Source organism: Cygnus atratus, chromosome 13, assembly GCF_013377495.2.
Source record: "Cygnus atratus isolate AKBS03 ecotype Queensland, Australia chromosome 13, CAtr_DNAZoo_HiC_assembly, whole genome shotgun sequence".
Lineage (NCBI taxonomy): Eukaryota > Metazoa > Chordata > Aves > Anseriformes > Anatidae > Cygnus > Cygnus atratus.
The window spans coordinates 8,754,730-8,826,818 of NC_066374.1; the positions used below are offsets into that span (position 1 = coordinate 8,754,730).

At 37.9% G+C, this 72,089-nt stretch overlaps 2 protein-coding genes across 8 annotated transcripts; both read right to left on the reverse strand.

Moving 5' to 3' along the window:
* Positions 1 to 688: 688 nt before the first annotated feature.
* On the reverse strand, positions 689 to 10,417 carry FMR1NB (FMR1 neighbor). Its single transcript, XM_050713417.1, has 6 exons — positions 10,391 to 10,417; positions 9,236 to 9,313; positions 7,872 to 7,985; positions 6,254 to 6,391; positions 4,101 to 4,197; positions 689 to 890 (listed from the first exon to the last, which is right to left on the reverse strand). The coding sequence occupies exons 2-6, from the start codon at positions 9,309 to 9,311 to the stop codon at positions 788 to 790; spliced, it is 528 nt and encodes a 175-aa protein (XP_050569374.1). The 5' UTR covers positions 9,312 to 9,313; positions 10,391 to 10,417; the 3' UTR covers positions 689 to 787.
* Positions 10,418 to 13,785: 3,368 nt separating this feature from the next.
* Positions 13,786 to 45,634, reverse strand: FMR1 (fragile X messenger ribonucleoprotein 1). 7 transcript variants are annotated; one of them, XM_035541485.2, is made up of 15 exons: positions 45,255 to 45,634; positions 36,757 to 36,809; positions 35,644 to 35,737; positions 34,665 to 34,736; positions 34,246 to 34,394; positions 32,986 to 33,079; positions 32,781 to 32,897; positions 28,275 to 28,445; positions 28,116 to 28,194; positions 24,004 to 24,113; positions 20,385 to 20,471; positions 19,664 to 19,859; positions 18,254 to 18,433; positions 17,709 to 17,791; positions 13,786 to 15,716 (listed from the first exon to the last, which is right to left on the reverse strand). In XM_035541485.2, the coding sequence occupies exons 1-15, from the start codon at positions 45,303 to 45,305 to the stop codon at positions 15,555 to 15,557; spliced, it is 1,698 nt and encodes a 565-aa protein (XP_035397378.1). In that variant the 5' UTR covers positions 45,306 to 45,634; the 3' UTR covers positions 13,786 to 15,554. The 7 variants fall into 7 exon arrangements, with proteins under 7 accessions (XP_035397378.1, XP_035397380.1, XP_035397381.1 ...); XM_035541487.2 differs by having other exon boundaries at positions 13,786 to 15,665; positions 45,255 to 45,629; XM_035541488.2 differs by having other exon boundaries at positions 13,786 to 15,665; positions 18,254 to 18,397; positions 45,255 to 45,619.
* Between the last annotated feature and the right edge of the window lie 26,455 nt (positions 45,635 to 72,089).

A 72,089-nucleotide genomic window follows, 5' to 3' on the forward strand; every position in this document is an offset into this window, starting at 1 on the left:
ATCTCATTTTCTAGAGCATACTCAAGTAATCCTGGTGTCCTTCTCCTGCTTGAGGTCTTTAAAATCAGGTGGGTGTTCCTCTACACCAAAAGAGATCAAAAAAAACAATAAAAAAGAAAACCTATATATCAGTATAACTAGATTACTGGATTTATGGACATCTTTACAATTTTGTTAAATCAATGCCAAATGAATTCAGTCAAATCTCACTGAAATATTTCCTTAACTACCTAATGACCTCACTGACACTTTTTTTTTTTTTTAAATTTGATTGTCACTTTCAGCAGGCTACTGTTTGGAACAGTAAATAGCATTTAATTCCCAGATTACATTTATTTCAGCAGTCAACTGCAGTTCAGCGTTAAGTAATAATGGTAGGATGCAAAACTATGTGAAAATGTAAGCATAAAATACCCCTTTCCATAGGAAAGATTTCTCAGTGCCTGCAAATGGATCCCTGTCTCCAGCAACACAGTCTGCTAGGACTTTGACCTAGGACTGTAATATTGTTCATCACTTGCTCTGCTCTCATTCAGCATCCTAGGACAGGAATCAAATTCCTGCAGCTTCATTATTTGTCCCGCAACAGAAACCGAGGGTGACCCCTGATAAACACTGCCTTTTTGACAGTCTACTAGACTGGGAAGCTAGCAGGCATTTAGTTCTGCACGTCTAGTACTCTATATAGAATCGATAGGCAGATAACAATACTAAACTGAAAGAACAAAGAAACACACCAAATTTAGTTTACCTTTTTCTTGTGTTTATGGTCCTCAGAGTCTTTAAGTTAATCCGGTAACAACCTATGCATATCTTCACTACGTGCTCTTTTCTTCCGCACAATTTTCTCTATTTCTTTGTTTGCCCTTCGTAAAGGATTGACACATGGACTGCAACATATTAAAACGACAGCAGAAATTGGTTGACTTCCACAGAAAGAATTTAGAGAAGATCACCTAGACTTTAGCTGCAAAATTCTACCTCCAGTGACGAAAAAGTCAAATACAGTTGATTTCAGGGGCCATCACAAGATTTCACAAATAGAATGTACAGTGAAAAGGCTAGGAAAAGCACTTTGATAAGTTTTTCCCATCTCCGACATTTTCTTCATGAATTTCAGTTGACCTGCTGATTCCTAACAATGCAACCATTACCAGAAAATTCTCAGGTAAGTAATCAACCAAAATCAAAAGCCTGCTTCCCACAGCTGTACTAGGGAATTTCAGCAGAAGAAAATGAAGACTTTAATAAATCTTACTCTGTTTTAAAAAGCTACACAATATTACTCAAATACAGCATCAGTTAAGTGCACATCTTTTCCTTCCCTTCTCTATCTTATAGTACTCATCATGGCTTGTGGATGTTAATGAAAAAAGATACTGACAGAACAGAGAAAGAAGATAGGATAATACAGTTACAGGCATAGCAAAAACATCAGAGAATGTGTCAAGAAAAGAGCCATTATGCTGATAACACACGAGGAACTGCCAGGGCACGAGCAGAATTAGCTCATGTAGATACTGCTTTCTGTATAAAAAATAACACTGAAAAGAGACAAAATACACAGGTCATCAGTGAGGATATGTAAGTAACCCAGCCTTGCTAATTTGGGAATTTACCAGGGCTGTGGCAAAGGGAGGAGTATTCAGACTGCCATTAGCCACGAAACTTTGCTATTGTAACTCAGCCTTGGAAAGAAAATTAGTAGCTCCCTTCAAAATTTTACAGGAATTCTATGTTCCTACATATAGGTTCTCTTAGCCTTGCCACATCTAGTCCTGGGCATCTCTAGACAAAGCCACCTCTAGCAACACAGCACAGATGCCTGCAAAGACCTTCCATAGATAGTCACCCCAGATTGGAGTCTCGCTCTTTTGCCTCTCTTTCTCTCCCTCTCAATACAACCTCGTATGTGAAACCTTGGAATTTGCTCTACAAGCAGCACAGTGGAATTAATCAATCATATGTTTTATTAGCAAAAGACCTCTTATTTCTTGGTAATTCTAGAGAGCACTTTGTACTCTTGTGCATGCTCATTGCAGTACAATTTTTGCATTGTACTTAGGAGCCTCTCAACAATGACCATCCAGCATTGTTAATGAAAACAAAAGAATTTCCATTCACACAAAAGGTTCTATGCTCTTTAACCAAATCCTTTTCAAAGCCACATCTTCTATTACCCTAAAACTGGTAAAACCTGATCAAAGTTACCATGTTATAGGACTGCTTCTTTCCTACAACTCAAATATATGATGTTGGAAATTAAAACCATTTAGCATCTGGTTAATCACCGCATTAAAAAAACAACAAAACAATAAACAAGTCATAGCAGAACAGCAATATTCCTAGTTTCACTGGCTATGAAAAAACACAGAAATCATCATTTAAACATTAATGTAAATTCTCTCAAAACAAATACATATTAATTTGTTTTCCAGAAAATTTATGATAATTTCATGTTAATTCTTTGCCTCTCGTTTTCAGAGTCACTGATGACTCAGTGTAGCTATCTGTATGCTGAACATCAGCTGTTGAGCACAGGGTAAGATGTAACGTGGAGATTTTCACAGCAGGCTTTGTCTAAATGTGGAACTCCATAGCAAATAGCCATCTGCTAAGCAGCCGCATTAGTAAAGTCTGTGTGTGCGTGTACGTGCATGTACGTGATCCCACACAGCCTACTAACATCTCAGTAAAGCAAAAATTTAACACTTGGGGGAAAAAAAAAAACACCTTCACAGAAAAAGACAATTTTGTCATATTAACCAAGCTATAGCATTAGCCATACAATATGAACCACCACTTTAGAAAAGTAAAGCACAATTATGTTAATACATTCCATCTCAGTTTAAGGATTTTGATACTGTGGAGTTTGTTCCCCCCATTATTGTAAGAGTGTATATGCATGCCAAAACTCTGTGCAGAATCAAACACTGAACTGCTTGCATAGTACATATGGGCTGTAATGTGCCCTACACATCAATGAAAAAAGACAACCAGCACCACCTCACTGCATGTTGGCAGCATTACAGACCATTAACTCACTTTTATCTGAAGAATACCCCTCGCCCATCTCTCTGTCTGCTAAGGCCTACTATTTTGTCCCTCCATCATGTTACTCCATCTTACTGCATAGTTCTGTGTTAAACCCACACAGAAACGTATTTATACTTCTTGTTCTTTACAAGTTGCCTTTTCTCATTAATTTCTTCCCTATTATCTTTCAGATAATTAACCCCTGTACATGTCATTCCCTCTGTAGCAGTCAATTGTATCCCAGACACAATGTCACTCTTGAAGAAATATCTTTGGAGATAGCGGTAAGAACAATTTTTGTCTCCCTTTCCCCTGTGGTTTAGAGAGCTGGCAAGTGGCTGGAAGTTCTCATTTGTTTCTGTTTAAATGTATGGTATGAAGTGAGATGAACTTTTCCTCAAATCTTTCCCCCTTTTTTATTTTAATTGATGTTCTTGGTTTTGGAACATATTTTGGGTAGCACAGGATATAGCGTCGTAAGCAGCCCTATAGCTTTCTTTGCTCTTCAATCTCATTTACCACCTTTTTTGATTGCAACTGGTAGTTGGTGTTCCCTTCCTGCCAAAGAGATGAATGACTGAGAGAGAGAGACTGTACAGAAAATTGGAGAAGAAAGGGAGCAAAAGCCTGGCCTTCCATACCTCAGCATATCTGCCCAGGCTGGGATCCACTTCCTACAGGCACTCAGGTTCAGGCCCTACTGCTGAAGTCCCGCCCCATTCAGGCCTTGAAGTGGAAGCTTCTCTGTAAGCCTGAAGGCAGCATGCTTTCATGTCCTACATGCAGCTTCCCAGGCAAAGGAAGTAAGATCAAGCCCAAGTTCTTTATAACTTGATCTTTAGAAGGACTACTGGGACACTAGCACACTTCTTTTCCTCAAGCCAAATCAACTATGTTTTATGTAGCTTCAGAATAGGACTTTTTATGTTGGCACATTAGCTTCTTGCCTTTTTTCCTCCATTTTTTTTCTCCCCTCACTGGCTTTAAACATGTCAGTTGTCCATGTTTTCTGCCTTTAGAGGTGATATATCATAAATTTGGTTTGGTCATGCACTAATGCTTACCTCCTTTGCAAACAGACACAGCAACACGATGGCAGACACCCCAAAATAAAAAATCCTACTGCCCCAAGCACAAACAGTCGAAATGTCAGTTGCAGATCTGTAGAGTCAGAAGTTTTCATTAATTATAAATCATTCCAAGATAATATACTGAGAGAAATGACAGAGATTAGCCTCTAAGACAGTCACACGTGTATTTCAGCCAGCAACTTAACAGAAAACAGCAGGTCCTAGAAATGCATTGACATAGGAAAGATCAACTCTTAAATTTGACCACCAGAGTTCAAGCAGCCCAACTATTTGATTAGTTCAGAAGCAAGTGTTGAGTAACCCCAGGGTGTGCAAAATCAGAGTCCTTTATAGGACTACAGAGCTTCTTAAAAAAATGGAGACAAAATCATGCAAATTAAGGCTACTTATTTCATTTCAAACCTTTTGTAGCATTTTCTAAAAGCCTCCTTTTATTCCTACTGAAGTTCAAGACAAGATTCCCAAATAAGAACCATTAAAGTGTGTAGCCTGTAACCATCTAACAGAAATGCAACAGCCATGAGTCTAATGTCTGTTAAGTGCTCCTATTTTGTCAACAGATTGCTATGAGGCAAACAGCATGTGCTCCCAGGGCAGTAAATGTTTGTATTTTCTTTGGACATATGTTGTACATCCTGGAGCATTCAAGTAGCTAATTAATCTATGAACAAATAATTTGGTAAAATAGTCAGTCCTTGATGTTCACTTCCAAACCATAAAAGCTCAAGTGGAATGGGGAATCAAGCAGTCACAGCTGAATAAGGATATCCAACTTTACAATTTGCTCGAGTATGTCTTAACTATGAGTAAAACAACTACAATTTTCACTGTATAGTTTTTCTTCTCACTGTAGTTAAGTGTCTTTTATACATAATATAAAAGCCCAGCTGAGGAATGATTATTAAAACATTTTTTTCCTTTAGTGTGCTCCTAACAGATTCTGATGGCCTCACACTCAGTGGTACTTTCTTCTATCAAAAGTAGCATAATAGTTACAGCTGCCCTAGCACTGGAACGTGGTGCTGTTCAACTACAGGAGAAATTTCAAAGTTTAGTCCTTACCTCTGCTTGCTTCTGGGCAAGTGCAAACAAGCAGAAAGAGAATTCTTAGGATTTCATATATCATAGAATCATTAAGGTTGGAAAAGACCTCCACGATCATCTGGTCCAACCGTCCCCCTACCCCTAATATTACCCTATAAACCATGTCCCTAAGTACCACACCCAACCTTTCCTTAAATACCCCCAGGGATGGTGACTCCACCACCTCCCTGGGCAACCTGCTCCAATGCCTAACTACTTTTTCTTTAGGAGAAAGAAATTTCTCCTAAAGAGGAGAAAATAAAACAAAACAAAAGGAATTGCTATGTTGGAAAAATGAGATAACATTTATCTCTGTTCTTGTTAAAGTCTCTAAAAAGTATGCAAGGATCATTTGAATATTTTGACATTGTTTTGTCATTGTTCTTAACTGAAAACTGTAGGATGTGGGATGTGTCTAGTGTCAGGACAAGAGACAAAGGACAAATTAAAACAAAATTCCATCTGAGCACAAGACGGAATTTTTATTTATTTTTAATTGTGAGGATTCTAAAAGTACACACAGGAACAGGTTGCCCACAGGGGCTGTGAAGTCTCAGTGTTTGGGTAGACAAAATTCGAGGTTTCCTGGAAACCTGCTGTAGCTGACCTTCCTTGAGCAGGGGCAGTTGGAGCTGTATGATCTTGATAGGTCCCTTCCAAACTCACTGACTGTGTCTAACAAGAGCCTCTAACTTTCCACATCTTTCAGTTTATTGAAGTAAATTCGCAATGAAAAGCAACAACAGTTTCTAAAAAGCTGTACAAACAGGAAAAAAATGACTAAAATTCAAGTTGGATTCAACCCTTTTAGTGAAGCAGAGTTTACCATGTTCTTTGCTTGTGTTGAGGTTGACAAACAATTCAGACAATTCTTTATCAATGAATTGTTTTCTGCATTTATATGCAGAAATAAATGCTAGCTCACACTTACTTTGAAGAGATTGGTGACCTGAAAAACTAAAGGAAGAAACAAATGAAAATCACATTGTTTGACTAGAAGAAGCATATGGCTATGAGGCAACAATTTACAGAAGTATACTTACTGTCTTTAAATGGGACATAACATGCCAGTTCATGTCTGTCTTTGGAAGGACAACATTTATTTTCCAAGCACTCAGTTCTGTTAATGCTCCCTCCTACAGCACAAGGAACCAAGGTGCCTTTTTCTTTGTGACGGCAGGCTTTAAAAGAAGTAAAATGTGAGATTTCTGTTCCAGGAACTATATGCAGGTAAAGGAAGGTTATAATTTTTATGTCCCTAGTATGTTTTGAAAGAGTAAGTCTGCTAGAAAAGTAGCGTCATTGACTTTCATGGAAATTTGCTCACAGAAGTTAATCAGCCTTTATATTAAAACCAAGAGAAAAGCTAAAATCATGTCATACGAGATCTTAAATAATTGGCTTTATTTCAGTTACAATCAGTTTTGTAAATGTTTGTTAACTACATTGTGCCTTTTTTTTGTATTTAGGTTTGTAAAGGGGAAAGAAACTGTTTTCTGAATGGACTGTTTCTAATTTAAGAAAAACACACAGACATTAAAATACCTTGTGTTTTCTGAAGGGCTCAGCATACAATGTATTACAGTTAGCCATCTCTCTGTTTAGCACTAATTGCATGTTTCTAAAAGCAGCTGTTAGGAACAAAAACCTAATATATCCAGTCCAGTTATTGAACACAGCATACAATATTTAAAGTTTTCTATTTAATAATAGATTTGTTAATAATCATGAGATCTTCTGTGGGAAGGGCTATATTTTAAAACACTTATAAACAAAAACAGTAACACCTGTAAAACTTGGTATTACAACTCTGATGTGACACTGTCACAGAAGCTGCAAAACATCATTTGCTTCCAACACCACTCCCAAGATTGGCTGCACTGTCAGTCGCACTTTTATCATAGACATCACTGGTAGTCAGATTTAATTAAATGTGGGGTCAGGCACTTCAAAAGACCTGTGTTTATTTAGGCCTAGTTAGTAACAACAGTGTATCTTCATTGTTATTACTAATCAGCTATATATTAAGTGAAGAGTGGTATCTCTGCCTTCTATTTGTCCATGAAACAATCATGGAGTCAGGCTTGACTTAATTTTTGTACATGCCAAGCTCTCTCTGTAATCACGGATTTTATCTTTTTTGGTGATATTAATGAATACATTCCATTTTGATTTCCTTCTCAATAATTTTCTCAAATAATGAAGCTCTCGTTAATTAACTTCAGCAATCCAAAAGGTGAGCTGTTCAGCCTAAGCTAATGGCCCTGAATTCTTCCTGAGCCAGAAGTGGAAAAGACTATTACTGAGTAAAATCCGTCTCCCGCTTAGGACATACAGAACATTTATTCTCATGTTTACACAAGGAGAAAAAAAAGTAGTTCACGTTGGATGCAACAAGGGTAGGGAAGGTGGATGCTCCAAAGTGCAGAACACTGATGATGAATGGTTTTTATAGGCAATGCAATGGAAGCAAATTTATGATCATTCCAAAGGGGCATTTAATAATATTTTTTTGATGAGACCTGGTGAGTTTTACAGTGTCAAACTGGGGGTTTTAAATACACTAAATGCTGATAGGTAAGGGGGTGGGAGGCTGTAGTGGAAGCAAATCAGTAGTAGAGGAAGAGGGAAGTAGTGCTACAATGACGAAGTGGCACTTACTCACTGGCCTGAAGAAATTTAAAATAGCTTCAGATGCATCTTTCAGTTTCATTTTAAGTTTGCTGGGCACCACTTCACTTTTTTCTAAAACTTGATGAGTTGGTGATGTAAAACCTGAAAGCTCATAATGATTAGCTCATTACCATCAAAATATCCATAATTAATTAAATGGAATGACATTTTCATACTGATTATCTTTCATTATGAAGGCATTTATAGTCATTATGAATTGTGACTACTGATGGCTAGCAAGGTTAAGCATAGATGTCTTTTTGTTGTAGTCAATTATATTACTTCAAATTGCTTTATGAACCACAATGAGTAAAGAACTAAAGCTGTGAAATTTAAATTAAGGAATCAATTCATGCGGAAATTGTCAAGAGAAAAAGCACTACTGTTCAGATAGAAGGTGCAGGTTATGGGAAAATTCTATGTTATAGCTGTAGATGTATTTCTCTCCTGTATGCAAGCAGAACTTTTGGCCTTTAGATCAAGATCAGATCCCAGACAAAACACAGGAAAAAAAAAATTACAGATGGCAGCTTTATCAGGTACAACCAGACAGGCATCTATCCCATTATCTCGTTTCAGATAGTGGTGGATGCATAGAAAAGAGCAAAACACCCATGAATATAACACTAGTGGAGTTTTTTCCTAAACTAATGATTTGTTGCTGTGGGACTTCTCAATCATCTTTCATCTACACTAGTCTGAAGAATGTATTATCAGTAAGCCTTGTTGTCTCACTCTACCTCTTTTTCATTAAAGCACAAGTGCAAATCACAGTGGGACTCCCTGGCAATCAACCATTCCATAATGCACAAAAAACTCAGAATTCCAGTTTTCTTGCCTTTTTCTTTTAGGGGAAACTTAGCCAAAGGAACTCTCTTTAATAACTTTCAGTGGCAGAGTTTATTAAAAGACATTTCATGATTTTATAATTCCTTGTGAACACGAGTGAGACCATAGCCTAACCAAAAACTAGGGTATTCAAACAACTTCATTTTTTGGGGCAATGCTCCACCTGGGAGCAACAGGAACCCCAAGTACGTAAATCCACTATTTCTCCTGGAGCAGAACTTGGTTTTTCAGTGCCATGTCTTCTCTGCAGAAAAGAAGCATTTGAGTAGGCTGAACCAAATTCACGTCAAAACAGGTACTCATATTAACGCATAACAGGAGTGTGACCAGCAAAGCTCACACTAGCAGTTACATCACTGTCTCCCCACCTGCTCCAGTGAAAAAAATTAATGTTTTTCAGTATTTTTCAATCACTGCAAGACAACAAAATTTGTAACTTTAATTCCTGCTAGGAAAATTACTTGCTTCTTCTATGAAAATGCTTTTCTCCTTGCAAAACTCACTTGAATTGATGCTATGAAGCAGTATCAATATCACATAGTTCCGTACTAGATGAACGCCAATTACTTCTTGCAGCATTACTGTAATAAAACCAACAGTGATAAGGTATGTGAGTACACGCAGAAACTTCTATCACTCCTTTAACTTTGTATTTATAGATTAGAACAAACATGACAGTAGATTGCTGCACAGAGCAAATGCTCTGCTCCCTCTCCCCCTAATTAAGGAGGCAGCCAAACCCAGCAAAACATTTTGGCAACGTTACTTTGAAGGAACTACTCATTTAAGAGAGCATAAAGGGATGCATCTTGTTAACAGACTAGCCAAAAAAGTATATAAATACAACCTCTTAAGTGTCCCAGAGCTGGATACTTAACACCTTGAAGGAGCACTTGAGTGAGTGTTTTAATCCAGGTATAGTGGACAGAATCAGGACTGAAGAATTAAAATTTTTTGGAAGTTTTCAACAGAACTCTACTTTAGCTTACTGAGTTCTTCAGTCCTTCTAACATCAAAGAAAGATGCTTTGAATAAAAAACATTTTGAAAAGTTGGTCCAAAAAGGGTATTATGGATAAAAAATACTTTTAAAAATCCCTGAGTCATTCATAGCAATTAAACAGCAGGTTTAAGTTGGGTTTTACACCTCCAACCACCCCCTGAAGACCGCTTTGCCAGATGCTATATTTCACTTTGCCTGCTGCTTCTATTCTAAAAGGATCTTTTTCAATTATTACAACATATATTAAGAGCTTAAACTAGACATATTTCTTAGCATTGGTAAGGTGGCAGAACCCCATTTTCTTAAGTGTTGTACAGAGAAAAGATTGCATTTTATACAAGTATTGTCCCTTGAAGGATCTGTTCTCTCTGCACTCCTGGTGCTAAATGAACGAAGCTTTCCTGCAATTCAAGTGTGCCTGTTTCATGGAGTAATATACAAATACATTCTCTGTCCCAAAGAGAAACTTCACTTTGGCAGGTAAGCGCAAAATTCTTTAAGAGGGCAGGAATCACATTTTCCAAGACACCTATTAAAATCTAATGCCATTCAGGACAAACTGGGAGGAGCGAAACATTTCCTGGGAGCAGGAAAAACAAAGGAGATATAGAAAAATCTAGCCCTCCCCTGCCCCTTACACGCTTCTTTTTCCATACCTTCTCTGTTACTGTTGGAACAGGCAGATCACAGCTACCCTGAGTACAGCGACCTCAGGCACGTTATGCAGGACAGCGCGGAAGCAAGGCTCATCACAATGGGCTGCCCGTCACCTATGATGTAGCTCAGAACAGGTGTGTAACTGTATCTACCTACTGTGTGAGGGACCAGAAAAAAAGTTGCATATGCAGTTTGAAAAAGTCAGCCTCCCACAGAGCAGACTGTTAAAAGCCTTAGTCTTTAATTCACTGAGTTAAGGCCACATTTGTGTCATTACCAATATGCAATGCAGGAACATGGCCTAATAGACAGTACTGCAGACCAGGTAATAGATACCTCAAGCCATCAAAATACACTCCTCAAAACAAAGTTTGGGCAGAGTGCCCAAGTCAGATTTCTCAATAATTCCAATAAACTCATTATATAACAAGATTTTCCCATGAATTCATCAAATCTCTCTATGTTTGAAGCAAAAGTAAAGTCTAACCTCAACCTTCCTTTTTCTTAGAAATGTCCATTCCTTTTATTAAATGAGGTGTTCTTTGAATAGGTTAAGAACATTTTTTTTTAAAAAAAGACAGAAACCTAAGTAAATGTTGACCATCATCCCATCTTACCCACCGAAAAATTCAAAAATAAAAAACCAGCAGTTCTCTAGTCTGTTATGCTTTAGGGAAGGGAGGGCAAGCGAGGATGCATACAACAGCCACCTAAGCAAGTAATTGTCTTGAAAAAGTTATATACATATTCACATGCAAAACCTTTCCTTTTTTTTTTTTTTTTTTGGCATTTTAGTTAGTTAAGTAATGACTTTATAAAGGGTTTTTTTTTTAAACCTGTGTTTGTAGGCAGCATTAGCTTTCTAATATAAATATACAACATCCTCGGTTTGTTTCTTTCATTCTGCACACACTACACACAGCCACTCCCAATACTAAAAATAAGGAGACACTTCGAAACATCTAATATGGAACAAACATTCTTCACTTTCTGAAGCATTTGATTTCACATGCAATTGTGATTTTCTGCATTGATTTCTTTCATGGAACACTACATATATATGATATGATGCATTTATGATGTACAAATATGAGAGTCTGATTCAGACTGCTAGAACCTGAGAAAATTGCCTACACATTTTATGTTGACTGCTTCATTGATTTTTGTTATTAAATTCAGGACTGTTGACTCTTGTTGTTGTAACTGTAGTCTGTACCTAAGACTCAAGCTAAATCCACCAGCCAAAAAAAGGCCATCTAACATGCCATATGACCCCAACCTCATTATACTATTTCTGCAATGGTCAAGTTCCTCATCATTTATAGAGACTACATCACATCCATGGGATGCTTTTTGTTTAAATTAACTGCTTTTATTGTAAATCAGTTTCTTTTATTCAGAGAAAAAAAAAAGTCATGTCTTATTGAACCCTCAGTAGAAACACAAGGCTTTCATCTATTTTTTGTTTTTATGATGCATTTTCATACAGCACTCAAATTACTACTTTTGAAATTCTTTACAATAGGCAAACAAAAGAAAAAAACAGTAACAACTAGTTTATACTCATAGTTTAGTAGCAATTATCTCCATCAGGAACTGCTCAAGATCAATAGTCTTCATAACATGCAAGCAGGAGTGACAGACATGGGATACATATAAAAAAGATTGTTAGGAGTAGAAAAAGGTTCATCCCCTGATGTGGGCACAAGATCCACAGGCTGCTGATGAAAGACTAATACTTCTGAAGTCAAAAGTTGATGCAGTAAGTCTAACCCTTTCAGCAGTAAATACAGTATAAAAATGTCACATGAAAACTAAACTGCAAATAATTAAGCCTAGCAAACTCTTGTAAGGAGAATCCTGCAGATCAGACTGGAATCTGTTCAGAACATTTAACTCAGAAAAACTCATGTAAGCTTTCATAACGTATATAAAGCTGCATTATACTCGAAGGTATTAGAATTCTTCCAGCCATTGTGATTTTCATGGATGTGAATATAGCCGGAGAAGGCTGTTTGGCCAGCATCTTTTAAGATGAAAACCTAAGTAGTGTTATGTTCAAGTGGATGATAAGCTCATTACATGCTACTGCAAAAACCTACATCAGGTAATAGAACCAGTATCAAAACACACACACGCTGGTCTACCATTACAGGTGTTACTGTTTTGAGAAAGTCTTCAACAATACACAGGATGATAAAAAAAATTAAAAATCTTGCAGATTAATACAGAATGCCACTTACCAGAACCATAAAGAAGGGTTCTTGAAGTGACTGAGGAATACTCACTGGAAGCTAATCTATTCCCTTTTAATATTCAATACTGAAGAGTTCTGAAGAAAAATGTTGCAACTCAGGAAGTTACCTTTCCTAATAAGCACTCCTACAAAGAACGCAGAGTGTACAGTCAATATCATACTTGGACTATTAAATTTGTTTCTGGCTTGTTGAAAGAAACAAGCATGGTACACATTTGATTTTAGAGACAGCAAATAGCAGAAAGATAATTTATAGCTAGGCCATTAAAAGTTTCTGTACACAAGAACTAAACTGATTTGATTCCTGAACTCATGAATGCTCATCATCAGAAAAAAAAAATTTCAAACAAGCTATATAAATAAAGGTCTTTTCTTGACAAGATTTTATACCAACTCTGAAAAGTTACCATCGTTAAACATAAACGCATTCAGTAAAGAAAGAAAACACTTTCTATTTTCATAAGCATCTGTTAATTTATAGGCTTTGATGTTAACCCTACTGAATTTAAACTTTGGCATCATTCACAAATACCTCTCATTCTTTTTAAAGAACTTTATTTTTAAAATAACTTTAATTCATTAGACCATACTTTATAAGTTACCAATAGGACGGACCTGAACTCAAGCATCAGACATTGGTTGCACTTTCAAGTTTTTTTAAACAACACATGATTTTTCAAAATAAAACTGTACATTTAGATTCACAGTTTAATTTGTTGAAATTTAATAACATTTAAAAAACACTGGAATTTGAATTGAAAGGGATACATGTTAAGCACACAAATACTGAAAGGTCATAATCCCAAAATGCACTTGAGAATGGAATGCAACTAATTAGTCAAGACTGTAGTAGTTTAGTAATTTCACATTTAACCTAGTTAGCACCTTAGTAAACTCAACCACTGAATGTAAGAAATATAGTGCATAATGTGACAACTCAACAGGTATTGTACCATTTCATAATGAGATTGTTTCTTGAGCATTATGTGCCATATTTTTTGAAAACTGGTAATATTTTAGAAGTTTTCTAGAACGTGTAAGTAACAATGACTACAGTTAAAGTCTAAACAGAAATATTTTCTCTACTTGTTTTGAGATTTTTAAAGCAATCATTTATAAGGATTGCATCAACATCAGTTAGCAGAGGAAGATCAAACTTTATTGAAACTGCTTGCATACAAAATATATTGCACTATAACCAAACAAATGTCAACATAAAATCCAATCTGTTGTAGCTAATATGTACAGAGAATATTGCCCAAGAGCAGTTACATTACAAGGTCAGTCTACCTTGGTTAATTATCTACAGTATTTTAAACCAAACAGCTTACAGATGATGTGTGCAAGGTACCAATTTCTGTTTTCAAATACTATACATTCCCAAAATAAATAACTAGAAATCAACATTAATGTTTGGCAATACTTTTTAAGACATTTTTATATTTGTTAAATCATGTGCAGTTTGTTGCCATTTTTAGTATGCTCACCTGTATGCAAGGAAAACAAAGAATGAAGAAAGCAAAAGAAACAAAACTCACAAAATACATCAGAGGCAAGGTCAAGTTTGTACAATTCTGTACACAATCAGCGGCTCTCCTTCTAGAGTAATTTGAATAAAATGGATTAAAATGGAGGTCCTTATACAGCTTTGCCCAGTGAGTTTAATGCATGATCAAAAATAAAAGAAAGCACAGCTCCTCCCACCACTTCCCACCTTTCCCTGGTGTATGACTGTACTTTAGATCAGATTCTGCATCGCCTTCCAATGGGCTGGTAATTCAGACCTTGTACCTCAAAATACGATGGATTTGTTCTACCCCCAGTATCTCCAGTTAGTACACCTGAACTTTTCAGAGTGGTGATTTTCTTCCTACCTCTCCTGAAATAGTCCCCAAATTAAAATAGAAATTCAAAAACTTTTGGGACGATGAAGAACATTAGCGCTTTTAACTGGTCATCCGGCCAAATAGCAGGCACACATTACTAGCTTGTGAACGAGTTACATTTGTTCCCTCAGTAACAATGAGTTTTTTAGTTTTCCACAATGGAAAGGTTTTTTTTCTTTTTATAAAAAAAATCTGTACTGCCTACAAAGAAAAAGTTACACCCCTTTTTCAATAACACTATTTGCCAAATCTTCAGTGCAAAATTTCCTATTCTTATAACTGCCTAACCCAATGCTTATGTAAGGAAAAAATTATGGAAAGCATGCACTTGTCTATAAAGTACTAACGTCTGACAAGGATTGCTACATATATTTTACATTTAGTGTTACCAACTCATCTTCCCTGATTTCTGCATCCAAATATAGTATTCCTACCTGCCAAGATATAAAAAAGGCACAGATCATACAACTTTTTTGCTAATGAAAATGACAATTGTTACATCACACATTTTTCAGGGTCCACTAAAATACTGAAAAAGGTGGACCAGAATGTGAACTGACACAGGACATAAAACGACATAGCATTTCATGAAGAACTTGTAAGTTAGATTGAAAACAGAAGCCAATTTGATTACTGCAAACACTATTTATTCTGAAAATTGAAATTGAGCAGTGATTTTGACCCGATGCGTTAAAATGGTACAACTGAACAGAAAGTTTACCAATGCACAGCTCAGTATTTTTAAAACAAACAAAAAGATTCTTTCATTGTTTGAAGTGCAATATGTACTTGAAAGCGATTTTCGGAAATTCAGATATTTTTATGCAAATATTTGAATAACTTCTTATTCTGAAAACAACTGCATACTGTTGATGTTAAAAAAGGCTAACAGAGAACATATGTTCATTTCATGCCCTGCGCCATCTTGCCTACTATTTGTCTTTGGCCTAACAAGTTTCTCTAATGTGGAATAGGAATTACTGAAACAGTATAGGAAATATGACTTCAGAATTATGCAGTTTAGGGTACTCCGTTCACCAACGGCTGTTGACCATCTGCGCTGTCCGCTTTCTCTTTCTTCTGATTACGTTCTTTACCCGTGCGCAGCCGACTACCTTCATTGGAGGTATTCTGTAATGTTTTAGTGTGGACACTCCTTTCATTATTGCAGTCAATTCTGATCTGGAACAAGTCAGAGTTATATAAAGCATTCTCCTCCTTTCATCCACCCCTTATGCATTCATTACCTTTGCAGCTTGGCAGGAGTGCTGTTTATTAAATCATCAGAAGACAAAATAGTAACACACCCTTAAGGCTCTGTTAAAGGTAACTAGCTAAAATGGAGCATGTCTGATTCTTTTTCTGTTTGAAAATGCCACATACTTTTGGCCATAAAAGAACAAACAAACCCCCCCAAACACTCCAGTCTACCTAGTCTTGGAAAGCTCTGCTCCCTCACCAAAGCAAAAACATACTGTATTTGTGCAAGATCAAGTTGAAGAACTTATAGCACATGGAAGTTTGAAACATCGTTTCACTTTTACTGCAAGTTCCTCGTTGTTGTATAGAAATATTTATTTTTGAAAAAATAAACACAAATCATGAAGTGATACTAACACCCCAAAAATCTTCTCAGCCACCTAGGAAACCCAAAAAAGATTTCTTATAATCCACCAAAAACTTACGTGGCTTTTATAAATGGCACTAAAAATGTTCAAGGGAGCATTTTGAAAGCAAGATTTTTATGCTTGTAGGGGGTAAGCTCAAACTCATTTCTGGCTTATTCCTTGAAATATTACAAAAATTTATTACGACTTGATCAGTCAGGTTTCAATCATATGTAAGTACTTATTTTAACGTAGAAAGAGTATCATCTCCTCCAAATCTCAGAGTAACAGACAAAAACCATGACTTTGGTTAAGTTCTCCTTAGTTTTTTTTCCCGTCTAACATCAACATTCTCCTTTATCTGCTTCATCCTCCTTTACTTCAAATTTTGCAAGTGAATTGCTGACTAACAGTAAAAGTTGTGTGGCCATGTACGTGCATGTATTTTTTTTTTGCGTGCTATTTGTTCCAGGTATGTATTTACATCCTCAAGTTTAGCACTCCCACTTCAAAAACAAAGCATTTGGTCACATGCTCCAAATTTTTCCTTTTTTTTTTTTTTTAAACAGCCTAAATCAAGACATTGAGAATCATCTGAATCTCCCTCCAGATCCATGACTCCTTGTAACACCATATAGAAAGTGGCAGCTACAGCTGCTCATTATTCCTCCCACCTAACACAGCTCATCCTATGTGGTAAGAAATGGTAGGTCTGCACATTAACACAAAGCATTTCCATTTGGGGAAACTTAACATATATACATAAAATATCATCATGAATAACTTCACCCAAGAAAACACTTGAAAAAATCTCTATCGGTATATTTATAAAAATCTATAAGGTCAATATTGAACTGTTTCTCCATTTATATTCTTAACTTGCTTTCTAGATTGCATAGCTTTGAATTGCAAACATTTAGTAATAAAGGTGTATTTAAAAGTGTAAACTTTTTCACTCTGGAGAGTTTGGCTACAATACAAGCACCCCCCCCCCCCTTTTATCTAAAGCATTAAGTATTCTTTTTGCTCAGTTATGCTGCTTCATTTTGAAATGAAAAACAAGAGCAGAAAATGCTGTGACAAGGGAAAGTGAAAAATAAAAAAAAAAGCTAATTAGAACAAAGAATCAAATACAGCTGTCTAGTAAAACCTTACGATCAGTGTTCTAACTCAAGGGAAAGAGCTAAGTTCCAGAAATAAGCTCTGTCCTGTAATTTGAGTTGGGGTCAGTCTGAGCTAGCTTCAGAAGACAAGTTTCTCATCTCAATTCACCTCAAAAATTAAAATTAAACTGCACTACTCTGAACTTTTAAAAACTGTCAGCAAAACAAAGTTGTCAGTTCCACATTAGGAAGCTGCATCTTTACACAACTTGAGATATCAAGATTCCTGTGTATAGAATACAAAACAATACAGAACTGTGCTATTCCTCTAAACATGATTAGGTAACAAGGAACCAGAAGGCTACTTTGTCAGCTGCAGTTTTGAAGAATCCCATGTTAGCACATATACACTAACACTTATGCATCTTTAAACAGTGCAGAGTTCTAAGAAGAGGAAAAATTACCTGAAGAGATCCATCTGCTGTTCTCCCTTTTGCATCTCTTGAATTACGCTGACGGTTATCTGTTCGTGACTGTTCATCGTTTCCTGCAGAAAGAATTAATCAACTAGGTTTTTCAAGTGAGAACATAGAATTTTCTTGTATTCAAGAAGTGCACAAGCATAACAGTTAATTACTTGTAAATTTTCATCCTAAGGGACATTAAACAAATACCCTTGATAACATAACAACAATGTTCAAACTATGGCCCAAGTACCATCACAGAAAATCTTTTCATGCAGTAAATCACAGTAGACAAAACCACCATTTAAATCCAGTATAGTTTAAGAAAAACTTTTAGTTGCCCTCAGGAGACAAACGTCTCTCAAAACCATCAACCACAGGAGAGAAAAGCGCAGTCAACTTTGGTAAGCTTTAACATATTTACAGATCTTTCCAGGATGGCTAGGAGGCTAAAGCATGTTTTAAGACAAGAGGCTGAGGAAACTGAGTTTGCTTAAGGATAACACTGCTAACCTTCTCTTCTTCAAAGAGAAGTCTAGATTTACCTTTGAATCCTCCTCGACCCCGTCCTCCTTGTCCTCTTGCACCACCTCCACGTCTTCGCCCATCTCCTCTACGTAGGTAGTTGTCTCGCTCCTCTTCTGCTGGGGCTAATGACCAATCGCTAAGTTCATCTCTGTGATCAGATTCTGTTTCAGAAGCATTTGATGCTTCAGAATTAGTTCCTATCAAGAGGATAAAAAAATCCAAAACGTGCCAGTGTAGCTAAGCATGAAAATATTACAGTAGAACGGAAAATACATCTGTACACTTAGAGATTTCTCTTTTTAAAACAGTTTTGAAATTTTTGCCTCTATACATAATGCAGAGATGCGTATAATATGCATTACTTCTTCAAAAAAGTCAATATAGACATTGTAAGTTAGAAGTATGTTTCAGGTTAAATTATCTGCCACACTTTTATAGTTAGTATTACTACTATCCATTATTGAATTTATTGTGCAGATGCAGTTCGTAAAAATCACATCTAGTCATATTTAAAAAACTGAAATTCCTGAATTTAACTTGTCCTGCCTCCCCTCAACCCACCATGAAACAGCCTGTAACACATGCTACAGAAGCAGAAACTGAAGTCAGAATGCTGTAAATGTATCAGATTCAAAATAATTGTCCATTACATAATTTTTGTAGTTAACAGATCACTTTTGCTGATAAAAGTTCATTCTTTTTCCAAATTTTCATTTTCCTATACCCGTTATTAGCCAGGTGAACTCGTGTCTTCTAAAAATCATAAAAGGGCTTCACCAGAATAACATCAATTCTGTATGACATTGTGTGCATGTCATCAAGCTCACACAGACAATTCAATAAGTGCAAACATCAGCTGGCCTATACTCTGGATACTGAGGTAACAGATTGCTCTAAAGAAGCACGTTCCTTAGAACTATTCATAAATAAATTATACAAGATTTAAAAGAACACTATGTCATTGACTGTGCTCTTCTAGCAAAAGCACCCAAGTTCAACTTCATGAGGTAAACATCTTACTTTCACTTGCAAGTATTTATACTAAGATAGCCTCTTACAGGGTCAAATGAAAACCAGGTTTTATTAAGAGCCGTTCAAAATACAGATAAATTAACAATCCTTGCCCTTAGTAGTTCATGATATAGAAGACAGGCTATACTGTAAGAGACAGAAGCTGCAGTAAAATAGTGCTAATGTAATCTAACCCATTGTCAGTCAGAATATTTTTTACAGCATAAAGCTCTAACTAATCTCCAAATATTAGTACTTAATTGAATTTCTGTTTGAACATCTGTTTTCAAGTTCCCACAATAGCCAATCCTTAAGTGTTAACTACTAACAGAATGGTATTCAAGAAAGCAAGAGACCAAAGCAGCATCCAATAGGCTTCTATTAAAACTGTAAGCATGCTTCTTCTAGTTACCTACCCGAAGCGTAGCCTGGACCACGTCTGCTGTGCCCTCTGTTTCTGTAAGGTCGACTACCTCGTCCAAGTCCTGGACCATCATCAGTCATATATCCTTTTTCCTTATCTGTACGATTTGGTGGTGGCCTAGAAGTAGCTCCGATCTGTCGAAGCTGCTCATCTATTTGCAGTCTTTCCAAACGTAGCTGGTCCACTTCCTACTCAAACACAAGCATTGCAGGTGATGTAAACATATGTGAATGTACAGATGCATTTCTCAGGAAAAAGAAAAAAACTAACGTATTGCTGTTGATAATGTATTTAATACTTCGTAAGTCAGCTTTGAGAATAATTTGTTTACCAAAAAACCCTTTTAATGTTCAAAACTGCTGCACAGTTAGCAAGCTCTCCAGTAGTTACACAGACAGGTGAGTGCTGTTATATGACCTTCTGTTCAGAAAGGTTAGTACAGCACAAAGAAAAAATCAACTGAATTAACTATGAATTGAAGAATCTAAGAAAAAAATTCTGGGCTATTGAGCACTTTCCGCTCCCATGTTAGAAGCCATTTAAGAATCAAAGTAGTAAAACGTTTACAAGAAGCCTTTAATGTAGATTGTAGATTGTGTAACAGCCACTTTTCAACAGCCTTTTGGGCCTGAAAAGATTTTGTTCATCCTGTTGTTACCTTATTAAGTATTGTTAGACAAATTTCAGTGGTAGAGTAGCATCATTCTCCTCACCTTTAAATAATTAAGATGATAATCCAGAAGAACAGTTGCATTAGTGATGCTATCCTTGGTTCCCACAAATACAAATGGTACCATTCCCTACAACACAGTAACATTAAACCTATGATTACTGATTAGGCATCAAATACTGAAGAGAACCAAACATTATTATAAATTTAAAATAAACAATTTTTACAACATGCATAAGCACAAATTCAAAAATGAAACAATACTATATTTAATTTTTGATGCTGACTAAAGGGAATTACCCTTTTCCACAAAAAGATAATCTTGTTTAAAAAAATTTAGACATCAATATCAACATTTATTATTCCCATCAAGTAAAACATTCAAAACACTTCAGGTTTCCTCCTTTCCTTCAAAACTAATACCACCTTTGCTGATTATGTCTGCTCTCTTACACTAGCTACTTTTATGCTGCATGTCAGTAAAGAAGCCTTTGAGCTTTTTTGAAAAGTCAAATTAACACTGTCACATAGCAAAGCTTATCTTCCTTAAGGATCTCTCAAATGGTAAAAGGCACGTAAGTTAGTACATCAGGCAACAACTACTAGCTTACATGCCTGTTACCTTTCAAACATTAAGTGTTTCGTTAGTTACCTGCGAAACGTAGGCCTGGAGTTGATCAAATTCTAATGCCTGAAATTATGACCCTTACAGATAGAATATCTAAAGACTAACTCCAGTGGTGAAAAGTGGTCTAAGAAACCTACCTAAAAGAGCCCGAAGTGCTGAAAACAGCTAACCTTTAGCAGATACAAAAATAATTTCCACAAGGATAACTCCAGACTAAAACTGGGCTAAGCATCAATTCAAGAGGTGGGACTATTGCCCACACAAACCTAATGAACTAAACTACCTGACTTTTGTACCAGCTGAAGCCTCACCACAGCAGTACAAGCTTCACTGTAAACTGCAGAAGTCAACCTAAGTCTTGTAAACATTCAGCTGCTGAAACCCATGCATGAGCAGACAGAGCTCAACTACCCCTAACTGAACTGATAACTTGTTTTAAAGTTATTATATTAGGGTATCTCATCATGAGCTCTGAACACCCTTAACTCTCGCTGCACACATACTCTTTACGGGATTGCATCCAAAAGATTTTTTTTTGTCCCTCCACCCGCCCCCAGCAACCCCCAAGAGTGAAACAATTGAGGATAATCTCTCAAAAAGAGAAAAATATATTCACAGTAGGGTGAAGTTCCTTAAAAGCAACAACGAAGTGACATGCCTGTAATTTGTTCTTTTTTTTTTTTGCCCCTTTTTTTTGGGGTGGGGTGGGGTGGTAAGTGGAGTATGAACAAATGACTTGTTATACCTTACACATATTAAAATATGTGTAATATTAAAATAATATTCAGTCCTTTAATCCTAAGGAAATGCTACGCTAACTCTAAGCTTCTGATCTTATGAGCTTCAGAAATCTTTTAGCCACTGGTGTGGTCCACTGAAATATATTATCTTATCTGCGTCATTTTGTTTCATAAATATTTAATACAACTTGATGAAGAGTAATTACTTTTACACTAAACTGGCATTAACTAGTATATAGTATCAATTTTTAAAAGACAACTGACTTAAAATAGCATGTAAGGAAGAGGTAGATGCTTGTCACTTTCAGCAGTGAACTCTAGGCATAAGGATGCCAACTCTTAGGAATTTGAGCTAGTAGCAATGTGAAGCAATGTTAGCCCTACAAAAACTCCAAACTCCAAAACTCCCCTACAAAAACTCCAAAGTGCTTATTTATTGAGGCTTATTTCTGCCTTCAAAGCAAAAGCGCCAATCTTCAACTTAGTTTCAGTAGTGAATTCTTATGCCCATACACGTCATCTGCTCAGAAATTTAGAAATAAAAATAACATATACTACTATAAGAAATAAAACCTATTTTAAAAGATGAAAAGCCTGGAGACCTCATATAAAATTATGGGAGTTATGGAACCACACCCAAATTTTATGGGCAGGACTTTGAGATCTCAGTCTTAACAGAAAGAACCCAATACTGAATTAAAAGCAACCTACTGTTCTTCACAAAAAGAAAGTCTGCAATGTATGTGTCTACACACTGGAAGATTCCTACACATTCATTTTAAATATGACAGAAATAAGCTTACAGGTACTAACTTTTACCTGCCAAGTTTTGACATCAATTTCTTCGATTTCTCCTGGTATAAAACATGACACAACTAACACCTAAAGCAGCATAAGGAATGCCAGTGTTAGCAATGTCATTATCAGGAAAAACAGAAAAAGGAATGCAGAGCTTGGCAGGTGAAAAGGCTTTCAATTCATCTTTAAAAGATGTATTTTGGATTGAAGGACATCAAATTATTTTTTTTTTTTTAAGACAGAAGAATGAAAAAACCTGAAATCCAACTGGAGCCATGACTTATTCTTTTACCCAAATTTTCTTCTGTAGGCAACATCAAAAACTTTGAAAGTTTTAGCTTGCAGCAAAAGCAGCACCCTCTTGCTTATTAAGACAGCTCAAGAATTTTAGAGTTGTAAGTTTATTAGAAATAATAATTGAAATAGAAGTGAATCTTTTAAATCTAAACACTGAGTTGACTTCCTTACCTTTTCAAACAGATGTAAAAGTAGTAATGAAGTAAAAAAAAAACTTACATAATTGCTTAGCCACTTTTTACGGAAAGAAATTGAACTGTGGATCTTCTGTAATAATTTAATCATGATGATACAAAAGATGAAAAACTACTGAAGCAAGAACGTAAGTGTTCTAGAAATCTATTTCATGTCTTATTCAAAGGTTATTTAATGAGTACATATAAAGATTTTTGGGTAAGAGAGTTTGATCTTTAAAATTCAAGCACATTTCACATTTGAAGTGCAGGGACTTTTTGTGAATTGAGATGTTAAAACCTTTTTGCTTAAAGCTTTACTTTCAAACCTGTAAACTTTCCCCCACAACATAACCCCACACAGAAGTGCCTTAAGTTGTTAAATTACAAAGTTCAAGACTTCATTAAAGCCTTCTACAAGGCTGGTAGGTAGAAAAAAACAATTTTAGATAGCCTTTCTGTGCAAACATGCCATTTCACATTGTTCATGGTTGTTTTTCCTTTAAGTTACAATTCACATGCTACTGTGAATTCAGATCATGTTTAAAAAGAGGGTTTAGGGGTTTATACACAGAACACAAACTTTTCCTTACAATGTAAGGACTGTATGTAAGTAAGAATGTAAGTATGTAAGAATGTAAGTAAAATTGAAAGCAGGTAAAACCCCAAGAAATCAGTCTCGAGGCAAATTAATGAATGGGAACAGGAAGATTTGCATATAGTTATTTACAGCTTAGCACATGCCGAGAAACAGTATCACTGCTTCTAACAGGAATAACATGAAATCTCTAAGAAGGTGCATCACAAAGTTTCATACAGCATTTTAAAAAACAAAAACAACACGTCTAATTTACATAGAAATGCCCCTTTAGCATTAACGGGGAAATACAATTCCATAAGGAAAAAGAAGAGTAATCAGAACTTTATCTTACCACTATGAAAATACAAAGAAAATTTCATTTTAGCACTGGGTAGAATATAACCATCAGTTAACATACATAGAAATCACATGAACTAAGAACATACCTCTTCTTGTGGAATATTTTTATCATTTTCAGCCTCAATTCTCACTCTTACAACACCAGATTTGTCCACTATCTCCTGAATCAGTTTTCCATTTTTTCCTATTACTTTTCCTACAGAAAGAACATACAAAACATTCCATTTTCAGGGTTTTTCCCCTAAAACCTGAGAGCATTACTATATTCTAGTTAAACACAACCATTCAGTAACAGTGCAAGAACTTGTCAAAATGACTTAATACTCCACAACAAAGATTTAGTCAATGAGCTATGAACTATAATGTCTAAGGCAGCCCGGGACGTTAACTTTGGTAATGTTCCAAAGCAATCACTGCAGCATACAGGAAGAGAGGTACTTTATTATGAAGGTTCATAACTGAGTGTAGTTCCCTTCCTTTTCAAAGCTTCTACAGAGAACAAAGGAAATGAATCACAATTCTATACTTCTGTATTAGATCATCAATCCCATTTTGAAAAAGGGTAGAAAGGAAGACCTGGGGAACTACAGACTGGTGAGCCTCACCTCTATGCCTGGGAAGATCATATAACAGATCCTCCTAGAAGCAATGTTAAGGCAAGGAGGTGATCTGAGACAGCCAACACAGCTTCACCAGGGGCAAATCATGCCTTCCAGTAGCCTATGACGGAGTAAATGTCAGTCAACAAGGAAAAACCAACCGAAGTCATCTACCTGGACTTGTGTAAGGTCTTTGACAGTCTCATACAACATCCTTATCTCTAAACTGGAGAGATAAGAAGGGTGGACTATCTGGTGGATAAGGAATTGGCAGGATGGCAACACCCTGAGAGTTGCTCCAGGTGGAGGCTGGTGACAAATGGTGTCCATCTTTGGACCAGTGCTGCTTAATACCTTTATCAATGACACAGACAGTGGGATCAAGCGCATCCTCAGTGAGTCTGCAGATGACACCAAGCTGAGTGGTGTAGTTGACACACCAGAAGGAAGGGATGACTTCCACAGGCACCTGGACAAGCTTGAGAAGCGCGCCCATGCAAACCTAACAAGGTTCAACAAGTCCAAGAACGAAGTGCTGCACGTGGGTCAGGGCAATCCCAGACATGAGCACAGACTGGAAGAAGAACTCACTGAGAGCAGCCCTGCAGAGAAGGACTTGGGAGCTCTGGTGGACGAAAAGCTCAACATGAGCCAGCGGTGGGTGCTTGCAGTCCAGAAGGCCAACCACATCCTGGGCTGCATCAACAGAGGGGTGGCCAGCAGGTCAAGGGAAGGGATTGCCCTCCTCTGCTCTGCCCTCTTGAGGCCCCACCTGGAGCCCCCAGCACAAGGATGCGGAGCTGTTACAGTGAATCCAGAGAATGGCCACAAAGCTGATCGGGGGCTGGGGCACCCCTCCTATGAAGAATGGCTGAGAGAGCTGGGGCTGTTCAGCCTGGAGAAGGGATGGCTCCAGGGAAATCTCATTGTGGCCTTTCAGTACTTAAAGTGGGGCTTATAAAAAAAACATATAGTGACTTTTTACACAGACTGATAGTGTTAGGACTATCAGGAAGTGGAAATAGTTTTTAACTAAAAGAAAGATTTAGATTAGAAGTTAGGAGGAAAATCTTCACTCAGAGGGTGGTGAGGCACTGGAAAAGGCTGCCCAGAGAAGCTGTGGATGCCATCCCTGGAGGTGTTCAAGGCCAGGATGGCTGGGGCTTTGGGCAGCCTGGTCGGGTGGGTGGCATCCCTGCCCATGGCAGGGGGGTTGGTGGAACTGGATCTGTAAGATCCCTTCCAAGCCAAGCTATTCTATGATTCTATGATCTTAGTTACAGAACTATTCACTATCCTGCGTGCTTATTTGGCTTTGCTTTGATATGTTTAAATTAACTTCAGAGTCATTTAAGAAACTTTGTTGGTTACATATTTTTTTAAACTTTTACAATGACCTACATTTGATGTTTCATTACTTTTCAGGTAGAGAACAAAACCAAACCATTGGTTAGTTTGTTAAAAAATTAGCTAAGGTTTTCCTATATTATAGATTCTCTTAGAAACTGAGCTTTTCTTTGGAGATAGTTGAAAATAAGCTATAATTCATTAAAAAGTCAGATTAAAAACAGAAAAATTATACTCTAATGTCTGCAATGTCTACATTTATCTTCGGAACCACATTCTCATTTGAAACAATAAAAAGTTTAGCTTTGTCCAACTTGAACAAACTAGCTTGTTGTCTGAAAATATACAGGATAAATGAGCTGCTTGGGAGGTGAGTAAGGAAAGGCCGTATCTTGCAATCACAGGAAGAAAGAAAAGCTTAGAAGAGTGATATCAAAGATGTTATCTGCATAGAACAGGAATACAGAATCTTAAACAAAACTGCTGAAAAGCTTAGGATGTAACATTTTTGCAGGCACATTACTTAAATAAGGGCAGAAAATACCGACTACAGGACTGCTACTGTTTTGTTGGTACAATTAATCCCTGGAGAGCAAATTAAAACCCTCTTTTAGTCGCACAGGACACCTACCATTCAAAGCTAAATAAAGTTTCACTTCTGCATTTCAGTTTTTCTACCATGAACTTTTAAATCCGTCACATTTGTAGAAAACACAACAAAAGATGGACAGTAAGCTCTTCCTTGATCACAAAGGCCTGCTCAGAGAGTCAAAAGCTGATTTGGAATACTTTATTCCCTTACACACCTTCAGTAAATATAACAGCTTGCTAATAAATATTGAAAAGCCTTGGTGGTATATAAAAATGTCAAGTAAACCAAAACACAAAAATGAACATTAAATTGTTTGTGCCAATGAAAAAATATTTAGTATTTATTTTTAGGTAGAATTCATCAACATACACAACATTCATTAAAAATTATGGACTGCATGCATACATTTTGTAACCTACATTTCAGGTTATTAATTTCCATGCAGCCTTTAAAAAGACAAACTTTTTATGTTGCTTGATTTTTTTTTAAAGGATAATTAAGTAGAAAAAACAGATGCTGAATTTTGTTTTATCTAAAGAAAATGCAAACATTTCAGAAATGTAGGAAAAGGGCCTTTTGCCTTTTTAATGAAAATTATTTAGTTTTCTGGCAAATCATTAGAAGTTAGAAAGTAAATTACGAAACGTTGCTTATTTTGGATACTACATATGGTTGGTCTAATTTTATATTAGAAGGGATCTAGGCCAAGAAACAGACTAGAAATGCAAAGCTGCCAAAACCGGAAGTAAGTTCAGAGATCTAAACATAGAATAGAAACAAAGAAAATAAAACTTCAAGTTAAAATAATGATGGCAGCCTATCATTTCACTTACCACCATCAGAAATGTGAGGAAGTGGGATTGAGAACTTACCCTAAAAGCTACTGTTTTTATATCAACTCCAGAGCTGAGGTGCCACATTCGAAAGTACTTGTCCCATTGCAGAACTCCACATTGCTTCCACACCAAATTTCATATATTGCTTCACAAGCTATTAAAATTACCTACCTTTCAAAGTACATTACAGTGTATGATATTTTCCCTTATCTACTGGGTTACGCTATGTATTTTTAATGTTGCTTTATAGCAACAGAAGCTCATTAAAAGTATTTTACACACACACACACCAACAAGTGCTGCATGCATTCTTGTGGACTGTCTTGATATACTTGATAATGGAAGTCATTAAATTGCCTTTTGAGTGTTTTCTTGACCTTTGAGTGCCTTAACCAGGCCTTCAGTTCATCCCACACTGCTGCTTCTAAACAAACAATATTTCAGAAGTAAAAGCACAGGAGAAAAGACAAATACAAGTCAGAGCAATAATGACTCATCTGTTGTACAGCTGAACAAATCTCTTCACATCTTTGGAGGAAATAATTTAATTCTTTGGCTCAATCTAGAAACTACTTTTACTACTTCGTATTTAAGTATAAGCATACTGCTTCTAGTTGAAGATCTTTCTGAACCGCAAACCAGTAGGTAATTCCTTAGTGTAAACTGAAAAACTCAGCAGAGCTTGAAAAAAAACCCCAAGCTTTGTACCACCTATGAACTATTCAAAGAAAACTTAATTTTTTTTTTCTTTTTAATTCTAAAAGTAAAAACTTGTTCTCTAAAGGCATTTTTCTTTAATATCACATCCTCCAGAATTGACATACCTACTAAGTTTCTTGGGACTTGTATGACATCTTCAGCAAATTCAAGGTAACTTCTTGCCTTTTTCACCGCATCTTGATCCTAAAACACAAGTATATGAGAGAAATGAGATAAATTCTCCTATTGTATTCTCTGCTGAAAGGGTGAAGAAGCGAACTTACCTCTCCGTAAATATGGAATGTACAAGTATCTTCATCAAGATCAATAGCAGTCACTCCAGGGACTTTTCTGGCTTGCTGAATATTAGCACCATGAGTGCCAATGGCCAAACCCATTAGGTCTTCACGTACAACAAACTGTTCATGAAATCGTGATGCAAGTTGTCTGGAACTCTGAAAAGGATACATTTATATAGATTATTACAGCAAATCCCATGATCTCTGGCAGAAAAACACACTCATTTCAACTGTTAACGGGAAAGAACAATAACTCAGTTAATAGGCACAAAGAGACAGAGAAAATGTTAACTATATAGGTATCTACTGTGCATAAAAGAAATAAAATGAGAAATCTGTCCATGCAAGACAACACAAAATTAAGGTGTAACTGCAATACACTGTTTGGATCCAGAGAACACATTAAAAACGTACTAGAATCACTTCTACCCATACAGAAGGATCAACCTGAGAACTTCAGATTCATGCTACTAAGACAAAATCCCCTGCTTCACCAAGTCAATAAGAGTTACTAAAAACTATACCATTATATCAACTCTCAGTCATTTTTGAAGCTTGGGTAATCTCAAGCACCTGGTTTTGCAACTCTCATCACCTTCGCATGAGGCTGTTATGATGTAGTTGAACAATACAAAATGGCTTACGGAATTTTAATGAGGATCTTCTATATGAAATAAGATACCAAGAAAAAAATAATTCAAAATAGCTTTGAAAAAGTATTGCTAAAAATCTGGATAAAACTTGCAAAAATAATGAAAGGAACAGGTTAAAGATACCTTTACTGACCACAGTAAACAATTCTGTAAAGCAGCCCCAAGCTTTCAAGAAAGCTATGTTACTGAGCTCCAACTTACAGGATTATGCATAAACATGCCCATACATAAAACAGTTTCAATGTTTTCCTAATTGTATGAAGCTTCTGTCACACAGCATGCATGCAGAAAAGAACTGAGAACAGAGGGAAGCTTTTGAGAAGTATCTTGCAGCACGTTGTAGAGATGGATCATGTTGAAAGTACTCAAACATGTAGGAAAGCTAGATTTTGGCAGAATCATACAATCCTGTATTGACAGGAACAACCTCTGCCCATCCCAGGTACCTCAGATTATTAGCATGAGCAGACCTTGTGGGTGCAAAGAAAAATACTTGGGAAATGCTGCATTGCATACAGCAACCCACCAAGCAAGCAGGGAAGCCACTAAACATAAATGGTGACTTATTTCTAAACAGAAAAAAACACCATAAAAATTACTTGTTTATAAAGACTAAAACAATGGCTGATAAATTTATCCTACATATCCTCTTCATACTATCAAAAAACAGTTTTCTTAAAGGATGCCTGTGCTATATGAAATGGGAAGACCACTAAGTTTGGTTACCATGAGAACTAGAAGAAGCATATGGAGAGAAACCAGTAAGAGATGAATACACAGAATAACACAGACATTGTTTATGACAATGAAGTTGTCATACATTTAAACAAAGTTACAGTACTTAAACCTACAGAGAAAATCAATTTAAACAAAGTTACAGTACTTAAACCTACAGAGAAAAGCAAATATGAAGTATGTAAAAAAGGCATGAATTACCACAATGAGTAAAACTATGTACAAATGCACATGCCATCCACTAATGTCTGAGCACAAGACCGTGTAACAGACCACGGGAAAGTAACAGCTTAATGCATCTATGGAAGATACATTATCACAGATGGAAAGTCTGTATTAAGTAAAATGGAAAGAATGTTTTGCAAGAAAATAAAGTGAAAGCTCTGTATTATCTTTTCCAAGCCAAAATATAACTGTGCATTTTTCTGCATTGCAATCAAAGTGGTGAAGACGTACACAGGTGCACTTTAAGTTAGTTTGGGTACTAACAGCAGTTTAACCTCAGCAACATGAAACCCTACAGAGGTTGAAAAAACATGATGGAAATACACACGTAATGGTCTACTCTGTCCCATGTGAACCGCTACTGTTATCCAACCTCATCAGCTTAAAGATGATGATAAATACCCTGCGGAAAATCACTGTCAGACAGAATCTGCTACAATGGATAAATCGTAAAGTATCCAAGTGTCATGAAATACTTCACAAGCTTGGGGACCTCTATCAAGCAGTTCTTTAACTGGATTACAGACAACTCAGAAAGCAAGCACCGACTGCAATGCTTACAGATCTACATTTCAACTGATAATCCAAAAACTGATTTACTGTTTGATATGTTACAGACCACCAAATGAAGAGTAGAGAACAGGACAATGGTGTCAATCAGTCCTTTACACAGCTACCTACGATACACAGAAAATACGAAACTACATCATTCCTAGGGACCTTGACTATGATGGTCGCGATGCAGTTATATAGCATGTACTAAAATATCATTAGCTTTTTCTGGAAATTATATATTACAAGATGTACTGCATCTAAACACAGCAAAATCTTTATCTATTTTCTTTGGCAGATTAATGAGAAACGATTATGCAAATAGTGTTTTAATACCTAGATAGAGGTCATGTCTTAATTGCATTCAGAGAGAATAAGATACAAACCAGAATGCAAAAACACATTTCCAAATTTGGGCTTTTTTTTTTTTTAAATATTAAAAGCACAACTAAGACACACCTACTAGGAAGGGATGCAAACAAAAAATAACTGGTTGTTTTACTTGATGCTCTAAAAGCCATATTTGAGAAGGAAGGCCATGCAAGTCAAGAAGCTAATATGCAGAAAAGAAGGTACAAAATACAACAAAGGGAAGAGAGGAAAAAAGCTGGTGTAGTGATTATAGCTTAGATTAAGAGTACTCTTATAGATTAAGAGTACAAGGCATGAAAATGAGTTTATTAATGGTTCATTGTTTCCATCAAATAATAATGCAGTAAAAGCCCAAAGCATTCACTAAGCGTTTCCTCTGCAGATGGACGTGTGCAGTCTGTATGTCAATTAGTGTTTCAACAGAAATTCCGAGTATGATTTTTAGTATCTGAAGTTTTTCAAATTTAGCTGAAATTGACTTCATAGTTCTTGACGTACAGGAAACAAATGCCAACATGAAAAATGTCTCCCAACTTTTGTCACGCTAATTATAACCATATATATTTTTCTCACAACAACCTTAATTTAAGTACTGCTTATGTAGAATAAAGGCCTTCCAGTCAGAATCAAATCAAGTTGTCCAGTCTTCCACAGCAGGAAAAAAAAAAACGTTCAGTCTTAGAATGAGAGCAAGAATCCCACATTAGTTTGGGAAAGGAATCAATTACAGCAGCTGCTGCTGCATGCATTTGTGGGAGCATGTACAGAGAATTAGCTCTAAAAAGGCTGTTGTTCTTCCCACCTCCAAAATAATACTTTGCACTTCAAGAGGTAAACTGCCCACACAATTGTCAGTTCTGGAGGAAGACAGAAGAATGGATTGTACTCAAGAAGGAACACCAATGAGAAGAGACTAGTTTTCTCAAGATCAGGAAGAGACCAAGACCCAAAGAAACTTGGATCGCACCTCTCAAATACAGAAATCAAAAGACTAATGAGAATAATGGAAGAACTTCTTGTATACAGTAGGTACACACACAGCTGCTTACAAGAGTCCTGAATGACTACACCACATCCCATTTCAAGCTAAAACCAAAACTGGTCTAATCCCTGTTGGGGTCGTGGGGTGGGAATAACAAAATCTGGCTCCAAAATAACAGAGCTGGTATTCACCCAACGTAAAACTTTAACAACAATAGTTCTGGTGGTACTTCTAGTTCTTGCTGATGAATCTAAAAAGAAAGTTTTTTTGAAATGTTGCTATTTTTTTCCAATTTGTAGATAGGAGTAAAAACATAAAGATATGTTAATTCTACTGTACAAAGATCCCCTGATTTCTTAGCCTACTCCTTTTTTTCCATGGACAAATATGAGTCAAACTTCTTGCCAGTCAACACCCACTCTCCAGTTATAGGAATATCAGAAGCTGTACCTGCTGTAAGACAATTTCCTAACATTTTATCTAGAGACAAACCAATCCCTCTGTACATCCTACCAACATCAGTCTCACCCCTTCCTATAGATCCACCTCTCATTTTCACTATGTTTGTTTTGAAAGATTCAGTTCTAGTCCATCTCACTATCAAGCCATATTCACTCCAGCTATTTTTAAAAACAGTTACTAAAAGCTATTTAATATGTGGCACTATTCATGCCGTAGTGACTATTCCATGGTTCAAAATGCAAAATAAATGCATGTATATACATATTTGTATTTAACACAAGATCCTGCTTGATGGGCAGGACTGGATATAAGGTTGGATAAAAATGATTATTTGTAAGAAGAGGCCCTGTAACTATGAGCCTCTTTGTTAGGGTTACATCTTCATCTGCCTCTTTTTAACACTAAGAATAGCATCAGTAGATAATTACTTTCTTCCCCATACAAATCCTAACAGCTAGTAAGTGCCCATGTTTTCTTTTAAAAAAAATACTTCAGAGAAAAACAACGTACCTCCAGCTGTTTGCTAGCTTCTTCATTCCTCAAAATCAGGGATAACTTGGTACGAAGACTTCGAAAGTGCATATCAATCAGCATATTTGCCCGCTTTGTTGTTACATCATTGATTGACTAAATTATTAACAAAGAAAACAGCATTTTACATATGCACCTTTCAAACAAAACACTGTATTTGGTATAGTTAACTGTTCATACTTACTAAAATAATAAGCTGATGGTTTTCAGAATCATATGTTACAGAAAAAGCTCCAACTGCCTTTTTGAAGTCCTTATGTGCAGACTCTTTGGCACACCTAAAGAATAAAAATGCGACATTTAAAAATAATAATTGCTGCATTTATGGTTCACAGCTAAAAAAAGATTCTTTTCTTAATACAATGAATCTTAAAAAAATCATGTATCCAAGTCCTCCCTTTTAATGCAGGTATTGCTTCATTCTGACGTCATTTACTTTACTCCGTTTACTTTCAGTGGTTTTCACAATAGTAGAAAGAGTTTTTTTTTTCAGAAAATTTATCTGTATGCACATCTAAGAAATGACAAACCAGATAAAGAAAACTTCACATTAAAAAAAGCTAGGATTGTCACATCCAGCAAATTTGAGTTTCAAACACACCATGAACCAGTATATGCAACTTCACTGCATCCACTGCAGCATTCTAATGACCTTATGATCATCTCATGCACCGTTTTGCTTCTCCAGCCTTCTTCTGTCTACTCATTACTTAGTGAACTTGTTTACTATAACATTAACTTGAGAAACTCTGAGTTTAATCTGAGTTTATAGCTTATTCCACGTTGGGGTAATAAAATGCATCTCAAAAAAGCAAGAATTTATTTGAAGCTAAAGAAGGGGAGATGGTATTAATCCGTGGTTTTAGAGCTATATTTTGAAGAAAAAGACATGACAGCATTAAAGGAGAAAACCAATTGTTTCTGTACCATATTATGGGAGGTTTTGTTACTGCACAACTATTTCCAGAGCTATCACCAAAATACCTTATGCCCGACAATATAGGGCAATGTTTTCTATTGTCATTAAATACCAACTTGGATAGATTGTCAAATGCTCTTTCACTGATAGAGTGACCATTTGCAAGTTATCAATAAAGTTGACCAAGAATGGATTCATATTAATTTGTGTACATCAACAACAATTGAACAAGAACTGAACAAGAATACAAATAAGAATACATATTGTAATGAATAAAAATCTTAATCTATGCTGCACGTAAGCCATAAAACCTTAAAGGAAGTATTTCTTCCTGCAAGACTAAGTTGTATTTCAAAGATTATTTTTATACTTCTGATCACATTCACATTTTTATTTTCTACATTCTTACATGAAAACTGTAGAAGTTACTTTCAAACAGTAAGAAGCATTTTTATTCCTTCTTTTCTCACACTCAAGAAGTTATCCATGTTTTGAAACAAGTTATAAAGAAATTCTTGCACTTACATTTGCCTTAAATCCTCTGGAACTTCCAGTTTGATTTTATGAAAAGTATCTTTTGTTGCAGGTTTATTGGGGTTCACAGATCTCAAACGCTCAATTGTGACAATTTCATTGTACGTAGCATCACAGGCTGCATATTCTATTACGTAAAACTGATATAAAAATAATAAAATCATCCAAGACACACATTTTATGACAAGAGTAAGACTTACACTATTAAGTGAAAGGTGCTTTCGTTAACTCTAAAAGTCAAATTTGAACTTTTTACATTGATGTTAATGGCAATTGCAACAGTCCTAATCACGAAGTTATTTGAAAGTGAAGAGGGGAAAGCTTATGTTACTGCACATCAATATAAAAGAAATCAACACAAAAAAATAGTTTATATAAGTAAATAAATATGTACATATGCATATTCCTACCTCACCCTTTATCATTCTCACTTTAGCCAACCACCAGCAGCAGGGTTCTTTTTCATTTGCCCTGGAATAAACCTAAATAAAATATATATATTACATATTTGTAGCATTCTTAAAAGACATCACAAAAGCTGATATTAATTAGTATAATCATCAGCTCTGTTATGTGTGAAAACCAGCAAGATATACTGATACTTAAAGTCTCCAACCTAGGCACTGCACAGCAGTATCTACTGCAAGTACAGGTAGGATATAAACTTATGTGTATTATATCATAAATAACATTGTACCTAAGATTTACCAGTAATAATCACTTCAGTGCTTAAATACGTTAATATTCAATCAACAACGCTTATTCTATACAAGTCCAAAGAGGTTTTACAAGTGGGGGTGAAGATAGGAGGGGACGTATATCTATACTACTTTAGCACATACATGATACTGGCCACATCTACAGAAAAAAATTGCCATTTTCTTATTTTTCAAATCAAAATAAACTTAAATAACATGCAACCAAAATATAAATGCTGCAAGTTCTCACTTTTTTAATAATAATTATAAAAATATTTTTTCATAAAGTGGGCAAGTTTTAGGAATATGTCATATTTAAGTCAGACTCCCTCTACATATACATCAGTATTTACATATATATTTTTATATTTAAATGTATTTTGTATACATACACACATAACACAATCTTCCTCATTCAGCTTTAAGTTTTATTAACATATAGACGTTATTAAACATCTGCGTAGTTAAAGAGTTAAAAATTAAATGTAGTCAAAGAAGTACAGTCCAGGCTAACACAGCAAAAATCTCTTTTGATGACATGCATGACATCATATTCTATGTAGTACTTGGGATTAAAGAAGTGATGCCATGCAACAGGGAGGCAAGCCTTACAACTGGCTAGGCTGACATTTTTTCCCACCCCAAGTTCTCTCACTTCTCAAATCAAATTCTGAGAATGGAGCATACTTACCTCTACTTCATCGCTTTCATTTATATCCTTATTATAGCCTGCAGGTGGAGGAAACCTCACATCGTGGAATGGTATTTGTCTCTCTGGTTGCCAGCTGCAAATAAAAATACACTGAATGGCCTATTCACATTTTTTTTTTTTTTAAAAAGAAACTTTACTGCTTTCAAAATCCATCAATTTTTGAGTTTTGCAGAGCTTGTGCACGCAAACATCTATAGAAAAGGTAAATTAATGTTTGGAAGAAACACTCATTAAGTGATCATTAAGCAGCTTAAACGATAGCTTGATGCCACCTGCACTGTTTTGTACAAACTACTGCTGGAAGATTTCTGTTTACAGTTATAGTTTTACTCCTAACATCAGAAACACAGACTAAAAAGTTTTATAACCCTTTTGAACTCTTCATTCAAAAGAAGTCTTATTTCTTTGGTTCTACCTATAGCTCATGAAAACATGATCTGGATTTAGTCTGAATTCAGTTTGAATTTTCAGGTTCTTTAACAGAGACTGAATAAAATGAGTATGACAAAAATAACTTATTTTTAGAGAAATAGGAAAACAATTTCCAAAACCACAGACGATGCCATGAAGATTGACAGAAAAAAGTACATAGCAGCATGTTGTTTCCCTCCTGAAGGAAAGAAAACCTGAGCTGAACAGTATAATGGAAGGTCAACTTGTAATGCCCTTAAATGATGAGGAAAATTAGAGCTAAGAAAACTGGCATTTATCACTTATCTATAAAACACATTTTGTATGAACGTAATTCGGTAAATTAAAATAAGATATTCCCATGAGACAGAAGCAGTCATGATACCACTGCTTACTTATATTGGTTGCAATTATGTAAGTTCAATAATATGCTCATCTTTCTAAGAAATCTCACACCAATGTAGTTTTGTACTTAAAAAATATTTAAACAAATAAAAGCATTTACACGAAAATGTTACAACATAATAAACACCTCAAACACAATTCTAAAACACACTAGCAGCAAGCCTACAGTATCTAAAAGATGCCAATGTCCATCATTATTAAGTTATATTTAGGTTAATCAAATTCAAGATGGGAACTCTGCCACGTTTCTAGGTATAACATCAGCAATATACTTACTTGTTTTCAAATACAACTGTAATAGAATCTTCATGGACATCCTTTACGAATGCCTGTGAAGAAAAGAAAGATATAATTATGGTCTGCCTGTCCATATTTTTTTAAAAAAATAATTTTAAAACTTTTTTTTTCCTTTCAGAGATATTAGCAGAACTCAAAACGTAAGTATGGTGTTGACACAGCCTTTTTAATTCTGCAATAGTCCTATATAAAATGCATACTGAAAGTTGATAACCTTGAATTCATATCTGCCGGTGTACAGACACAATGTCCAAGCCATACACACATTCTCTCCCATTACTTATAAAAAGTAGAAAGGTCACTATCAAATGGCAAGATCATTCTGAATAGTGAGTTATAACTTGATTTTAACATATTTGATTTTATAATGAACATTTTGTGCTTTCTGCCAGGGAAACTATGGTATAGAAATAAAACAAATACTCCTAGAAAACAATCCTGCCTCTTTTCTCTTTTACTTCAAGGTAAGCTTAAATATCACACTAGCAAAGTTTGCCAACATCCATTCCAGCACAATTCTCCCAGTATTAGTTTCATCACACTCAGCTTCCTTAGCACACAAACGTAAGTTAAATGCCCTGCAGCCTTCCTTCGCTTTCCTTCTGGGTAATGGACAGCAGTTGTGCTGTCTCCCACACAACCACGAAGCAGAATACAGAACTAAGACTCAACCCCAAATGCTTTTCCACACTTAAGCTACTCAACTGATCGACCTTTGATCAACTCTCATCTTTATGCCCAAACTTCCCCATCTACAGAAAAGCAAGACTGAGACACTACTTGAAGAGCTTTGGGATTCACTAATGAAAGCATTTTTCACAGCCTCAAATTACAGAGGTCACAGAGCAACCAAGGCTGAAAAGATTACGGTTTGTTCCTTTTTAAAATACCTTTACAAACTGCTAAAACAGGCACTGGCAAAGTGCTGAGCATTCCACTGGTATTTGTCCATACATAAATGTATTATTATATATTATTCTATATGCCCTTGCAAGGTAGATGAAAATGCGCTATCAAGAGAGTTTATGGAAATTCTACCAATGGAGATGAGTCTTAGCAGATGTAAAAATTCTCAGTAAGTTGGAAATAACTTAGCAGTAACTAATTTATTTTAGAAATTGTAGTTACTGAACTATGGAACTTTTCATTCTCCTCCCATTTCAAGTTACTAAGACAAAAATAACTGGCATCTTACACGAACGTAAGAATTCTCTAGGTATGGAGTTTAAGTGGTTAAAAAACTTCTACCAACACTTTCCTTTATGAAGTATTCCCAAGCATTTGCTAAGTTGCAGCAGTAACTTGTAGAATCAAACAAGAGCAGTACCTGATGTAATGAAATTAAATGGTATGCGGGCACAAGTACACATCTAAAGTGCACTGAGAGACATGCAATAAAATAAAGAGGTGCAGTGCTGGTTGATAATCTGAAAATAACTAATGCCATCTTGAGCAGAAGTCAAAGCCAAGTCACAAGGACAATAGCAAAAGCGTGTTTTATACCTTGCTCATCTCTCTCAATACTGTAAATAAAGTTACAGGAACGTTTATTACTACTAGCATCCAAAGGAAATTTATTCAAGAAGCCCTAAGATTTAGGGATGGATTTAACAAAACCTAGGTAATTACTTATATTGAAGTTCCAAGATATTCCTTCCAAAGGGATTACAAACATAGTTTGCATTTTATGAAATGATGTAATGCAAAGTAGATCTAAAACCGTATCTCTGCATTATGTTGACAGTAGGACAGAAATGCTCTCTATAAAAAGGCAACAGTTGATCATTATGACCCCCAGACACTTATCTACTGTTTTATATTGCTGTCTCCTCTGTAAGAAAATCCCAGAACAGAATATGCACTTCACTGATACTAAGATAGTCCTGACTTGTTTTGAAACATTACACATCACTTTCAAAGGCTCTTCCCACATTTCTTCCAATGTTTGGTCATGTGCAGCTCTGAAGTACCTATTCTTATGGATGTAGCAGAAATGGATGCCTTTAATACCTGAAAAAAATACTGTAATCACTACCAAATATTTGGCATAACTCTTTCACGCCACGGAATGGAAAAGACAGGAGTATTATTAGTAACATTCCAGTATGCAAAAGCAGAGGTTATTTTACAAAGCAAATCCTACAGAAATGCCACCAAGAGCGCTGAATAGCCTCAAGGGAAGACGGGTAAGAGTAACACAGTACAACGTCTTGAGAAGTAACTTGTTCATACCTAATTTTCTCATATTCACAAAATAGCAAAAATTGCTGCTTCTCTGAAAGATGCTTTTGGAGAAGTCATCCCCTCTATGGTAATGAAAACGCCAAAAGATGCTCCAAATAACACTGTAAAAATTATGGGATATGACAAAGAAATGCACCAGCACAGCAGTAAAAGGCAAGACTATGCCTCATTTCCTGACCTCACAGTTCCTAACATCCAAACCATCTTGAGTAGAACCTACTGAGTGCAGCAATATAACCAAATGGGCATATTAATGCTAAAGGCTACCATTAATAACCAAACCGGATGGTGACACAAACAAATGTTAACAAACTGAAGACTAACCTAACACCTTTAAACATTATAGTACTTTAAAAATCTGGAAAATGTAAAATACAGCTAATTAAAAGAATATTTAACTATGGGCAATCCTTGCCTTAAACTTGCATCATGGCCCAATTTAAAGGCTGAAGGTCTAGTACAGCAGGTGCACAGCTTTTATCATTCCTTTACTGTGACAGACACAGGGACTGACGGACTCCACTAGGCTGAAGATGATTCCAACACTGTGCAAATGTTTACAAATTTATTATTATAGTGTTTTATCACTTTCCAGCTACTACAAAAGCTCCTCTTAAGGAAGGAGAATGACTTCAACATTGCTTTGGTCTCAACCCAAAACCAAAAAGACACCTGAACCAGGAACGCTGAGGATACCTGTTGACCATACAGAAGTAGCATCAATATAGATTATCAATAGCGAATATAATAAAATCAACAGTTTCTTTTGTTTACAGAGTTCAGAAACAGATCAAGCACCGGCTTTTGCTCCAGCCTGGCCAAAGAAGTTGATGTCATAACACTGTTATTTGCTCTTTATTTTCCAGTTTGCTGATCTTACGAGGAGAGGGATACCTTGCAAAGTACCTCATTTCAAGTATACAACACTTCTGCTACTTCCATAATGAATTTTATGCTTACAAAACAATTAACCAGACAAAATACATTAATAGCCCAGATATACTGTTGCCTAATCCCAACTAATCACAGAAAGCTGGTTTTCCTTGTTCTGCAGTTACAATCTTGTGACACAGGAAAAAGACCTCAGATACACCTTGGCCAGAACATTTTTCTGAGTCCATATAGCATTATTTCTATTTTTCACAGGTATAAGAATTTAATATCTCTAGTAAGTAAAATTAATTTGTACACTTAAGGTTGAACACTTAAGCCTTTCTACATTTCTAAGTATGAATTTAAATGCCTCAAAACATTTCTAAATTTTATAAGAACCTGTAAAAAAACTCAACTATTAATGCATTATGAAAACTAAAACTTAGCACAATTGTGTTTTGTATTATGTGATATGCATAATACTATACACAATACTAAAGCGAAGTGATAGACCATTAACATCACAAGGCAAATTCACAGTAACAGGACAAGCTGGTCCCAGATGTATGTCACTGAAGGCAGAGAAAAGCCACTGATTTCACACTGAGTATTATGGAAAGCACAACAAGCATTCATCAGGCTTTCTGGAAATAAAGAGTACAAGTTGGGCATGGAAGTTTAAACCCAAAGGTGCATATATTTGGGCTTGAAAGGCACACTCAAGAAGGGACAGAACACTGGCTATGATAAACGTGAACACATACGTGAAAAAAACATTAAAAACACACTGAAATTAGATGGAACTCAAATGAGAAGACAGGACACTGAATGACTACAGCAGCTGTGGTATCACTAACACTACCAGCGATACCAAGTAAGAATACATAAGAAAACCAAATGACTGAGAGGTTTCCTTTTGCAAAATGTGCTTCTGTTCACAGAAACAATGGCCAAGTCTGCTTGTTCCTCTCTGATGTGAAAGATTCAAATGTGGTAAGTTTCCTACACCAAATTTGACTTTCAGTCACATTAGCTATTAGCATTTATCTCCATGCTTCAGACATAATTAAGTAAAAGAGATTATAATCAAACACTGGCATGTTATGGTCTTTCTCACATATGACCATTTGTATTGTAAGAACGGTTACATGCTAAAGATGTGGTCTAAATTCTATGAGTTATTAGATACAAAATGAGAATTATTGGAAATTCCATTGTATTTGTTATTTTTGTGCTAAATGGAATGACAGAAACTTCAAAGGAACAAAAAGGCACTAGCTGCCATTAAGTATTTTGATACATATATATATTTTTAAGTCTTACATTAGATGCAAGTAGTGTCAAACATTTTAATAACAGAGGATAATAAAATTTAAAAGTGAGAATAGGGAAAAAATGCTCTAAGATGAAAATGTTATGTTTATACAAATGCGCATCTACTGTTTGCATAACAGCTGTGTACCATTTTATACCTGTTGGAAGGAAGGATGGCTACCAAATCTGAGAACAGGCATACCGCCATACAAAGAAGCAGACCAGGAAACAAGAAAAATCACAGAACAAAAATCACTCAACAAAAATCAGGAAAAATGGTACAGGCTATCATCCTCAGAAGGACTGAGTAGACAGGATTGAGAATGTACAAAGAGACTGAAGATACTTATTTGCTGAGGGTACATCTGTGTAGAACAGTGAAAGCAAAGAAAAAATTGGTATGGAATGCAAAGGGAGGCCCTGAGTACAGTTGTTAACATAGACATGAAGTAAAAAAACTAAGATGAAGGATTTTGTCAATTGCAGCTTCAACAGAAAAAAGTGAAGTACCTAGAAAACTACCAAAACAATGGCAGAGTGCTGAAACTACTGGGATCAGAAGAGTTTGAGTATTGTAACAAGGTTATAGAGCAAGAAGTGGCAAAACTTGATTACAGAGAACATACAGATGTTAACAGCAAGTATCTGAAGCAATCTGCCTCAACGAGGATGCTTTCTATCTCTAGCAGAAGATACAAGAGAACCACTCCCAAGCTGGGGAGAGTAAAAAATTCCATGCTGGAAAAGCATCCAGCACATACCCTTTTACAGGGAAAAAGTATCTAAAGCTAGTGCTTAAAAGATTAGACAAGGGACTGTCTTTGTCCTCTGAGAACAAGAGCTTAAAAAATCCATTTACCACTCCATATTAACCAACAAGATGTGAAAACATATGCCCTAATGGCACACATCTTCAAGATTTAGTTACTTAGCTGTGAGCTCCAAAAGGGCAGTTCTCTCCCCTTAGGATTTGCAGTCCTGGCTGTTTGTTGGACTACTCTTAAAATAAATAAGGGGATTTAATCTTTTCTTTCCAGGGATTCTGGGCCAAGCGATCTACCAAGTCATGACTAAGCACCTCTAGGTACTAGATTACTGACTATTCCTGAATCATGCTTATTGACTGCACTGCACTTTCCATGGAATAGTTCACATGGGTAAGGAGAAAAAGTTCATGAAATTGTGATGCATTCACCAAATAATATTTGAATTAATGCATTAATAAATACATGAAGAACTAGTCTCCACTGCGGCGATCAAACCAAGGCATTCCAGAACTCTATGAAACAGCACACCTGACCAGTATGAAATGTGAATTAACATCTTCCACACGCTGAATGCATGCTCTGCCTCTTGAGGTATCAAAACCATCTCCTGTGTTTTGTGTGGAACATGATCCCTTCAGATGCATCTCAGCATGTGCTCTGGATCAAGTCCCACAGGTAACACAGGCGGAGAAAAGCCTGGTTTATGACTCTCAGTAGAGCCTAGGTGCCAATTAGACACCGGTTTTATACTTTCAAGATCAAGATGCTGCTGGGAACACTCAAAAATTAAGCTGTTTAGGGACTTGAAATCATAGGGTCTTAACAGAGAGTTACAAAAAGGCTATGAAAACCTCAAGTGGCTGTTAGGTACCTACTTGTATCACATAGTCCCTTCACAACTCCAGCAGCATCATATTCTTCCCCTCCACATCCTAATACCAAGATGTAGGAGCTGTTTTTCCAAAACATGTACATACTCTAATGAAGATCATCAGAACGATTCAGAGCCAACAAAACTAAGTATCAGTAAACCATGAGATGGAATAAAAAAATGTTTTATTTGTTTTACAACAATAACACTCTAAACATTTCTCAGGATGCTGCTTAAAGAAACTTGAACAAAAATAAATAAAATCTTGCCATTAAATCTGCATTTAACATCATAATGCTTCTTGTTATGCTGGATCAATCAATCCATTTTATAATCAAATTCCGGATCTGCAAGACATGCATAAAACTCACAAGAAAACATTCTAACAAATTACTTACTAAGAGTGTGATACTCAAAGGTTATGATGAATTCCAGTTGCAATTCTTTTATTTAAGTAATTCAGGCTAGAAGAAAATTGCTGATGTACACTGAATATTACTGCATGAGATTTCCTAATTTTTAGTTTAAAAAGATCTGTTGCTCTATTTATCTGAAGTTTGATGCTCCATCTAGACAGATAGTAAATGTTAAGAGCCCCATTTAAGTCCCCTTAGATAATTTAGCCAAACCCTCATGGTTAGATAAGATTAAGAGACCAAAAAAAAAAAAAAAAGATTCTTGTATCTGAATTTCTAAAAGTTAAAAGGCAAACATAATATACAATGTGGAAGCAATGTCTGTGTGTACTTGGATACATTAAACCACACGAAAACATAATGAATAAATCCCCATGAGTATAAAAACGCTCATCTGAGATTGCTACCTAAACCACAGCCAGAAGTACGTTGGGTATTTTATGGAGGACAGGGAAAAAGGACATCATGAAGTCAAAACTGAACATGACAAAAAAAAAAGTTCCAGAAACTTTCAGTTTCCCCCAGGTTTCTTTAACAATATTGACCACTAAAGAATATACAGTATCATTTTTATCATCTATTTTGTGTAAATAGTCATGAAATTTGATAAAAGCCTTGTCAGAAGTTCTCTCAAGCAACATATTATGCCTTATGTTTCTTCCTGAGCAAATACTGCATTTTCAAAAATTTAGAACTGATTTTTGTAAGTGCTAAATAAATTTAATTCCAGGAAGCAATATATAGATCTAGGACTGTGGCTGCAACACTGCAAACCCACAGAATGCTCTGTGTATCACATTTACAAACTTTTCATACTTACCTTTTTCTTTATCTTAGGATCTTTCCAGAATATGAAATTATCTCATGGATTTAAAAAAAAAAATTGTCATCATTTTCTTTGAAACAAAAAAAGGAAGAAAGCCAACAACTCAATGGTGTTGGAACTCTACCATTTGGATACCAACCTGCACTGCCACACTACCATCAGAGTGTGAAATTCTACCCGTGCCTTCATTGCTAACATAAATATTGGATGTCGTGCAATAGCTGGGCCCATATTTTAAAGTACTACAGCACCTAAATGACAGTAAACTTTCAGAAACTGATCCACGACAGTTTCTGGTACATTCATAACAGGTGCACATGCCAGCGAGGGTAGGCCCAAACCCAGTGTTCAAACTTTGATTTTCTGTGCACAGCGTAAAAGCACAGCTTACGCCCTATTAATTAATAGGCCCTTAATTAATACCCCCCAACACACGCAGAGCCGCAACAGCACTACACGGTATTAATAAAAGCATTAAGTGCTCGGGGAATATATGGAGAACTCGGTGACGGCTTTATTCAGCACAAGGACTTGGGAATAAACATGGAATGCTAGCGAATAGTCCCAGTAAGATGCACGTTAGATAAATAAAAGCACTCAGCGACTCAGCACACGCATTTTTGGTCAAGCAACGCTCTTTAATATCCGCAGGCGACGTCCCCAGCCGCGGCGCTGAGCCCTGCGGCCGGCCTCTGGGCCCAGCTCCGCACCTAACGGGCCCCTGCCCGCCCGGAGCGGGGCCCTCCCGGAGTCCCGGCGGCAGCGGATCTCACCGCTAACGGCCCGGGCCCGGGCCCGGCCTCGGCGCCACGGAGAGCAGGCCCGGGGCCCTCCCGGCCTCCCCCGCCCCTGCGCCGCGGGGCCTCCCTCCCCACAATAGGTGAGGCCCGCACCCTCCTCGGCCTCCGGGGGCCTCTCCCGGCCTCCCCCCTCCTGGGCCGGGCCCGCCGAGCCCCCGGCCGCGGCCCCCTCCCCTCGCACACGGCGCGGGCCTCGCCGCGGCCTCCCCCCCAGCCCCGCTCTCCTTCCTCCTCCTCCTCCTCCTCCCTGCCCCGGGGCCCCCGCTTTCCCTCAGCGCGGGGAGGAGCCGCCGCCTCCTCCTCCCCCTCCTCCTCCCGGCCCCGCTCCCTCCGCGGAGGCCCGGGCGGGCCGCGAGCAGCCGGTACCTTGTAGAAGGCCCCGTTGGAGCCCCGCACCTCCACCACCAGCTCCTCCATGTTGTGCGGCGGCGGCTCGGGGCGGGTAGAGCCAGGCCCGGCGCCTCCTCCCTGCCCTTCCCTTTCTCTGCCTCGGCGCAGGAGGAGGAGGAGGACGGGGGGGGGGGGGGGGGGAAGAAGAGGAGGAGGAGGAGGCAGAGGAAGGCTCGGTGTGTGTGTGTGGTGTGTGTGTGCGCCGGGCGGGGGAGGGGAAGGGGAACCTCAGTTCACTGCGGGGGTGGGGCCGCGGAGGGGCGGGCTGGGGCCGTGCCGTGCCGGGGGGGCGCTGCGGGCGGCTCCGCGCCTCCGCTGCTCGCCCTCGGCCGCCCGGAAGTGAAAGCGAAACGGGCACCGCCGGGCGGCGCGCGCGGCCCCGAGAGAGGGGGTGGGAGGGGGAGGGAGCGGCGCGGGGGCGCCCGCTTCGAATGTAAACACTGAACCCGCGTCACGTGACGCACCGGGGCGGAGCGGGGAGCGGGCCGCAGCCTGCGCGCCCACCGCCTAACGGCCGCGCAGCCGCAACGGGGAGACGCAACGGAAGCCGGCGGCCCGCCCCCGTGGTTGAGTGACAGCCCCGCTGGCCAATCGGGTTGCGCTGTGCGCCTCGCGTTCTGACCTATCGGAAGGGGGCGTGGCCCGCTCTGTCTGGCCATGGTGGGTGGGCGGGCCCGTAAGGGCCGCGGCAATGGCGGCGGGGGCATCATGGCGGCGGGAGGGCGCCAAGGCGGGTGGGGTAGGCCTGTCGCTCTTTGCGGGACCCCCGTAACACCTAGGGGATCACCAAGAGTGGAGTGAATCAGAAAATAAAGTGTGAATCAGAATCGTTGTGCCAGTTTTTATTGGGTTCACCATGGTCGTGGTGAAAGACCTGTACACCCCGTGAGGAGGCAGCGGCGAGACGAGCAGAGCAGCAGGCCTGGACAGCTGGTGTGCTGCTGCTCAACACCACAGTCAGGCCTTGGTCAACAAGCCAGCTCTATGTGTGCTAAAAAAGGAAAAAATATTCACCATATTACATACGCTATTATTTGCTTGAACTATAAACCATCACTGGAACAGTATAAATGGTTCAACACAAAATCATTCAACAATCTGCCCGGAGAGATGATGCCTGCTTCTAAAACAAAGCTAGCTGATATTTTTTTGGCATTCTTTATTACGATTATTCTCTAATTAGTAAAGCAGACTGCTGTCACACAGGCAGGTTATGTCTGAGCAGACAATATAAGGATGGCTAATTTAGCTCTGACTTCCACTTTTGATTTCACCATTTACCCCCAAGCTAAAAGCTGCTGTACTGTATAATCTTCCCTAATGCTTATTTTTTCATTTCCATTGCTTAAATTCAACATTTTTTTTTATTTTGTCTTGACTAGTGAATGTTCTACTCCCTGTCTACTTAATGAGACCAATTTACGTTTTTCTAGAGTGCGCTCTTGTTTTTCTGCTGATTGACTCTTAACCTTTCCTCATATTTTCCAAATTGCTTACTGTTGCTGCTGTTTTACTTTGAACAATTTCAGACTGAATTGTCCATCCCTTCTGAAATGTAATGTTCACTAATTAACTAGTTCCTACATAGATTTACCAGATCCTTTTAAATGTGCCTATCTGAAACTCAGTGACACTAAAAATAGATCTCAGTAATTCCATTAAAGTATTTTAATATTAATTATTATATCTATCACATTTATTTTTGTTGACTTATGTTTAAATAAATACCGTATCCATTTAAAATTTCTTCCAACAAAAATTGTGTTAAAATATCTACTATCTTTATCCACACAAATTTCAAACTTCTGTATGTCTGACCCCCTTTCATGATCAACACCTTTCTCCCATCTGAAGTTCTGAATTTGTAATCCCTTTCAAAACCAGCTGGAGTTAATGTTCCTCAGATGACCTGTCTGAACACTGGACCAGCTGAGCTGTGCTTCATTTACAATCTAGGTTTATAGTTAAAACACATACACTGTTTTTGGTTGGTTCGTTGCCTTTTTTTAAATTTTATTTTATTTACATAAAAGTATGGAAACAAAGAATGGGAACCTTTCGGCCAATGCCAGATATTAAACTTAATCAGCCTCACCTAGCCGTGTCTGCCTGGACAAAGTATGATTTTGTAATCATCTCTATAACTCAACGAATTTAGACCCTTATACGGTATGACTGGAAAATGAATCTCACTACTGAAGCTTCCTTTATGAAGATCTTGCATGGAAGGCTTCTGCTGACAATTAAGGAAAGATAAATGAGCTGATAAGAGATCTGTATTCTGATGCAGTTCACATTTCTTTTCTTGTTGGTATATGATGTAGTCTCAATAAAGTGCCTTTCAGTAATCTAAGTGAAATGGTAATGTTATAGTAAGTAGGTCAGCAATTGCAAGAAAGAGTTACAATCAATAGAGGTGTAAAGATGAAAAACATCTTGGACAAGGTTGCTTTATGATTAATCAATAATACCTGAAGGTTGATTATCACCATAGAATTGCACTTTTATTAGGTTGTCCTTGACTAAACTGATACCCAGAAATGACACATATCCAAATCATGGTATAGAATAGCAGGTATTCCCAGAACTTTTGAAGAGAAGCTGAACTAAAACAGAGATTTGCAAGTCTTAGTGTGTGCGTACAAGAAATCAGATTATATTATGTCTGATCATTCAGTTCTTTAAATAGATAATGTGAACTTTATCTGTCAGTCTTGATAAAATCCTCTGAAAAGTAGTGTTCACGTGGAAAAACAATAAAAGTATAATCATAGAATCATTAAGGTTGGAAAAGACCTCCAAGATCATCTGGTCCAACCATCACCCTACTACCAATGTCACCCACTAAACCATGTCCCTAAGTGCCAGGTCCAACCTTTCCTTGAACACCCCCAGGGACAGTGACGCCACCACTTCCCTGGGCAACCCATTCCATTGTCTGACTACTCTTTCTGAGAAGAAATGTCTCCTAATTTCTAACCTAAACCTCCCCTGGCACAACTTGAGGCCATTCTCTCTTGTCCCACTAGTTACCTGTGAGAAGAGGCTGACCCCCAGCTCCCCACAACTTCTTTTCAGGCAGTTGTAGAGAGCAATAAGATCTCCCCTGAGCCTCCTCTTCTCCAGACTAAACAGCCCCAGTTCCCTCAGCTGCTCCTCATAGGACTTGTGTCCCAGGCTCTTCACCAGCTTTGTAGCCCTTCTCTGGACATGCTCCAGGGCCTCAATGGCTTTCTTGTAGTGAGGGACCCAAAACTGAAGACAGTACTTGAGGTGTGGCCTCAGCAGAGCAGACTACAGGGGGGACGATCACCTTCCTGGTCTTGCTGGCTACACTATTCCTGATACAAGCCAGGATGCTGTTGGCCCTCTTGGCCACCTGGGCACGCTGCCGGCTCATGTTCAGGCGAGCATCAATCAGCACCCCCAGATCTTTTTTCTCTGCACAGCTTTTGAGCCATTCTGCCCCAAGCCTGTAGCGCTGCATGGGGTTGTTGTGGCCAAAGTGCAGGAGCTGGCACTTGGCCATATTGAACCTCATCCCATTGGCCTCTGCCCATCGACCCATCCTGTCCAGGTCCCTCTGCAGGGCCTTCCTGCCCTCCGGCAGATCGACACTTCCCCCTAGCTTGGTGTCATCTGCAGACTTACTGAGGGTGCACTCAATTCCCTCATCCAAGTCATCAATAAAGATATTAAAGAGGATGGGCCCCAACACTGACCCCTGGGGAACACCAGTGGTGACTGGTTGCCAGCTGGATTTCACTCCGTTCACCACCACTCTCTGGGCCTGGCCATCCAGCCGGTTTTTAACCCAACAAAGAGTGTACCTGTCCAAGCCATGGGCTGCCAGCTTCTCCAGAAGACTACTATGGTAGACCATGTCAAAGGCCTTGCTGAAGTCTAGGTAGACTACATAAACAGGCTTTCCCTCATCCACCAGGCAGGTCACCTGGTCATAGAAAGAGATGATGTTGGTCAGGCAGGACTTCCCTTTCATGAACCCATGCTGACTGGGCCTAATTCCACGGTTGTCCCACATACATGGTGTGATTGCATTCAAGATGACCTGTTCCATCACCTTTTCTGGCACCAAGGTCAGGCTGAGAGGCCTGTTGTTCGCTGGGTCCTCCTTACGACCCTTCTTATAGATGTCACATTATAGGTGTCACATTAGCAAGTCTCCAGTAATCCAGGATCTCTCCGGATGACCAAGACCACTGATAGGTGATGGAAAGCGGCCCAGCAACCACATCCATGAACTCCCTCAGCACCCTTGTGTGGATCCCAGCTGGCCCTATGGACTTACGACAATCCAGGTAGAGTAGCAGGTCTCTAACTGTTTCCGCCTGAACTGTCATTACAAAAAGACAAAACCAAATACTGTAAAGTTATTTAAACCCCAAATCCTTCTTTACCTGTGTAGACCAGTGGGTAGTTGTCTTCAATGTTGTTAAAATATATTAGCTATAAAAGCCAATTAATCTGTATTGATTTTCTACCATAATTAATTGAGCTGACCTTTGATTAAAATTGAATGTTTCTTTATTTCTTTTCTGTCATTACTCCACCTCCTTCTCCTACAAAAAAAGGTTTCCACATAGTAAGTTAGGAATAGATATGCATCCAAGGTTAATTTTGTGACAGATTACACTTTAACGTAGATATATGTTTCCAGTTGTGGTTTTCAGTTTCTACAGTATACTATATCTTCCTCACCTGAATCTGTAATGAAGCCCAAGGGATTGAAATCTATGTTGTGCCTGCAATTCAAAAGCTTCCCAGTTTAATGAAGAGTCAAAGTAAATATTGGAATCTAAACTTCAGAAGGCTATTAAAATCAGTGACTTACAAAAATGCAGCCTTTTAAAAATAGGTATTCTGAAAATTCTGTGTAACAGCTATCAAGCTCTGGCTCAGTTCTGTCATCCAAAAAAAAAATTGTCATTGTTATTTAATTCACCTGTGAAATAATTGTCTTGGTGGTTAATCTCTTTATTATTTGCTCCATGTTATGTTATTTTTGGAATAACAGATCCCATTTAAAATTAACATTAATTTCTTCATTCTTCCAGAACAGTTTCTCTGTGTGCTGTTGTTGGTCCACAACCTTCAGTAATGCATTTTCTTTTCTTCTTTTTCAATGTTAATAATGAATTTGAAAGCACAGCATGTAGAGGTTTGTTGCTTAATTATTCAGTTTTGTCTCCTGCTCATGAATTTCTATACATTTCACTTGTAACTCTACAAATTCATTTATTAGTACATTAAGCCTGCATGTTATTGGTATTGTAAATGGTCCATGTTAATAGATGACACATGCATTCATATGTAAAACTGCATGTCAGTTTATGCAGCTACTTTTTTTTTTTTTTAAATTAATCATTTGCCAAGTAGCATTTGAGATGAAAGTGAAAAGATTCCCTGGTTTATGTAGGTCTTGAAAATGAACAAATTAAAACAGAAAAAAAAATACAGACAACCTAGAATACAACTGTTTAGAATGAAATGCAAGAGAAATGTTCAGTTCTTGTCTTGTTGTCAGACAGCATTCACGACCATAAACATATGGATGCTTCCCTACAATATGTATGATGGGTAGATATGTATGAATACTGTGTGGTAATCCGTACACTAGTCCTCATTTCAGTTAAGTGAACTGTACTCTGAACATACAGCTCGTAAATAATAGTTGATGTCTCTGGAAGATCCAAAACTTATTCTTCTATGATCCTCATGACTTCGCATTAAAGTTGCCATTTAGAGAATAAAAGACTGATATATTAGAAGTTAACTCACCAGGAATAACTTTGTTCCATAGAATTAAGAATCATATGCAAAATTTACTGGCATCAAAATGGCTGTAATTAATCTGACCATCTTGAGTGCGAGGCAAGTACAGCCCTATGCTTTTGTGGCCATAAACAGAGCCTTAGATTACAGTTCAGGTGGAGACAGCTGCTCTCTAGATATCTACATTCAGTCCACATTATGAGTCTTTACTGGATTTTTCAGCCAGCTCCTGTATATTTATTAAAGGACAGTATTAATCAGCATCAATGTCAAAGATCGAACTCATAAGCTTAGAGGTTCTAAATTTCTAGTCAATCTAGAACTTAGTGTTATTTGTACAATAGATAGACATTTATAGTATATTTCATGTCTGATTTTATAACACAGAATGCAATCATATTTTTTTTAGCACCCATGGGAAATCAATTGAGCAATCATCAGGTACTGATCCTAGCAATGCATTCATTCTGCTGTGCATAAGAGCAGGATACTTCAATACTAAAGCTGGTATAGAGATTTATGAAGATTGATTATTGCCTCTCTTGAACACACTGCAGTTTTCACTGAGATTAAACTGAATAGATCACACGACTCTTCCAAAGCCATAGCAGAATTCCCCATGATGTTGAGCAGCAATAGGTCTATATTTCAAAGGCTATATATGCTAGCACATTTATATGGCCTTAACATTATTTGTATTGACCTGATGACCCTGATGGTGACTGCTATGGAAGTCCTGTATAAAATGTCATAATCTTGACAGACTGAGATATTTAACTCCCTATTACAAGCAAATATAACTTAAAAGATTTGTATTTTTTCCACTGAATTGTTATAGAAAACAACACTGTAATCTTATACTGTGGCAGCAGGTGACTTGGGGGAGGAAAGAAGCAAAAGCAATCAGACTGTAATAATGGTCTTTCTGCCTTGCTTACTGTTTTGCTTTCAGCTGACATAGCTAGCATTTTTGGTCTTGGTAGCTAACATTTTTTCCTTTGCTATTTTGGATGGTTTTTGACATATCATTTATATGCTTATATTTTTGTATCCTGGATATATTTGGTATAGCAGTATTTTTACCTTTTTTTCCTTTATCTGTTTTCAAAAACAAAAACAAAAACAAAAACCACTCAGTATTAACTTGCTTCTGTAGCTTCACAAGTTGCAGAAAATAATGTTTGAAGACAGATTAACATTTTCTGAACACCTCGAAGAATTAAAGTGCAGTAATTGAATCTTACCACAAGAGGCCCCCCAAAGACAATTTGTCTTCAAGCATGACCATGAGATCATGAAAATTTGTCTTCAGAATGCTGATGTGTCCCATATATTTAATTAAGTTTTAAGATTGAAAATTTCACTGTTGGTTTGAATGAAGACATCATCTTAGTTTCTTAAATACCGACTACAGTGTAGTTCAGGTTAAACAATATTTCACATAAAAACAGGAACTGTATTTGAACCAAATTAAACATTAAAACCAGTAGTAAATGTTAAAATTTAGTAAGGATTTTTATTACTATTGCTAGATGTATTTTTATTTTGAGAACTGTCCTTTAAACCATGGTCTAGGTTGCTCTTCCATTTCTTTCATCCACTTATGAGAAGACTATGAAACACTTTAGTAGTACATGCATAGAATCATAGAATGGCATGGGTTGGAAGAGACCATCTGGTTCCAACCCCCTGCCATGGGCAGGGTCACCTTCCACGAGATCAGCTTGCTCAAAACCCCATCCAACCTGGCCTTGAACACTTCCAGGGATGGGGCATCCACAATTTCTCTGGGCAACTTGTTCCAGTGCTTCATCACCCTCTGAGTGAAGAAATTCCTCCTAATATCTATCTAATCTAAACATACCCTCTTTTAGTTTAAAACTATTGCTCCTTGTCCTGTTGCCACACTCCCTGACAAAGAGTCCCTCCCCAGCTTTCTTGTAGGCCTCATTTACGTATTGGAAAGCTGCTATAAGGTCTCCTTGGAGCCTTCTCTTCTCCAGGCTGAACAGCCCCAACCTCCTCAGCCTGTTGTCATAGGAGAGGTGCTCCAGCCCTTTAATCATCCTCGTGACCCTCCTCTGGACTCGTTCTAAGAGGTCCATGACCTTCTTATATTGGGGGCTCCAGAACTGAATGCAGTACTCCAGGTGGGGTCTCATGAGAGCACTTGTTGATCGCACCACACAGCTTGGTGTCATCGGCAAACGTGATGAGGGTGCACTTGATCCCACTGTCCATGTCACTGACAGAGATGTTAAACAGTGCTGTTCCTAATACCAACCCCTGAGGAATACCACTCACCACTGATTTCCACCTGGACACTGAGCTGTTGACTGCAATTGTTTGAGTGTGACTATCCAGCCAATTCCTTACCCACTGAGTGGTCCATCCATCAAATCCATGTCTCTCCAATTTAGAAATAAGGATATCATGCAGGAGAGTATCAACTGCTTTGCACAAGCAAATCCTGAAGTTCACTTATGACGTCTTGAACTAGATAGTACTTACTCTACTTTAACGGTCCTGCCCCTTTCAGCTCAGAGTTCTTTTTCATTTTCACAGACTTTCAAAGAAAATCAAATGTACTGTAAGTTGAGGGTGAGGTTGTGCTCTCTACTGGATTATAATGAAAAATCAACTAAATGTTCTCATTCCACAGGAAGGACTTTGGTGCTGCACTCTTTACTCTTTAAAAAGCTCCCCTTCAATAATGTATTTCTGAACCAAATCAAATGAGATTTTCAGCAAAACCATCGTGATATTAAATGGAAGGCTGCTAAAGGAACATCCCCTCTAATTTAACCTAAAAAAAAAAAAAAAAGTGTGGGCAGGTATCAAACAAGGAACAGAAATTTATCTGAAACATTTAAACTACCTTTTTACAACAACTAAAAAACCCTCTACTTTTACAAACTAACAGAAAAATTAAGGTCTGCTTACTGTTCAGAAAATTTGAAATCAAGACACATAGGTGAGTAAGCTTATGCATAAAACTTAACTTCAGTAACCTGTTAAAATACTCTACTTTGGACTACAGAAGAGGCAAATTCCTATTATAAAATATATAATATGTAATTAAATATATAATTATATATATTATATATGTGGTATAAGACCAAGGCCCTGACCTTATTAGACAAGACCAGGACATTTTTCACAGAAAATGTCACATTCTTATGCTATAAAAGAAGACAATATTCTACTTACACTGATAATCAAGTTAATTAGGAATTAATTATCAGGAATATTGCTAGTGTTCTGTGTTGATTTATAGAATCACTGTGGGTCATGTAACGATTGGAGACTTTGGGCCTGTGTTCAATATTAACACCTGGGTATTCTTAAAATCAGTATGAATTACTAAAGTATCATAGAGAATATTTCCCTCAAATCTCTTAATCTGTATTTTAAAATATTGATGACATATCTTTGAGCTTAGATTTGACTAAGCTTGAGCTTAAATAAATCACTACCATAGTCAGTCCTGCTTTTATCCACAAAAATACATTTAGGTAGATTATCTGGTATTAATCAGTACTTCTTCAATAGCAAAGTACCAGAAAGTCTAACATAAATCATACTCTCATCCCGATGTATTATCATTTTAGTAGGAAGCTAGGTTTTTGTATGTGTAAATATGAGTAAAGTATTTGACTCCATTGACCAGTCTTTATTTTTTTTATTTTTTTTCCCACTATAGTACAAGACAGATAGGAAGCAGAAGCACTGCTGGACTTAATTTCACAAACAAACAAACAAAAATTCTTATGTAAATTGTGGTATTGTACCTGAAGGGAATTCAACACCAAATTTATATGGCATATTCGCCAATAAGAACAAAAACTAACATCACTGACTAATTCATTGCTATATTTAGATAGCCTACTGTAAGCAAAAGCCTGTGAGCATCAGTTTTGCTTTGAAAATCCAAACTGAAAGGCTCCCGCATCACAATTTATTTGTGTGACAGAGATGCATAACCATGGACACGAGATAGTGTGGGAATGTCCTTCATTATCAGACTACAAATTCTAGGAATCACTTGACATGCTGCCTACATGCAGTAGTTATCTTACCTTGAAATTACTTGTATATTTGACACCTTTTTTGTTTAGTGCTTACATAAGAAAATAATTTGCACAGTCAATGACTTTGTATTTATTTAAAGAATATTTTTTGTATGTTTTTTTTTTTCCTGAAAGTGTAAAATATAAAGAACAGAACTGCTCTTTAGGCATAGAAGATTCTTCTGTTTATGTAATGATAAATTATTCCTCTTCCCATTCCCCCATAACAACAACAAAAAGGGGATTGTGAGACTAAGTAGATGACTTCAAGGTCTTTTAAGTTGAGATTAACATATGTTTTTGCAAACCTTATTTTTTCCCTGCTTTATACAACATCTGCTTTTAACATCATTGTCAGAACATCTATTCCTGTACTAAGTTAGATTAGCAATTCGCACCTTTATAGAAGATTAGGCAGAACTTATGTTTGATGCCAGACATGATTATTGATTTGCATTTTAAAGAGGTGTCATTCACTCAATGCATCATTTTTCCTTTTCTACTTGTAACATTTTTCAGAAAAAAATGGAAAAAGAAGTGTAAATTTATTTTATGAGTGCTCTCTAAATCTTTTGGAACAACAACACAGCTGAATCTGGGAGTTGGTGGAAGAAATGTGTCAAGTATGGAAGGAAATTTAGAGATTTCAGTGGGTGAAAGACATGGCCATTCTTGTAGAGATGTCGTGCCTCTGCATGAGATGCAGATTGCTGTTTCGCTGTTGGTTGCCTGCCTCTGTTGGCCACGTGGCCCTGCCTAGTCTGCATGCAAAATGACAGCCTGGGTTGGTGTCATGCAAAAAGTCATCACTAGGAATCACGAGCTATTTTCTCACTCTGTCACATGCCAAACTAAACCACAAATATTGAAGTTCGGTGATAAATTTCTTTTTGGTAAAGTGCTCTGCTCAAGGAGTTTTGTTACTGATTACAGTGAGGTCAGGATTCCTCCTGTCATCTGCCACTGCAGTCTCTAGGAGCTCAGTTGCCCACCTATGAATGGGGTTGCAGTGCATGACCTCCAGGTATGCCTTCCCACCTAAATTATTCTATGATTTGGTAACGGTGCAGTAATTCTGTATTCAAACATGGTTGTGCCATTGGATGCAACAAGACGTAATGCCATTGTGGCCAGTTTCCATTAAATATTAAAATGCCACATCTGTTAAAAAAAGCTTGAGGCAATGTAATGCCTTGTCAAAGCTCACCTGCTATGGGGTGCATTGCAGCAGATCTCTGAGTTGGAAACTATATCACAGAAAGGTTTTAATGTGGACACGTGTTCTGCTATGCAGGTCTTATAGAGATGTCAGGCATTGCCAAAAGGTAGCTGATGAACATGCAGAGATAAAACAACAGAAGACAGAGTTAACCAACAGCTGAGAAAAAGTGTATCAGAATAAAAGAATGTCCCTGAAATTATTGCCTAATGTTTCCCAGGAAGAGACAAGTATATCAGTCAGAATCACAAGAGACCAATTGTTCTTACATGACATTATGATGATACGCATGTGAAACCCTAAAGGAATTTGTCTTAATGAAGTAGTCTGGCAGTTTCATGTAAAGCAGCTTCCAAATGGTATAAAAACAAATTGTTGTACCAGTTCACAGGAATGGAAATGCTTTTATAGTAAACTGTAAAGGCTATCAGTGACTTCAGTTGTGTCACTGATGAAAGAGAAGGGAATAAAAAAAGCTAGACAATGCTTTTAGGCATACTGGAAACCCATTATGCTGTTTTCCACAGCCAGAGGAAGAACAGCAGGACTATGGTTACTTGAGGAGAGGACATGAAACACTCTTGCTCGTCAGGTGATTTCTCAATTATTTGCTATTGAGTGGAAAAAGAATAAATAAATCAGAGGCTCTGGACTAAAGTGCTGTGGAAGATGGCTATTGTCAAAAAGGTAATAGAGCTTTGTAGGGAAAATGGGAAGAAAAGTTCAGAACTGCTGCTCTGAATGGTGTGCTGAGGATGAAAGGCTAAGGAGGAGATATCATTGAAGCAGGAGAAAGTATAATCCTGGGTATGAAGAGAATCATTACTGGCAAGCGAGCAGCTTTATATTGATGGTGAAACTGTGAGAACTGGAAAAGCCAAGAGACATGCTGAGAAGGGTGAAAGCCGAGAGACCATCTTCTGCCCCCTCCCCATCCGCCTCTGCCCTGCAAGGGGATGGGGAAGGACAGGCAGCAGAGGCACCAGGTGTGATCCTGAAGGATCACAGGAAAGGCACAGCAGGCTGTGTGCCACAGCATCTTTCTTCTTTGTTTCTTAGGTCCATCAGAACAGGCCAGCAATCTCGGTTAGGCGCTCCAATAAGAAAAAATATCAATAAAGAATGAGTCCTGTTAAAGCCAAGAGCGGTTTTGTTTGTTACCTGAGCAGGAATCAAGTAGAAGACAATGTTGCTCTGTGTTCAAAACAGGTCTAATCCATCTCAGAAATACTTGGATATATAATAATTAGTTGTTGCTGATGTGTTTACTTGATTTTAGCTTTATTTGCCTTTGACAGCTTCCCAACATGAAAAGGAGTGATTAAAATAAATCATTCAGAGATACTATTTAATGAGAAGAAGGCAATTGAAAGGCTGTATGTGCCCCTGTAGATAGCAAATTGTACGTCAGAACAGAGAGCAAGAATTCTCCAAGGAAAGAAGTAAGCTTCTGCGTTCAAATAAAAATTATTTAGGGCATTAGGAAGACAAACAAGGAGCTACAACTGAAGTATCACTTTACAAGTCTGTTTTCAGGCTAAATTAAGTGAACAGTGAGGGGACTAGCATCATTCTTGGTCTGTCCACCAGTAAGGGATATTTCCTATCTCTCTCAGAAACTGAAGCACAATGTGTAAGCCATTCAGGACTATCAACAATAAAAGATCTAATTTCGCTTTCACAGACATGAAGACAAATTCCACAATGATTTCAATGGAAGAAACACTCTTGAGAAAACATGTAGGAAAATACTCAAACCACAACTTAGTCTATTTCTTTTTTGTTTGTTTGCTTTCATTGCCTTTATGTATAGGATCTGAATCTATACAGATAGAAGGAAATACGTATGGCATGCTTCAATAGCTCCTGTTAGTGATGTGTATATTAATAAAAACCTAAGATCCCTGAAAATTTTACTTTACTTGATCTTTGTCAAATTTATCACCATTAAGATTTTATCAAAGCTGAGTAAATATGGCATGTGTCATGAAAAAATTTGAAGTTTCTTCCTCACCAGTATTCTTGGTCTCTTGAAAAATGAGCACTGATCAGATGACAGACTTAATGAAAGAAAAATAGGTACTCTTCTTTAACTCTCTAGTTACTACACAGAATACTATCTGTATACTATCAAATGGTTTTCTGAGAAATTTGTATTCTTTTTTATGGTGGTTTGCTATTTCTTTGAACAGCTTTCTTGACCAGCTGGTCTTGTGCAAAGATAAAAAGAAAAGCTTTGTCATTTGGAAAACCGGATTAAATCTCATTTTTTGGTCAGTATCAAAACAGAACGGCTTAGATTAGTTCTCTTTTTTCCTCATATCACACCATAGTTTCAGATACACCATAGTACAAAAATGTTGCTTTTCCTACCATGGTCTGAAAGCCTATCATTAACAAGTGATTATTCAATTTATTTTTCCCTAAAACATGGCATGAGCCTCCTAATCTTTCATTCACATGGAACAAAACGATTACCACTTCTTTAGAAGTAATACTGAAAGTATTTTGTCCTCCTTAATAAACTATGGGTGGTTGATGCTTGGAGGCTTGTTTTTTTAGAAGTCAGATTAATTTATGGATTTTTGTTCACTTTCTACTGAGAGCTTTGATAATAGAGGTTAAACATGGGAAGGTTTTATCCCTGTTAGGAATAGGAAATATAAAACAGAATTTTTCTTTTCAGTAAAGTTTGTCTCCCGAACCAGAGGCAAGAGTAATAACAATAAGTGAGATAATTTTCTCATCATTATCTGTAGGAAATGTAATAAAATAGCTACAAGAGGAAATGTGTTTTGAATTATCTTATTGAGAATATTTTTCAATAAATGTTAGACATTAGAAACAATAACATCTTGTTTCCTGTGGTAAAAATGTGCTAATAGGAATGGCTATATTAATAGCATTGTTGCAGTCAACCTGCGTTGCTGGGGTTTAGCATACACCAAATTAAAAAAAACAATGACAACACTTTTTAGGCTACTCATGTGTAGATTTTGCCATTTAAATATCAAGATTCCTTCCTTTTTATCCTAGGTTTGCATTGCATGTACTTCTGAGCGTCACAAGTTAATTTGAGATTTCAGTCCACAGCCTGCATCCACATTTGAAAGTGGTTCATTTTTAAGGGTGGTATTGGTTGATCCTAATTAAAGGCCTGATTTTGCTATCATTCCTTTGAAGTAGATGGAGAAGGGTTGGAAAAGAATGATGTGGGCATGAGTGGTGGTCCCCTTGCTGTCCTGATGACACTGAAATCTATTTTATTGCACCAGCTAACAACTTGTTTTTCTGGGAGCTTGGTTGAGATAGTAGCTTAGTAAAGAGAAAGAGAAAGATAACAGTAATAAAACAATTGGTTTTATCGGAAGAGTGTAGGAGACAAGGGAATGTCTCCAAACTATGTTTATTCTTGATACTGAAATCAGAATCAGGACTCCAGCTAAAACTTCTGAAGCCATACAGAAAATATAAATAGCCAATATTCCTCAACTGATCTCCCAATAGCATTTAATTAAGCCATTTAGTCATTTCTTTGGAAACATGTCTTGCTGTGCTATCCCTTCTTCTAGAAGGAGGGACACACTTGTGCTAGCTGAATGCTTGGTGATTACAGTGATTGTACTTTTCTCACTGCTCTTCCCAGCTGGAGCCCACGTAGCTTAGCTCTACAGGCTGCCTGGGCTATGTAGACCTTCCAGACAATTCAAAACAACATTTGCCTCCTCTCTGTACACCCCTTGGCCTTTTATCACTCAGTGGAGTCTGGCCTTTTGACTGCCGTCCTAGCAGAAACAGCTTTTTCTGGAACTAATTGTACAGATACTCTTGAAGCACCGGCACTCTGCTCTCCTGGAGGTGCCATTCCTCCCAAATGCTGCATTGCCATCTACTTATTGCACAGTAACTCAGATCGTGCTTTTTGAGTGCATCCTCTCTTTAAGAGAAAGGTCAGCATCCTTTTGCAATAGATGCCAGGAGGTCCTGCACCTTGTTCAGCTAGCATCTTTCCTGCTATCTGCTGCTCTGTTACAGTGATAAGGAACAAAAAGGTTTCTGCTGTTGTTTGTTGTTGGTCTACAATGATTATGTGCGGGGAAACTTGGCACCAAAGCTGTCATTCCTTCTTTAAGCTCTAATTATTATCATTATTATTTTCCTTATTTGCATCATATCAGGAGAAAAAAATTACATTGACTGCATATTACATACAAATAATTTCTAAAAAAAAAAAAAGCGATCTGAAGAATGACCTCTGTTGAAGAGATGAGTACAAACTGGTATTGCAAATTGTCTTTTCTGGTGGGATTTTTTTTTTTCTTGGAAGATAAAGTAATTTCTTTTAAATTGAGCTGTAGCTATCAAACAAACAAACAAATAAATAATCAATACTGGATTGAATCTACAGCATTTTCAGGGAACATATAATTTTCAGCAAATAGGTTTAAAATACTGACTTCCCTCAATCTCCATGTCAGGTTCTTGATTTCTACTGCTGTCTTTGGTTTACCATTCCAATTTTGCTCCTCTATTAAAGATATATATGTAAGATTTCTTTGAACTTAACCTGTGAATACATTGCCTTTATTTTTGCTTTTGTTCTTTCAGTTGTCTAGCAACAAGCTTCTCAGAAAGTTTCACTGTACTTTCCTCTTAATATGTTTACTGCTTTGGACAGAGCCTAGAGTGAGAGGTCACTTGGTTGGCATGGTACATTTACAGAGTAGTAGGTCTGCCCTTGCTTCTAGTCATTAGCAATATGGGTAGGCAAAATGGTTTTAGATAAAGGGTAGAAGGTATAAGCAATGTAAGCCACCTAATTTTGGCATTTATCAAATTTATGCCATAACCTGAAAAGGAGTTTTGAGTCGTAGTAAGATCATTAAATGAAACAGAAAGTGGGAGGGGAAAAGAGCTGCCAGAGGAGGCAGGTAATAGAAAAACTATATATCACTTTTTACAATTGTAGAACATAAAATCTTTCACAGAGCAAGGCATGCATGAAGGCTGGGTCTGGTACCTGTGGAAATCATTGAGAAGAGGCAGGATATTTCATCAGAAAAGAAAGACTACAATCCACCTTAATGATTTCCACGTAGATGTCACCATTCGCTAGACACTATTGAGTGTTCTCAGAATGGAAGGACATAGGTAGACAGACACCTGTAGGTTAATGCCCATGTCTTAAAGATTGTAACTAATACTGAAGCCAAGTTTGAGGCATGTGGAGGGAAAGTTTTAAGGTGCTCTCAACACCTCAACCTCCAACTGCAGATAATTATTTGCAGTCTCTCAAAGATTACACTACAGGCATGTTAATTCGAGCAGTCCAAAAACTGGAGCCCCTCTTGAGCGTAATAGAGAATTCCTTTCAGGTAACCTTAGAAATATAATGGAATTGAGGCCTAGAACACATCTACTATTACCACTTCACCATGTAGCTGTAAAAGCTTTTGCCTTGTGTGAAATCAAATTAGAGCAATATCAGAAGTTAGAGCTCCTCAGCTTATATATGGTAGGTACCAAAATGCATGAGCAATAAGCTTGCTAATTCACTCTTCCAAAATAATCTTTCTTAAATTGTAATTGAAGCTGCATCTAGTTAAAATATACAGGCTGTCACCCAGGTACTGCAGGTTGCAGGTAGTGCAGTACTACACAGCAGGTAGCAAAAGTGACAGCAAAAATGGTCTTGTTGCTGAATTGTGCTACAGATTTGAAGCCAATGAGTGGCATAACAAATTAAGAAGTATGTTAGATAGTCTATTTGTGAAGACCAAAGTTTAAAAATATCTAGTCAGATCAGCAGCTTCTTTCTTGGGCTGACTGACATGTTTTGAAATTTCCTCTGTACACAGATAAAGGGTAAAAAGCTGACTAGAGAGTTCCTCTTGACCTGTAATGCAGAGACGTTTCAGGCTCTAAATGTATTGCTTATCTGCAAATCCAAAATATCTGCTACTGCATGAAATGTTGAGCATGTCCTAGAAGGCAGCAAGTAACTATATTCAGAAGTATAAGGCTAAGTGGGTCTTACTGACCGACTACCATACTTCATGAAACAAACGTCCAGCTCTATTTCCCAAGGGGGTAGGGGTGGAGTGGACTTTTGGGTGACCCAGGCTAAATCATTTGTCCAGCCTTTATGTCCATGGTTTCACGCATGCAAATTGCCTATCACCCTGAAATTTCTGCTGGTTTTTAGATTCCTCCAAGGCAAAAGAGTGAACAGTATTAATTTTAAGCTTGGTACATTGCCTCTCAGTAAAGGGCTGGGTGATTATTGAGAACTTTTTTCTAATTCCCTTTCTAATACCAGAAACCATCGGTATTCAGACACTGCTAGAATTCAGAAAGACATTTAGTATAACAGTATGAATCCTTTTGTTCATTATAGCAGGTACTTACATGAATTGTAATCTTGCCCTAATATACATAATGACTACATGCATAGATGTGTGGAGAGAGCACCCAAAATCACTGCACTGCTTTACTTTTTATTGCAAACATCTCTACTCTGCTTCCAAAGGCACTATTATTCACAGCAAATTGATTTTTATATAAACACATACTAGATGCAAATAGCTGTTTCTATCTATGTACTTTTTGCTCCCCCTCTCCCCAGCCCCAGATTTTGAATTCTATCAGTTCAAAATTGAGCCTCATGGGGGTGCTATGCCACCTAAAATAAATTGTATTGCATTGCAGTGTGGAAGGCCTTGATAGATCAGAATATTATAATGACATTTGAAGACGAAATTTCCTTTCCTTCCCCCACCCTTTCAGCAGACTTTGTTCCTTTATTTACCCACAGGATCCTAAGAGTTACTTTACAACTGAGTTTCTCTTCTGCCAAAGAAATCTTCAAATAAAAATTAGATTTTTTTTTCCCCCAGAATAGAGTAGCACCTTTCTACGTAGGTGAAATACTTCCTCAGGTGAAAGAAAGAAAAGTACGTTCTACAAGAAACAGGCTTTTCTAAATCATACTCAAATAAATAGTTTTAAGAGATTTCAAAGAGGTTACTAAAGATTTATACTTGCTTGTGTGACTAGCGTCAGGCTTCACAAGATGGAGAGCCAAAAACTAGCTTTGATGGTACCCATCTAGGACATTATTTGAATTATTTTTCCCATTTTTTTTTCTGAGTATCTACACTCTTTTCCTGTTTTTACAATTGATTGCTAGTCATAAAGCAGTAAGATACGGTTCTTATGACTCTTCAGACTTTCAAAGCACAAAAAAGAATCTTAGAATATTTGTATACCTTCCAGGTTTTCCTCTCATTAAGAAAAGGGTGCAGGTGTACTATGAACTTCAAACTCAAGAGTACATACATCAATGGCAATATTTATTTATCCTTTTTTCATTTATGTGCCAGTCATGGGTATACGCACGGTCAAATCTGAAGAGCTCTATTGAATTGAGGAGTGTGTTTTTTAGCTTAAAGAAATCTGCAATAAAGGCTTCATCTATGCTGTCATTGGAATTCTTCTTGTTTTCTTAAAATCTTACATTCAGCACTGAACTTTCAATAGCCAGGGTGAATTAATTTGAAGTCTCAAAGAAAATTCATTTAGATGCTTTGGAACAAGAGAACTGAAAGCAAGTTTTGTGGTTAGAGGGAAATGAGAGGGTTATATACAGCTTTATTCAACTGACACTCATTTTTCATTTGCTGGTAACCTCAAAACTGGCTGAGAAAAAAAAAAAAAAACACCTCCAAAGTTGATGTGTAGTTAAGAATTGCTTGGAAGGGATCTGTGGAAGTCATGTAATCCGACCTGTTGCTGAAAGCATGGTCAGTTATGAGATCGGACCATGTTGCTTGTGGCAAACTGATCTCAGGCAAACCTGAGATCAGGTTGCTCAATTTCAATAGATTTACTGTTTGTGAAGAAAAGAAACTGAATCAATCTGAATCTAGCTGGATTAGAAAATAATCTAGAAAATAATAAAATGAATAAACAAGACTCATATGGAAGAGCCTTGGCTAGGGCAAGGACTTGAAGGGATATGTGTGACAAATATCTAGCAGCTTCATGATGGAGAAAAGTGTTTATTTTATTTTATTTTATTTTTGGTAATATTTCTAGGGTTTTGGTTTATCCAGTACATTCTGTCTGAAAACACTAGGGCCCGACATGGTCTCTAGAGCGCTGCTAGCCGTTACACGGCAGTCAGGTGCTATGAGCCCTTGCACCAGCAGCGACTGAAATAGGATGCAGATCGTGTATCAAAGAGGGAGTCTTTGTTCCTGTAGTGCTTTAGCTGTGAATTGATAGAGGTGGCAAAGCAAATCCAATCCCACTGAGAGCCCTCCAATTATTTCTGCTATGTACAAGTCTGCTTTGTAAACAGAAGCCCAGGTAGCCAGCACAATACAATTTAGATTTGGTCTTTTCCCTGCAAATAAGAGGCTATTTGAGCAGTCAAACAAAGTTTCAATATTTAGGTTGAAAATAAGTTTTTGTTTAGGAAGGTATTACCTGTACCCTTTAAGCTTATGCCTCCTAAGGCTTTAAACTTTCTGGAGTTTCTGTACCTGTTGTAACTCTCTGCATTGTACTTGAATGGGAGAACACATTATTCTTGTTTTCTTAAATGTTCAGGAGTTAAGTGTCTTGCAAGACTTACCTTCTATTGTTATTATTTTAAAAGGACCATGTGTGTTACTATTACTATGCAACAGCTGATTTCTTAAAAGGTATATTAAACAAACAAACAAAAAAAAAAATTGGAATGAGAAAGCCTGTAAATGTAATGAAGTGCATGTTTCCTGTAAGACATTTTTTTTTTTCTCTTTCCATGCTCTATCTTTGGTGTTGCTTGACTTCCCTCAGAGGCATCAAGCTATATATATGTCATTTTACCCTAGATTCTAGTCCTTATTTTCTCCAGACAATTTCGTTGCATGCTGCTTCTAGCATGACATTTCCTTTATGGTTTTAAGTGCGTGCTGTTTTGGACTGAAACTGTGTGCATTAGAAATTGTTACAGCATCAAATATTAGTTTCTAGCTTGACATTCATTTTCTCAATCTAATATAGCATTTTGCCATGCCTGAACTTCTCATTACCTGGAGTCCTGAGTACCTGCATTTGGTTACTTACAGATAGCTACACTACCACAAAAGTTTTGTACACAAAGTTTTGTTGCAAGTAATGAACTGTTTCTACTACTCACTTCATGTATGCTTTGATATGATAAAAACTTTGTGTATAGGGTCTCAGCAACAGAAAGCATGGGTCCAGGATTTCTCCACATTTGCCTGTTAGCTATTCCTTCTTCCAATCCCAAATAGAGCTAAATCAGCTCATATAAGTAATGTAGTGCCTGATTCAGTAGTGCAACAGGAGCTCAGTCAAGGATCAGTTCTTACATTCTTTGAAAGATAGAGTGATAGGAAGCTTGGTTGGCACAGAACCCTACAGAGAAGCAAATAAATAGTACAGGAAACAACACTGGTAGAACAGGAATGAAAGATAGGGGAATCCGTATCAGCTGGTAACTGATTTTTCATTTTGGGTCTCAATGATCCTCCTGTCAACCCCCCCCCACCCAAAAAAAAAAAAAAAAATGTTGCATAACAGTGCTCAGATAGGGTAGTCATGGAAGTAGGAAAAAAAACAGCCTGCAGACAGAGTGAACGCAAATGAGTAAATGAGTAGTAAGGAGTCTAGGTCAGTGACTACTGATCTCTTTCCAGAAAAACGAGGGTGATCACAGTAAAGTCACACACAAGACCACTGAAGCAGTGGCACATTTCCATGGAGAAACGTGGGTTTTACCCTGGGAAAAAAATATTGTGACCTTTTCAAGAAACACTGCTGTAAATTAAATATGCCTTTTTTTTTCTTTTTCTTTTTTTTCTTGAAATTAAAAATCTCCCATTGCTCTGTGGCAAGTTCATCACTTCTGCAATAAAGTGGATAAAGTCTGGGGAAAATGCATCAGTGTTTCTTTATATCTCAAATAGCAATGTTCACAAGCCTCTCTGATTCAAAGTTATTTTCCAATCATAATTCATCCTAAACCACTATTTTGTGCTTCTTCTAGACATTGGTATAAACACAGGCTTTGCATTTAGTGTATTTCTTAAACAGCCCAGAAAAAATCCTTATCACTGAAAGCCCTTAGATGCTTATCATCAACTGTCTACAAAACATTTATATTGGAATTTTGTTATTTACTTCTTTCATTCCTTATCTTATTTTCTTTCTCTAAATCCACTGTCTCGTCTTTCACTGAAAAAATACAGTCATGCTTTTTTGTGGAGTACCTGCATAGGGTGAGAAATATTTTGCACTTTAGCATTTGGTGTTCCAACCCTTGCTTCTCTTTTGAGACAGAATTCATTAATGGAAATCATTCAACTTCTTTCAGCTGCTGATAATGCTCATAAGCAGCATTTCCTTCTTTGGAAAAAAATTGGTTTGGGGGCTGTGGCAGATAGGGTGAGCAGTTCAGTATTTTATCCTTTCTCCATGCTTGTTAGGAAGTGTTAACCATACTAATCACATGTTCAGTAAGTCTCTCGCTATGCCTTCAGCAATGATAGATGCAGATCTCCGTCCCACAGTCCATCTAGCTATCTGCATGGTACTAGAGGTAAAAGAATGATTTTTCTTGCATTTGGCTCCCTGTGTAACCAGCCAGTTTTGGAGCACCAGGAACAGACTGCATGGAATAAAACTATTTACATCCGCAATATTTATTAGATCAGATTTTGGTAGCACGATTCTACAAAAAATTTTCAGCAACAAGCTTAGCTCAGTTACATTTGAGTATCCCAAAAAGGCAAGGCACCGTGTTCCACAAACCTGGTGAGAGTTTAAGTAACACTGAGCAAAGTCAGTTTTCAGAACAGCAGAGACGCAATCCTGGGGATGGGATATACAGTTGTTAACAGTTCACCTGATTACCAGACAAACTCAAGCCAAATAACTGCACTATGAGTTCTGCTTATAAAGGGTTGGACAACCAACAACTTAATGTAGTGTGTTATAATGGCAGCAAACTCTTGACTTCACTAGTAAAGTGAAGAAAACTGTCTCAGTGCCTGATATTTTATTTCAAAGATAGCAAGTCAGCAAAGCACTCTGGACTTGGAGTGGCTTTCTTGCTTATACTTGATACAACACAGTAAATTCTGAATCCTTTTCCATGTCTTTTTTTCCTAATAGCAAGCCCACACATCTTCAATGAAAGCAGGTGACACCCACACTTCCTTGTTTTGGGTTTTGGTCAGTGGCTGTTCTCTCATACTAGGCCCTAAGCAGAAGCCCACTAAAAAAAAAAGAAAAAAAAAAAAGAAAAAAAAATCAGGGCAGGACAACTGGAGAATACTTTTATATTAAGACAGTTTATTTGAAAATTTGAGACTCTATATACTACTACTAAAACAACTAGAAAATCATGTCTTGGAGGGCAAGTGCAAGCAGGGCAGGGGCAGTGTGTTGGGGCTGGGCTGTGAGGTGGCCTTGGCACACCAACAGCGGCTGCTGCCAGCACAGGCCCTGCAAACGAGGGGTTCCACAAGGAACCCCAAGCCCAGGCAGCCTGCACAGCTGCTAGTTCTGGGTGCATGTTGGGGATGGGGGGAAGGCCCAGCCCCGGTGGAAAAGGACTGTTTGTGATGACAGGCATGGCCTGCAGTGGTGAAGCAGCAGATAAAGCATCAGAAGGCCCCTGGGCACCAGCTGAGGCAGGGCTGCTCTGTTGTGGTAGAAGGGATGCGGACAAGTAATTTAACCTCTCCCTCTCTCCTCCTGCTGCCCTTGAGTCTGGAAAGTTTGGAGCTGACTAGACCCCCTTAATCTGGGTTTAGGACATCACGTAGCAGGTGTAGGCCTGATGGATGGCTGTGTCTTCTCCCTTGAAGCTGTAGCACATGGATCATTCTTCCACTGTGAAGCAGCTCCCCATACAGGCCTAACACCCAGGATTCTCCTTGGTTGACATTTCTTCAAATCTTGATCCAGGGCAGATGCAGCACATGCTCTTTTTACAAGAAAGAAAGCTTCACTAGTCGTCACTATGTCCAGAGTGGGGGAAAAAAAAAAAGAGACAATGACTAAGAATTTTAGTCTTCAAAAAACAAAAGCTGGATATTAAAAAGGACTTTCAAGGGGGCATTCTCCTCATTTTGTGGGTTCAGACATTGGAAATAACCAACCTACATTTGATCAGCATTTCTGCTACTCAAAAACTGCCGCAAAAATTCCTGGACATGAACCAATAAACAAAAGGCAGTCAGAACATTTACTGCCATCCACAGCTCCTATATTGAAAAGACATATTTCATTTGAACATAAATCTTCCCTGCTAGAACATTCTGAGTGTTAGCTCACTTGCAGAGGATCTGACATACCTCCCTAGCTGCTGCTGCTTCTAGAGAGTTTTCAGATGAGCCATAGCTTGGAAAATCCCAGTGTTTTCTGCTGAATCCATAGAGATGAATGTAATGAGCAAGCCTTTCCATGCTCTCAAAAATTTTCAGAGGTCCTCTCCTTCCTAGCACCTCCTCTTCAACCAGTAAATCTGCATAAATCATCCATTATCATCCCACCAAAGGGTCTGAAGCTGATTGCTTTCAAGAAGGTTCTGGAGATTCTTTAGCAAACTGGATGGAAAGCCCTCGGCTTTGATGGAGCTCTCCTCAGAAGAATTAAGGTGCATTCTTTTTGTTTAGGATTGATCATTTGGAGATGGAAAAGCCTTTTTCTTCAACTGGAGATCCTAAGGCAGCATCAGAAGCTGCTCTTTTGTCACGTACTGGAGGGACAGAGGTCAAGTTTGCTGAATCAAATAGCTTGTCTGGAAGACAATCACATGAACTGTCTGATGAAGAAAGCTACATTTTAAAGTCTTTTTTTCTCAGCTTGACTGAAATCTTCAGCTGAAGCCAGTCTGTACCAGCTAGGCTATGTCCTGCCAGTCAGTCAGCTGAGAAGAAATGACACCAGCTGACTGCAAATCCCAATGGAAAAGTCTCAACCACCACAGTGACAACCATGGTGCATTGCAGTGACATCACAGAAAAGCACCTATTTCCTATGAAAATGGGTCAGCAGCAGCAGAAAGTGCAGAAATTGCACTTGTTACTTTTCATTTAGATATTCTTTTGGCTCTAGAGTCAGGAATTAAATAAAACTGTATTTAAACTTTAGATGTAGTTATAGGACAGGGATGTGTCAGATTGCATCCAGTAGCTGGTCCCTGGGGAGGAACAGAGAGGTCTGCAGTGTCAGGAATGAAAATGCCAGATGTCTGCAGTTTTACAGTTGCATACATTTCACACATTCAGAAATGTCCATACTCTCTTACCTTCTCACTGTGCTGACAGTAGGGACACACAATCCATGGTATTAGACTGCCATGCATCTGAGGACAAGAAGCATCTCAACACTCAGAAAGCTTCAGTGACGAAGTATTTGAGTGTTCTCTGTGGAAATCACATTACAAACACGTTACAGATGTTGCCCCCAGGTCTGGAGTAGTGTTGTTAATATTATTTATTTTATCTGGTATGTTTTTTGTAGAAAGTTAATTTTCATTTGTGAACTTTACTGGAACTAGTGTTCCCACTTTGATTTGCTTCTACATGACCTTATGCAAGATTATCTTCAAGATCTCTGTTTCTATAATCCAAGCCAATGATTCATCAGAACCTATTTTAAAATAATCATGGCAAGGCATGAGGTGACATACAACTTCCATCCCTCCAAACTAGAGTTAGTAATTTTGGCCACCAAGACACTAACATGGGGGAAAAGTTTGAACATCCATCTTTAACTGACATGAAGCAAACCCACAAACCATTCAAGTGTACAACTTTCTAAGGAGGCATCAGGGCAAAGCACAGGCTGGCTGTTCCCTAGAGGATGGGGAGCCCAGGGGGATAACAGGGCTGGCAGTGGCTCCACCAGCACCCACCACGCAGTACCCAAGAGGGGGTGACCCAGAGACAGTGGGCAGGTTCAACCAGGAGTCCAGATCATTAGAGAAGCCCATGATGTTCAGGCAGGTCAGAGGTCACGATACAAAGTCGAACTGGAGGTCAGGATCAGGTCCACTGGTGACGAATCAGGACCATGGCGGCAAGGAAGGCCTAAAATCAAGTTGGAAAGTCAGCATGAAGGGAGAGGTAAGGCTCAGCTGTAGCTGTACCAGAGAGTGGCCTTCCTCCTGCAGGGCTCAGGCTGGGCCTGAGGGCCTGAGCTTGCACAGGGCTCCTGGGACATGGGCAGGGCCATGATAGGGAGGCCACAGGTGGGGCTGGGCAGGGCCGTTAGGCCCGTTCGTCCCCACGTGGCGATGACAACCCTGGGGCTGGAACCTGCCTAAATCTGGATTTAAGGAACAAATCTGCACTTTCCCCCTGATCTTTTCATTGCCTACAAAAGCGTTAAACCTTTCACGTTTCTTGGCTTCGTGATTATTCATCACTTTATGTCCTATAAAATGTGCAGATTGAAGTTGCCTGCAGTAGTTTCCTGTGTAGCTAAACCTACAAACCACACATCTGTATACCCTCACACTGTTCATGACAAAATGTAGTCCCATTCTTAATAAGACACAGTAAATTCTGAATCCTTTTCCATGTCTTTATTTCCTAATAGCAAGCCCACACGTCTTCAATGAAAGCAGGTGACACCCACACTTCCTGGTTTTGGTCAGTGGCTGTTCTCTCATACTAGGCCCTAAGCAGGATTCCACAGTAAAAAAACAGGGCAGGACAACTGGAGAAGACTTTTTATTAAGACAGTTTATTTAAAAATGTGAGACTCTTAACTGGCTATATACTACTAAAACATCTAGAATACCCTGTCTTGGAGCCCAAGGCCACCACCCTCAGCCCCACTATTTGGAGGGCAGGTGCAAGCAGGGCAGGGGCAGCGTGTTGGGGCTGGGCCATGAGGTGACCTTGGCACACCAACAGCGGCTGCTGCCAGCACAGGCCCTGCAAACGAGGGGTTCCACAAGGCAGGGAGGAAACCTTCCTGGTTTTGGTCTGTGGCTGTTCTCTTGTACTAGGCCCCAAGCAGGATTCCACTGTAAAAACAGCACTGGACAGTTGGAAAAGTCTTTTTATTAAGACTGTTTATTTGAACATTTTTGATACTCTCGTCTGGCTATATTCTAGGTGAAATACATTTGTTTGCTGTTTCCTAGCTCCAGCTTAACAGGCTGTTGTCCGCTTTATCTGGGATAATGATGTTTAACTTGGGAGGTGGAACCACATTCTCATCTTTCTCCTCTTAGGATGTAATTTAGGAAATCTTGGTGATAAGTCTATGCTGTGTAGCACTTCATATGCAGTGTGAAGTTAGGGACTGATAATCTGAAGAATTTCTTGTGATTGTGAACATAAACCATAGCATGTGTTTTATGGAGGTGACAAGTGGATGGACCATCCTCCACAGCATGTGTTACAAGTCTACTATCACCAAGAAATGGAGGGCCATTGAAGTCTTTAAGTGCCCTCAGGGCCATGAAAGAGATTTGCTATCTACTTCAGCAGTGCTGTACTGAATTGTCTTAGGGCCTGGAGCACTCCAGCAGGCTCTGCTGCCTGACCCTGGTCTGGGCTGGGCTCCTTGTGCACAGCATTCTTTTACACATGAGCCATGCTGTAGCAATGATTCTGTATGCTCAGGTACCTTGCTGCTCCTGACCTTGCCCGAGTGACAAGCCCAAGGCCTTCCTGGCCTGGCTGTTGTTTC

Coding starts and splice junctions, on each gene's coding strand:
- FMR1NB (XM_050713417.1), bottom strand. CDS start 9,311: ATGCTGCAAGAAGTAATTGGCGTTCATCTAGTACGGAACTATGTGATA. Junction 6,392..7,871: donor AAATTTCTTCAGGCCAGTGA/GTAAGTGCCACT, acceptor CTTCTTTTAAAG/CCTGCCGTCACAAAGAAAAA. Junction 891..4,100: donor TGTGTCTGTTTGCAAAGGAG/GTAAGCATTAGT, acceptor AATATGTTGCAG/TCCATGTGTCAATCCTTTAC.
- FMR1 (XM_035541485.2), bottom strand. CDS start 45,305: ATGGAGGAGCTGGTGGTGGAGGTGCGGGGCTCCAACGGGGCCTTCTAC. Junction 35,738..36,756: donor ACAGTTGTATTTGAAAACAA/GTAAGTATATTG, acceptor TTTTATTTGCAG/CTGGCAACCAGAGAGACAAA. Junction 32,898..32,985: donor ACCATCAGCTTATTATTTTA/GTAAGTATGAAC, acceptor TTAATAATTTAG/TCAATCAATGATGTAACAAC.